The sequence below is a fragment of the Gopherus flavomarginatus genome, chromosome 1 (genome assembly GCF_025201925.1).
Source record: "Gopherus flavomarginatus isolate rGopFla2 chromosome 1, rGopFla2.mat.asm, whole genome shotgun sequence".
Lineage (NCBI taxonomy): Eukaryota > Metazoa > Chordata > Testudines > Testudinidae > Gopherus > Gopherus flavomarginatus.
In genome coordinates this window covers 345,473,933-345,540,124 of record NC_066617.1, presented here as the reverse complement: position 1 = coordinate 345,540,124, position 66,192 = coordinate 345,473,933, and the positions used below count along the sequence as shown (strand labels likewise).

The following is a 66,192-nucleotide window of genomic DNA, read 5'->3' as shown; positions in this document are numbered from 1 at the left end:
TTGATCATTACTTGTTAGGTTCACTCTCCCTAGGCAGGAGCAGCACCAGGGTTTTTGGCGCCCTAGGCTGGGGTCCTTCCGTGCTCCCGGTCGTTGGCGGCAATTCTGCGGCGGGGGGGGGGTCTTTCCGTGCTCCCGGTCGTCAGGGCACTTCAGCGGCGGGTCCCGGAGCGAGTGAAGGAACCGCTGCAGAATTGCTGCCTAAGACCCAGAGCGTGGAAGGACCCCCCGCCGCCGAATTGCCACCCCCACAAATCCTGGTGCCCTAGGCGACCACTTAGGTTGCCTAAATGGAAGTACCGTCCCTGCCCCTAGGATACTTGGCATTGGCCACTGTTGGTAGACAGGATACTGGGCTGGATGGACCTTTGATCTGACCCAGTATGGCCATTCATATGTTCTTATGTTCTACGGTAAATGAACCCAAAGTTATGGAGACCGATATGAATCAAGGAAGCCAGCAGAGTATCAGAAACCTGGAAAAATCTCTGACTGGATGGGCTCAGGTGTTTGGTCACAAGCTGAGGTGGCTCAAAAATTTTGGATTTTTTTTAAGCAGAATTTTTTTCTTGTTTCTTTAAACAAACACAGTGTAACCCTTCTGCCCCTCTGAGTTGGCAGCAACGAGGGCTGGGTTCAGTATCCAGGGGTTCTGTTTCAATAACACAATGCAAAACCGGCTCGAGCCCTCACCCAGTGACCTGGGACAATTACATACCACCCCCCCGAGCGCCTCTGGGACGCAATATTTCCCCACTCGCAAGCATGGAGTCCGAGTGTAGCAAAATCCTTTTAATAAAGGAGGGAAACAATGCAGCATTATGTTGAGGAAACACCACAAACAGGATTATAACACAAACCATGAGCAAAAGACCCACCTCAATGGGTACGTTTCAATGTCTTTTTCCCCTCAGGGTCTTAAGTCCAAATCACCCCAAAGTCCAACAACCCAAAAGTCTCTGTCCCTGGTCACTGCCACCACAGTGTTCAAAAGTTCATCTGCAAAGTTTTACACCACACCCAATCTGGGTGGAATTGGGGGGGGGGCCCACACAGGGTGGTAAGGGGCACCTTACGTGAGCGAGGCCAACTGCCCCGCCTCTCCGTGGAGGTCTGCTGCAGCCTTCACCACGAATGGCTCTGCTCCACCAGCCGCTCCGCTCTGCTCCTCCAGCTGTTCCGTTCCGCTCCGCTCCTCCAGCCATCCCTGCAAACCGCTCCGCTCACTGTTCCATGGGCTGCTCCAACTGTCCCACAAGCTGCTCCGCTCCACCAGCCATCCATGAACCAATCCAGCTGTCCCCACAAACTGCTCAGCTCCACTCCACTGCACTCGCTCACTGCTCCAACTGTCCTGCAAACTGCTCTGCCAGCTGCTTAGCAGTATATCTACAGGCTCCCCCACTAGTTAACACAACACTCAGTGATCTCAGCTCAGTAGTTTTAGCTCTTTTAGTAATTTCAGCTTGCAGTAGGGAAGCCCCAGTGCTGGTGCACTATTGGCCCAAAGTGAATTCAGCTCAGCAGCCTCTAGCTAGATTCCTAATAGAATCAAAATTAGGTCTGCTATTCAACAGTGGAGAGAGAAGGTGCAATTGGCGTGCTAGGCTCTCAAGGGGCCCATACTATCAGGTACACACACCTATCCCCAACCTCTCTCTCAATTCACTGGATTTTGGCACCCATGTCCCTTGTCCAGCAAGTGCTATTTACTTGATGGTGAGATTTTCTGTCATAAGGCAGTTTCATAGTTCCTCAGTCACATAATCAGGGTGACAACACTTTATTCCTCCTGCCTCAATAACAAAGAAATTGGGGATCGCACAGCTGCCAAAGTAACCATTTTAGGCTGCCATGGGCTATGCTAGGCAGGGTGGGCGTGCCTATGCAAACATGATCAGTCTCTGAAACTCTTTTCCACACTCACCATAATTCACCACCAGATGTCAGGCAGGGTAGAGCTCATCCTGACTCTGCTTACATCAGCAAGAAGAAAATATTTAGCCACACACTTATAGACTCATAGACTCTAGGACTGGAAGGGACCTCGAGAGGTCATCAAGTCCAGTCCCCTGCCCTCATGGCAGGACCAAATACTGTCTAGACCATCCCTAATAGACATTTATCTAACCTACTCTTAAATATCTCCAGAGATGGAGATTCCACAACTTCCCTAGGCAATCTATTCCAGTGTTTAACTACCCTGACAGTTAGGAACTTTTTCCTAATGTCCAACCTAAATCTCCCTTGCTGCAGTTTAAGCCTATTGCTTCTTGTTCTATCATTGGAGGCTAAGATGAACAAGTTTTCTCCCTCCTCCTGATGACACCCTTTTAGATACCTGAAAACTGCTATCAGGTCCCCTCTCAGTCTTCTCTTTTCCAAACTAAACAAACCCAATTCCTTCAGCCTTCCTTCACAGGTCATGTTCTCAAGACCTTTAATCATTCTTGTTGCTCTTCTCTGGACCCTCTCCAATTTCTCCACATCTTTCTTGAAATGCGGTGCCCAGAACTGGACACAATACTCCAGTTGAGGCCTAACTAGTGCAGAGTAAAGCGGAAGAATGACTTCTCGTGTCTTGTTTACAACACACCTGTTAATGCATCCCAGAATCACGTTTGCTTTTTGTATCACACTGTTGACTCATATTAAGCTTGTGATCTACTATGACCCCTAGATCTCTTTCTGCCATACTCCTTCCTAGACAGTCTCTTCCCATTCTGTATGTGTGAAACTGATTGTTCCTTCCTAAGTGGAGCACTTTGCATTTATCTTTATTGAACTTCATCCTATTTACCTCAGACCATTTCTCCAATTTGTCCAGATCATTTTGAATTTTGACCCTGTCCTCCAAAGCAGTTGCAATCCCTCCCAGTTTGGTATCGTCCGCAAACTTAATAAGCGTACTTTCTATGCCAACATCTAAATTGTTGATGAAGATATTGAACATAGCCGGTCCCAAAACAGACCCCTGCGGAACCCCACTTGTTATACCTTTCCAGCAGGATTGGGAGCCATTAATAACTACTCTCTGAGTACGGTTATCCAGCCAGTTGTGCACCCACCTTATAGTAGCCCCATCTAAATTGTACTTTCCTAGTTTATCTATAAGAATATCATGCAAGACCGTATCAAATGCCTTACTAAAGTCTAGGTATATCACATCCACCGCTTCTCCCTTATCCACAAGGCTCGTTATCCTATCAAAGAATGCTATCAGATTAGTTTGACACGATTTGTTCTTTACAAATCCATGCTGGCTATTCCCTATCACCTTACCACCTTCCAATTTCTTTAATTATCTGCTCCATTATCTTCCCTGGCACAGAAGTTAAACTAACTGGTCTGTAGTTTCCTGGATTGTTTTTATTTCCCTTTTTATAGATGGGCACTATATTTGCCCCCTTCCAGTCTTCTGGAATCTCTCCCGTCTCCCATGATTTCCCAAAGATAATAGCTAGAGGCTCAGATACCTCCTCTATTAACTCCTTGAGTATTCTAGGATGCATTTCATCAGGCCCTGGTGACTTGCAGCCATCTAACTTTTCTAAGTGATTTTTTTACTTGCTCTTTCCTTATTTTCTCTTCTAAACCTACCCTCTTCCCGTAAGCATTCACTATACTAGACATTCCTTCAGACTTCTCAGTGAAGACCGAAACAAAGAAGTCATTAAGCATCTCTGCCATTTCCAAGTCTCCCGTTACTGTTTCCCCCTCCTTACTGAGCAGTGGGCCTACCCTGTCCTTGGTCTTCCTCTTGCTTCTAATGTATTGATAAAAAGTCATCTTGTTTCCCTTTATTCCCATAGCTAGTTTGAGCTCATTTTGTGCCTTTGCCTTTCTAATCTTGCCTCTGCATTCCTGTGTTATTTGCCTATATTCATCCTTTGTAATCTGACCTAGTTTCCATTTTTTATATGATGCCTTTTATATGACGACTTCTGAAACCCCAAACCATGTTCAGGTTTTGGCAGACTAATTTCAGCTTTTCAATTTAAAAAACCACAACAAATTTTGAAGGAAAGCAGACATCGTCCGTGATTTTTTTCTGCTTTTTAAAAACCCCTAGTTTTCAATCCAAAAAAAGTTTTGACGGAAACTATTTGTCCACCCCTTTTAATGAGCTTTCGTGCCTTTTAGGACTAGCTGATGCTGAGAACCAGTGATACCTTGTAAAGGTGACTTGAAAAGAAGTTTTATCAAAACTAGGTTTGTGCTGAGATGTGGAAGGTTTTTAAATGTTTATTTTTCCCAGGGCTGCCTGGGGGGGGAGGGGAGGCAAGTGGGGCAATTTGCCTCGGGCCCCACAGGGGCCCCCATGAGAATATAGTATTCTATAGTATTGCAACTTTTTTTTTATGGAAGGGGTTCCTGAAATTGCTTTGTCCCAGGCCCCCTGAATCCTCTGAGCGGCCCTGTCCCACATTGCCATCCATGCCCCAAGCCCCTGCCCCAAGCTGCCTCTCACACTCAAACTCCCTCCCAGAGCCTGCGCTCTACACCCCCTCCTGTGTCCCAACCCCCTGCTGGCTCTATGCCAACCAGACTATAAACCGGAATTTCAATGAAGATCAGAAATGCTGGTTATAGAGCTTTCCAGTTGGTGAAGTGCCGAATAAAACAGCTTTTACTGTACATTGTACCACAAACACTCCTTCAATCATTACTTTTAAAGGTTCCTTTGTAGCTGGCTAAACCTAATAGCAATCAGGGAACCACAGATATTCTAAACACTAGTTTCTTTCCACTATGTAACCACTAGCATTGAGGTCTCTTGTTCTTTGTTAAATACTATTCATGTGTCCAGAACGCTTGTGTACTATATACAAATAGAGTTAAGGCTTTCACCCATCATGCACCATAAATTAATCAACATTATTGAGGTATTTTTATTTCTGTTTTCTGTATCTTTGCTGTTTAAAACAGAAACATAAAATATCTGAATGGTATAATTTAGCCTTTTATATAAAGTTTAAAACTGTAATGTATTAATAAAAAAAGTTTACCATTTGTATGAACCTTTTGACAGTTTGTTTAATACAGGAACTCTTTATTTGAGTTGGATAGCTGTGGTGGAACAGATATGGGGTATTCCAAAATGTCTTCAATAGCATTGCAAAGCTTCATGCTGTTAGTGAACCAAACATTACAGTTTCACTGTTACCTTCTCCTTCCCCACCTTCCCTCCCTGCTTATCTTTTCTCTCTCACCATATGCTAAGAGTGTAAGCTTTTTGTGGCAGAGTCTGACCTTTTATTGCATGTGCGTACTGCACCTAGCAGTATGGGGCTGACCTCTCCAATTTTCTTCAGGAGCTTTGTTAGAATAGCATAACATTCTTATTTCAGATGCAAATCCCAAACAAGCCCTCAAGGACAGCATGTCTCCCTGTACCTTCAAATTTTAGGCTGAATATCAGGAAAATGTCTTAATGCTAAGTTCTGTTAGACTGTAGCCTAATCTCTCTAGGAAGAAGCCTCTCTCACCAAATCATTTATAGCTGAAGTGGAGAATATTTATTTATCTATTCAATGTTTAGCTTGCGGTAATGCCCAAAATGTGATAGGCTCTTTCCAAACAAAAGCAGAGCTAGATACCATCCCTGCCTTGTAGTGGATGCTACAATCCTACACTGACAAGGAGGGTGGGTTAGTTGTCTTGTTAGGGTCTTGATCCCACAAACATTCTGTATGTGGAACTTCAGTTGAAGTGAATGGGGGTTCTGCAAGGCAGAGCATTTGACATATTGGTCATTTTCATCATTAATTTCTGAGACTGTTATGTGAAAGTGGGTTGCTCCTTAAAAATCAATGAACCGGTAACATATGCAGTCTGGTTCCATTGCCTCCTGGGCCCTCTGGCTCTGGAGAAAGCTGGAGTTATCCCATAAACACAAGAGAATGGAGTTCACTGGATTCAATCTAAAACCAAAAATTCCCACAGAAAGTTAATGGAAGCCAGAGACCAGATGGTTTAGGTGGGGGGATTTTCTTTTCTCTCCCTGTACAAATAAGCTATTAATATGCAGTCATAGCTAGTTGCCATTCCACATACTTTCTATTGGATGTTACAGGCTGGAGAGTAGCCAAGTAGCAGTACAAATACAGGCTGCAATTTGTAAGAAGCACTGGGAGTAACCCAGGGTTTAATCTGTAATAACAGAGCTGCTGGGGCCAAGTCATTTTTTTACGTTCATAACTAATGCAGCAAGCCCAGAGGTACTGGGGCTATGAACTGCCAAGCACAGAGGTGCCGAGTCTCAGCACCTTTTGGCCTAAATTCAGTGGGGACTGCCACAATTTATCTGTAGAGCATTAATCTGGCCCTCAGAGCTCTACTCTAATCTCTGCCACATGAGATCTTTGGCTTGCTTCTCCGCTCCCACTACTATAAACCAAGAGTAGCTTCACTGAAATCAGTGGAAAGGACTTTGGCTTAAAAGCAGCATGACTGGAGCATCAGGCTCATTGGCCTCTGATACTGCTTCTTTCTATAAGCACAATTTTCCCCAAAATGATATGACAGGCAGAGAGACCTTCATCCCCATAACCACAAGGAGGAAGATTGTTTGGGTGGAGGGATGGGGCTTGGAGCACTCACCTCATCAACCCAGAAGCTCCTATCTAAGTTAGGGCCATTGGGACAGTTCTAGGGTTTGGACCAATTACTGCCCTCAGCCACTGCTGGGTGGACCCAATCCTGTCACCTCCCCTACCCCTGCGCCCAGCCAGCGGGGCCCAATCCTGCCACCATCCCAACCCCTGCGCCCAGCCAGCGGGGCCCAATCCTGCCACCATCCCAACCCGTGCGCCCAGCCAGTGGGGCCCAACCCTGCCACCACCCCTACCCCTGTGCCCAGCCAGCAGAGTCCAATCCTGCCACCACCCCTGCCCCTGCGCCCTGCCAGCGGGGCCCAACCCTGCCACCGCCCCTACTCCTGTGCCCAGCCAGCAGAGTCCAATCCTGCCACCACCCCAGCCCCTGCGCCCTGCCAGCAGGGCCCAACCCTGCCACCACCCCTACCCCTGCGTCTTGCCAGCAGGGCCCAATCCTGCCCCTGCGCCCTGCCAGCGGGGCCCAACCCTGCCACCACCCCTACCCCTGTGCCCTGCCAGCAGGGCCCAACCCTGCCACCACCCCTACCCCTGTGCCCAGCCAGCAGAGTCCAATCCTGCCACCACCTCTGCCCCTGCGCCTGCCAGCGGGGCCCAATCCTGCCACCGCCCTTACCCCTGTGCCCAGCCAGCAGAGTCCAATCCTGCCACCACCCCAGCCCCTGCGCCCTGCCAGCAGAGTCCAATCCTGCCACCACCCCAGCCCCTGCCAGCGGGGCCCAATCCTGCCACCGCCCCTACCCCTGTGCCCAGCCAGCAGAGTCCAATCCTGCCACCACCCCTGCCCCTGCCAGCGGGGCCCAATCCTGCCACCACCCCTACCCCTGTGCCCTGCCAGCAGAGTCCAATCCTGCCACCACCCCTGCCCCTGCCAGCGGGGCCCAATCCTGCCACCGCCCCTACCCCTGTGCCCAGCCAGCAGAGTCCAATCCTGCCGCCACCCCTGCCCCTGCCAGCGGGGCCCAATCCTGCCACTGCCCCTACCCCTGCGCCCTGCCAGCAGGGCCCAACCCTGCCCCTGCGCCCAGCCAGCGGGGCCCAGACCTGCCCCTGCGCCCAGCCAGCGGGGCCGAGACCTGCCACCGCCCCCGTTTCTGAGGGCCACACCCTGAGCTACCCCCGCTTCCCGCTGCCCGTCGCAGGGCTGAGCCCGGCCCCACCTCCTCCCCGCGCCCGCGGGCTGCAGCGCAAGGTCCCGAGCCCCGAGCGCGCTGGCTGCGGAGGGGGAGGCGCCGCCGCCGCGGGGAGAAGCCGCGAGCCAGACAAAGAGCGAGAGCGGGGCGGGGAGCCGGGCGCTGCAGCTGCAGGTCGGGGTTTGCCTCGCTGCTGCCGCCGCCTCGGGCCGCCGGGGGCAGACGCGAGCAGGAAGCAAAGCGAAAGGAGCGGGGCAGGCTGCGTGCCGGGCGCTCCGGGCGCCCCCTGTCCGGCCCGGCCCGGCTCGGCTCGGCTCGGCCCGCGCTCGCCATGGCCATCGCCCACATCGCCACCGAGTACGTCTTCTCCGACTTCCTGCTGAAGGAGCCCTCCGAGCCCAAGTACAAGGGGCTGCGGCTGGAGCTGGCGCTGGACAAGCTGGTCACCTGCATCGCCGTGGGGCTGCCCCTGCTGCTCATCTCCCTGGCCTTCGCGCAGGAGATCTCCATAGGTAACCGCAGCCTGGCGCCTTGCCACGGTCCCGGCCGGGCAGCCCCGCCGCGGCTTCCCGACCCGCGCACGCCTCGCCCTGCAGAGCGGCCGGGCAGAGCCCGGCTGCATTGTCAGGGCTGCGGGAGCTTGCTCAGCCCTTCGGAAACCCGCATGTGTGTGTGTGGACAGCTCTGGGTTAGGCTGGGTCTGACGGTCCTGCCGACCTGGGGCTCAGCACCAAGGCACTTGCCTTTCTTCCTGTCTGCAGCAGATTTGGGTTTATCTTTATGTTAAGGGGCGAGTCACACAGGTCAGCAGAGAATCTGAGCTGGCGGCAGAAAATGGGGCTCCTAGTTGGACAAGAATTCTTTCCTCTTGCTAGAAACCCGTCACTGGATTTTGGGGAATAATGTTATTCAGTCAGTTCGTCTTTCCTGGCGCACAGCACGCGCTGGTGATGTCTAACTAATAATAATGAGGAGGCGAGTTTATTTCATACAAATTGTATCCAGCGCCATAGATCTCTCTGGTCAGAGTAAACACGCGCTGTGTAATATTAAAGTATCCTTCTCAAGGAAATAACAGGAGAGAGAAATCAAAAACATCTGTGTATCACAATAGGGAACTGAGCAGTTTCTTTGTTACTGACTGCACCAAGATGTGAGACTGTCCAGGGAGCATGGGAGAGGAATGTATCTGAATAATTAAAACTAATAGTTTGGCTTTGATGTAAACAGGTGTGGATGACTACGGGTGCACTGCACTTCAGGCTTAAGAAAATGCTGATAGAAATGTCATTTTTAAGGAATATGGTGAAATGTTTGGCTTGTCAGCCTTTGCATTGTTCCATTGAAATATTCCGTTTTCCCCTTCCGTGACTGATACGTTTTTGTCACTCAGAGGGACTGAAGGTTACATATGGTTACAAAAGGGAAGCAGCGAATGATTCTGAAAGATTTGGGGGTTGTGGTAGCTAATCAGCTGAACATGTGATGGTGTGACCAAAAGAGCTAATGCAATTCTGGGATGCCTAAATAGAGGAAGCTCAAGCAGGAGAAGAGAGGTTATTAAATCTCTGTATTTGGCACTGGTGCAAGCACTGCTGGAATACTGTGTCCCGTTCTGATGTGCACAATTTCAGAAGGATATTGATAAATTAGGGAGTGTTCAGAGAAGAGTCGCAAGACTGATTAAAGGATTATAAAACATGCCTTATAGTGATAGACTCAAGGACCTCAGTCTGTTTAGCTTAACAAAAAGAAGGTTAAGAAGTGACTTGGTTATAGACTGTAAGTATCTACATGGGGAACAAATAGTTAATAATGGGCACTTCAGTTTAGCAGAGAAAGGCAGAGCATGATCCAGTGGTTGGAATTTGCAGCTAGACAAATTCAGACTGGATATAAGGCATACCTTTTTAATGGTGAAAGTAATTAATAATTAACAATATACTGAGGGTCATGGTGTTTTTCTAAAAGCTTTATCTAAAAGCTATCCTCTAGAAATTATTTTGGGAAAGTTCTATGTCTGTGCGATACAGGCGGTGAGACCAGGTGATCACCGGATCCCATCTGGCCTTATAATCTCTGAACTAGGTACATCAATTCACATGCAAAATTCTCATTGAATTCAATAGGTGTTCCATGCATATGATGCCTGGAGATGACCCATAATTTACACACTGACAGAGGCAGACATGGGGCTTTATTATGCTGCTGAAGAAGAAAGTTTGTCTAATATTTGTACATGTCTCAGACACTTGAATGTGTGCCCATGTCTGTTTCAATAGATGACAATCTAGATAGGTTGTCATCTCCGCTCCTTTGATTTCTTTCAGTTTAATTCAACTATAACACTTTATTATGCTTACACTTGGGAAAAATATTGTAAATTTGATTTACAGCCTTATTAATGCTCCTTGTTGGACTTTGGTAAACTGTCATGGGTATTTTTATGACCTTCATTACTGTGGTATCTGTGGTATAAATCATAGAACTGGAAGGGACCTCGAGAAGTCATCTAGTCCAGTCGCCTGAACTCAAGGCAGGACTCAGTATTATCTATACCATCCCTGACAGGTGTTTGTCCAATCTGCTCTTAAAAATCCCCAATGATGGAGATTCCACAACTGCCGTAGGCAATTTATTCCAGTGCTTAACCACTCTGACAGTTAAGAAGTTTTTCCTAATGTCCAAGCTAAACCACCCTAGCTGCAATTTAAGCCCATTGCTTCTTGTCCTCTCCTCAGAGGTTAAGAAGAACAATTCTTCTCCCTCTTCCTTGTAACAACATTTTATGTACTTAAACTGTTTTCATGTCCCCTCTCGGTCTTCTCTTCTCCAGACTAAACAAACCCATTTTTTTTCAATCTTCCCTCATAGGTCATGTTTTCTAGACCTTTAATCATTTTTTTTTGCTCTTCACTGGACTTTCTCCACATTCTTTAATGTATTTATCCTCACAACTCCCCTCTGAGGCAGGGAAGTGCTAATATCCCTATTTTACAGATAGAGAACTGATGCACAGAGAGGCTAAGGCCCAGATCCTCAAAGGTATTTAGGCACTTAACTCCCATTAAAATCAATGGTAGTTAGGTGCTTATTTACCTGCCTTAAGTGGCTTACCCAAGATCTGTGATGGAGCAGGAAAGCTGGGTCTCCCAAGATCTATGCTAGCACCTTAACCATGGGACCATCGTCTCTTGTTTCATCCTAATCTGTGACCCTCCGTGCTTTCACTGTCTGTTATGAATGTAATATTCTTCTAAACAAGATTGTATTAGTGCAGTGCACTGAAGTAACTGCCACCTCTTTTTTAACACACTCTCTGCTATTGATTTCTACAGGCACCCTGTTACTCTTTTCCCATCGAATGAAATGTTGCTTAGACTGATGAAAGAGCAACTGATATGTAATCTATTCATTTTGTAATACTTGGCTATGAAGGGCTAGATTGTGCCTTTATAATTCAGTCCTGAGTAGGTACATAGAACTGTACTAATGGGAGCTCAGCAAGGGATTTCACCATGAGGATACACCGTCCATCCCTGAACTTCCAGATAAACATGCTATCCCTAGTCCTGTGCTTAGCCTGCTCTAGTCCTTCCTCCTTCTTCCCTTCCTTTGAGGAGATTTCTCTTCCTGGGGTGTGCACAGAGGGATCAGTCTCTCTTGTCTCTCAAATGCAGTGACTATGGCTGGCCATTGGCAGGGCTTCATTGGGGATAGGTTTTGTGCCTCCACCAGCAGCCCCCCACAAGAGCAAGTTGCAATCTGGTCTTAAGCAAAGCTGTTAATTGAACAAACTTGTGTTCAGTTACTGGTAACAGTTGAAGGCCTGATCCTGCAAATGCACATGTGAGTAACTTTACTCCTGTGAGTAGTTCCACTGAAAGTCAGTGGACCCACTCACAGTACTAAGCACTCTGCCCCTAGGCTTTAGTCACTATAATGTCCTAAGTGAGCCGTAAGCCTGAGCCTTCCAGAAAGTCACTCTAGGCTTTAGTGGTGAAAGGACTAGCTATTCTATCTGTTTTTAGAACTAGAAGTCACCAAATTAAATTAATAGGCAGCAGGTTTAAAACAAAAGGAAGTATTTCTTCACACAATGCACAGTTAACCTGTGGAACTCTTTTCCAGAGGATGTTGTAAAGGTGAAGACTATAATAGGGCTCTAAAAAGAATGAGATAAGTTCATGGAGGATAATTCATCAATGGCTATTAGCCAGGATAGGTAGGGATGGTGTCTCTAGACTCTGTTTTCCAGAAGCTGAGAATGGGCAACAGGGGATGGATCACTTGATGATCACCTGTTCTATTCATTTCCTTTGGAGCACCTGGCATTGGCCACTGTCAGAAGACAGGATACTGGGCTAGATGGACCTTTGGTCTGACCCAGTATGGTCATTCTTATGTTCTTTTCTCTGGTATAGCCCAGGTCTACATTTAAAATTTAGTTCAACTTAGAGGTGTGAAAAATTCATATCACATAACCCTTAATCAAGCCAACCTAGACCCTGGTGTAGCCATGGCTAGGTCAACAGAACAATTCTTCCAGTAACCTAGCTGCCACTACACTGAGAGGTGGTTTACTAGAGCGATGGAAAGCCCCCTTCCATTGATGTAGAAAGTGTCTACACTATATAGTGCTGCAGCAGCAGAGCTGCAGCTATGTAGCTGTAGCACCATGAGTGGCAGGTAGGCCAGGGAAGGCTAAGTCCTGGCGCAGCTGCTGCCGACCCGCTGCTAGACACCTGGGCTACGGTGGCCCCAGGCCCCCACCGTCTGCTGCTGCCTGCCTGCCACTGCTCTCCTCGTCCTTCCTCCTTGGAGGTGGGGGAGTGAGGAGAGAACGCAGTGAGCCACTGGTGGGCGGAGCAAGGGTCTGGCGGGTGGGAGTGAGGTGGCTCACTCGACCGTGTGCTGGAGCTGGCCAGGTGCAGGGGGGGCAGGGGCAGCAGCTTGGCCTGGTGCTCAGTGGGGGTGGGGCCTAGCCCATCCGGGGGGCAGCTCAGCTCAGCATCCCGACTTGGGGGCGGGAGGGGGACAGCGGCTTGGCCCGACGCTTGGTGGGGCTGGCACTTGGCCCGTTGGGGTGGGGGGGCAGCTCAGCCTGGCACTCGGCCGATCCAGGGGGCCAACATCTGGGGGGGAGGGGCCGGCAGCATGACTTGGACCAGACTGGCGCTGGGGTTGGTGGCTGGGGTGGGCAGGCCACAGGACTCCTCAGTCATGGGGGGGGGGGGCACTCAGGGCTCCTCCTGTTACGGAGTAGGGGGTTGGGGCTCTGACATGTGGGAGGGTGGGGCTTTGGGTGGAAGGGGGGTGACCAGCGGGCTAGCTTCCCCAAACTGGGGCTTCACCCTCTGCCAATGTGTAGCACCCATAGTGCAGAGATGGCCTGGTATCAGTTGACAAGTGTATTTAGTAAATTCAGGTCAAATTTCTTCAGAAAATACTGACTTCAGTGGGAAATTGTATTATCTGAGAATATTAATCTGGCTCCTGCGTTACAAAGGCCAAGATTTCTGATTGTCTCACAGATTTCCCAGAATTAGGGAACCTGCATCATAAGAAAATTTTATGTATTGGTTATTTGAAGTTTGAAATGGACAGATCTATATGTCAGAACAGGGCAGCTCACAAACATGCTTCATGGGTCCATATTTTTCAACCTCTTTTTTAAGAATATTTGTGATAATTTTCTGCTTCTTCATTCATAGACTCATAGAATATTAGGGTTGCAAGATACCTCAGGAGGTCATCTAGTCCAACCCCCTGCTCAAAGCAGGACCAACACCAACTAAATCATCCCAGCCAGCACTTTGTCAAGCCGAGCCTTAAAAACCTCTAAGGATGGAGATTCCACCACCTCCCCAGGTAACCCATTCCAGTGCTTCACCACCCTCCTAGTGAAATAGTGTTTCCTATAAGACAATCTAGACCTCCCACACAGCAACTTGAGACCATTGCTTCTTGTTCTGTCATCTGCCACCACTGAGAACAGCCTAGCTCCATCCTCTTTGGAACCCCCCTTCAGGTAGCTATCAAATCCCCCCTCATTCTTTCATTCTTCTGCAGACTAAATAACCCCAGTTCCATCAGCCTCCCCTCGTAAGTCATGTGCTCCAGCTCCCTAATAATTTTCGTTGCCCTCTGTTGGACTCTCTCCAATTTGTCCACATCCCTTCTGTAATGGGGGGACCAAAGCTGGATGCAGTTCTCTAGATGTGTGTCATAAACAGATAGCTAAGGGTTAATGTTCTTTTACCTGTAAAGGGGTAACACCAGTAACCTGAAACACCTGACCAGAGGACCAATCAGGAAACAAGACTTTTTCAAATCTGGGTGGAGGGAAGTTTGTGTATGAGTTCTTTGTTCTTTGTCTTGGGTCTGACCCTCTCGGCTCTGAGAGTGATCTTTCTGTCTCCTGCCTTTCTAATCTTCTGTTTCCCAGTTGTAAGTACAAAGAGATAAGACAGTAGGTTTATATTGTTTGTTTTTTGTATTTACATGTGTGTAGTTGCTGGAATGTGTTAATTGTATTCTTTGTGGATAAGGCTGTTTATTCATATTTCTTTTAAGCAATTGACCCTGTATTTGTCACCTTAATACAGAGAGACCATTTTTATGTACTTTTCTTTCTTTTTATATAAAGCTTTCTTTTTAAGACCTGTTGGAGTTTTTCTTTAGTGGGGACTCCAGGGAATTGAGTCTGCAGCTCACCAGGGAATTGGTGGGAGGAAGAAGTCAGGGGGAAAATCTCTTTGTGTTAGATTTACTAGCCTGACTTTGCATACCCTCTGGGTGAGGGAGGAAGAGGAGAGATTAGCTGTCTCTCGGTACTTGTGTTTTCCAGGACTGGAAATAGATTCACGGAGCTTGCTTCTGTGTATCTCTCCAGGAACCCAGGGAGGGAACACCTGGAAGGGAGAAGAGGGGGGAAATGGTTTTTTCCCTTTTGTTGTAAGACTCAAGGAATTTGGGTCTTTGGGGTCCCCAGGGAAGGTTTTTGGGGGGACCAGAGTGCCCCAAAATACTCTAATTTTTTGGGTGGTGGCAGCTTTACCAGGTCCAAGCCGGTAACTAAACTTGGAGGTTTTCATGCTTAAACCCATATTTTGGACGCTAAGGTCCAAATCTGGGAAATATGTTATGACAATGTGGCCTCACCAGTGCTGAATAGAGGGGAATAATCACTTCCCTCGATCTGCTGGCAGTGCTCCCACTAATACAGCCCAATATGCCATTGGCCTTCTTGGCAACAAAGGCACACTGCTGACTCATATCCAGCTTCTCATCCACTGTAACCCCTAGGTCCTTTTTGCAGAACTGTGGCTTAGCCAGTCAGTCCCCAGCCTGTCACGATGCGTGGGATTTTTCCATCCGAAGTGCAGGACTCTGCACTTGTCCTTGTTGAACCTCATCAGATTTCTTCTGGCCCAATCCTCCAATTTATCTAGGTCACTCTGGACCCGATCCCGACCCTCCAGCTTATCTACCTCTCCCCGCAGCTTAGTATCATCTGCCAACTTGCTGAGGGTGCAATTCACCCTATCATCCAGATCATTAATGAAGATGTTGAACAAAACCGGCCCCAGGACCGACCCCTGGGGCACTCTGCTTTATATCGGCTGCCAACTAGACATTGAGCTATTGATCATTACCCGTTGAGCCCAACAATCTAGCCAGCTTTCTATCCACCTTGTAGTCCATTAATCCAATCCATACTACTTTAACTTACTGGCAAGAATACTGTGGGAGACTGTATCAGAAGCTTTGCTAAAGTCAAGATAGATCACATCCACCACTTTCCCCATATCTACAGAGCCAGTTCTCTCATCATAGAAGGCAGTCGGGTTGGTCAGGCATGACTTTCCCTTGGTGAATCCATGTTGACTGTTTCTGATAACCTGTCTCTCCTCCAAGTGTTTCAAAATGGATTCCTTCAGGACCTGCTCCATGATTTTGCTGGGGACTGAAGTGAGGCTGACCAGTCTGTAGTTCCCTGGGTTCTCCGCCTTCTCTTTTTAAAATATGGGCACTATATTTGCCTTTTTCCAATCATCCAGGATCTCCCCCATTTGCCACAAATTTTCAAAGATAATGGCCAATGGCTCTTCAATCACATCAGCCAACTCCCTCAGCACCCTTGGATGCATTAGATCTGGACCCATGGACTTGTGCATGTCCAGCTTTTCTAAATAGTACTTAACCTGTTCTTTCACCACTGAGGGTTGCTCCCCTCCTCCTCATGCTGTGTTGCCCAGTGCAGCAGTCTGGGAGTTGACCTTGTCTGTGAAGACTGAGGCAAAAAAAGCATTGAGTACTTCAGCTTTTTCCACATCATCTGTCACTATGTTGCCTCCCCCATTCAGTAAGAGTCCCACACTTTCCCCGGGCCACCTTCTTGTTGCTAACATACCTATAGAAACCCTTCTTGTTATCCTTCACGTCCTTTGCTAACTGCAGCTCCAATCATCCCTTGGCCTTCCTGCATGCTCTAGAAATATTTTTATACTCCTCCCTAGTCAGCTGTCCAAATTTCCAGTTCTTGTAAGCTTCCTTTTTGAGTTTAAGCTCACTGAAGATTTCACCGTTAAGCCACGCAGGTCATCTGCCTTATTTGTTATGCTTTCCGCACATCGGGATGGTTTGTTCCTGTGCCTTCAATAAGGCTTCTTTAAAATACAGCCAGCTCTCCTGGACTCCTTCCCCCCTCATATTAGCCTCCTACAGGATCCTGCCCTATCAGTTCCCTAAGGGAGTCTAAGTCCAGGGTCCGTTTTTTGTTACTCTCCTTTCTTTTGTCAGGATCCTGAACTCAACCATCTCATGGTTATTGCTGCCTAAGTTACCACGCACTTCTACTTCCCCTACCAATTCTTCCCTGTTCATAAGCAGCAGGTCAAGAGAAGCATGGCCCCTAATTGGTTCCTCTAGCATTTGTACCAGGAAGTTGTTCCCAATGCTCTCCAAAAACTTCCTGGATTGTCTGTGCACTGCTATATTGCTCTCCCAGCAGATGTCAGGGTGATTGAAGTCCCCCATTAGAACCAGAGCCTGTGACCTGGAAACTTCAGTTAGCTGTCTGAACAAAGCCTTGTCTACCTCATCCTTCTGATCTGGTGGTCTATAGCACATGCCCACCACAACATCACCCTTGTTGCTCTTACCTCTAAACTTAACCCAAAGACTCTCAGCAGGCTTTTCTCCAGTTTCATACTTGCATACAATGCAGCTCCTCTATCTTTCCTCCCGTACCTGTCCTTCCTAAATAGTTTATATCCATCCATGACAGTGCTCCAGTCACGTGAACTTCCCTGCCAAGTTTCTGTTGTTCAATCACATTATAGTTTCTTGATTGTGCCAGGACTTCCAATTCTTCCTGCTTGTTTCCTAGGCTTCTTGCGTTCGTGTACATGCACCTAAGATAACTAGCCGATTGCCCTACTTTCTCAGTATGAATCAGGAAGCTTCCCGTCTTGTACCTTCCTCCTTGTGTTTGCTCCCGGTATCCCATTTCCCACTTACCTCTGGGCTTAGGTCACCATCCCCCGGCAAACCTAGTTTAAAGCCCTCCTCACTAGGATAGCAAACCTGCCTGCGAAGATGCTCTTTCCTCTCTTCGTTAGGTGGATCCCATCTCTTCCCAGAAATCCTTCTTCCCAGAACAAAATCCCATGGTCGAAGAATCTAAAGCCCTCTCTCCGACACCACCTCCATAACTATGCATTCACCTCCACAATTCGACAGTCCCTACCTGGACCTTTTCCTTCAACAGGGAGGATGGATGAGAACATGACTTGCACCTCAAACTCCTTTATCCTTCCTCCCATTCTTGCTATTTTAGCAGCAGATTCTTTTAATTTCCAAGAAATGACTGAGGGGCTTTCCAAGTCCTAAGGATAACATTAACTTACAGTTTACAAAGTATGTAGTTTTTGGTTACAAAATGTGTGGCAGAGTGTGCTTAAGTATTATTATCCACCTCTGCAGATTAGGAAACTGCATCAGAGAAAAGGTTTATTCCAAAAGTAGCCTGTATCAGTGGGTGCCTCAGTTCTGGGTCTCCAACTTTAGACTTCTTGAGCCTAAATTTCCTTTGAGGTTTTTAAAGTCAGACTTGACTGGGATGATTTGGTTGAGGATTGGTCCTGCTTTGAGCCAGGGGTTGGACTAGATGACCTCCTGAGATCCCTTCCAACCCTGATATTCTATGATTCTAAGTGTTGAGCAACCACAGCTCAATCTGTTATCCATGAGAGCCTGAATTAGACTTTGAATTCAATGGCGAACCTCTGCAGAAATTGAAGTATTGGGGGATGTACTCATGGCGCTCACTTGCATTGCCTAGCAGGTGGACTGCCATACTCTGTTCCTGTTGCAGCTCTTCCAGTCTGTGTGGCTTTATTCCTAAGTATAATGAGTTACAAGAATCAAGAAGTCATAAACACACACGTTAGAGTCACCATGACTAGGTCTGAGTCTGATAGGATGAGGCAAAGTTTTCTTACCAGTCACAGATTGAAGAGAGATGTACCTGTTCCTGAAATCCATTTATTCATGCTTTCCCTGGTTTTAAACACTCCTGCTCCTCTTCTATTTCAAGGTGGGACACCTTTCAGGAGATTGCGTAGGAGTTGGGTACAGGTGGGCTAGGGTGGGATGGAGGATTTGCCACTACATAGATCCTCCTGCTCCTCTTCTCCTGCAGAGAGAACTCTAGAATGGTAGAGTCTACTTAAGTCATTGGTCTGGAGTAGTGGCTACAGATCAATTCCCCTCCTGGTCTGCAGTCTCTGGGGAAGAATTCCTTTTCTTCATTCCTTCCATGCAGAAAACCCCAGTGCACAAAACAGTTGCACGGGATGATTGCTGGAGAGAGTGGTCCCACAATGGCTGGTCCTGCTGAAATTAGTGGCAAAACTCACATCTACTTCCGTGGAAAAATGATTTGGCCTCAAGCACACAAAAGTATAAAAAATACATCCCTCGGTGTGAAAATAATTTGAATAGATAATAATTGAAATTATAAAACTACACGGACAAAGCAAACATTAGCTTGATCACCAACATTCTATGTCCAGGTGATATTGATCCTTGGAATTCTAAGAATCCAAAGGAAACATGTGGCTTTTGATTCTCTGAATGGAAGAGTTCTGTTTTTAAATGAACCATTTTATAATACAATGGTTCTCTAGTATGGTGATACTGCATGGTATCATAACCTGTTGGTGTGTGAATATTGAACAGTTGTCACAGCTACCTTCCCAAGTCTTATTCCTTAAGTAACTGAAGTTACTTAATTGAATGAACTGAACTATTTTAATATTGAATTTCTCGGAAGGAACATAATTCTGTGAGCGCTCATCTAGGAAAACTAGTACTGGATTCAGATGTTCCCTTCTGCGACTATACTTGGATTGTTTAAAAATTCAATGCTGCCAAAATGGGAGACGATGGTAAGATCCTATTTCAGCTCTGCAGAAGAGTAATATAATATTTAAAATAGATGGAAAGGATTAGCTAGCTGTGAAAGCAATGCCAGTGATGAGTCAGAACATGAAAATAGCTGTATAGGAGGCTACAGGAATTGCTTTTCAAAGGAGTCTGAGTGTTATGCAGTCATAGGAATTGCCCTCCACGCTGAGTGCCCTCCATATCCTCAAAGCAGAAGACTCCTGGTGTGAAGGTGGCCAGTTGAGCTCTTGCTGAATGATGCCTTCAGTTAATCAACCCTGAACAGTGCTTTGGTCAGTGAGTTTTACATGGAATGCAAGGGAGAGAATGGTATGAGAACACCTCATCCCTGTGCTGATGCAGCTCTTTTGAGTAGTCAGCTTGCCAAGTGAAGACTGGGGGTATGGCTACACTTACAGTTGTACAGTGCTGGGAGTTACAGCTTTCTTCGTACAACTGTGTAGGGAAAGCGCTGCAGTGTGGCTACACTGACAGCTACCAGCGCTGCAGTGTGGCCACATTTGCAGCATTTGCAGCGCTGTTGGGAGTGGTGCATTGTGGGCAGCTATCCCACAGAGCACCTCGTCCCATTTTGGCGCTGTGGGTGTGGGAAGGGGACGGAAGGGTGCCGGTCATTCCGCTTCCTGTCCCAACGCCCCGTGGTGCATCGCTACACATCCCAGCAGTTTGGCGCCATTGTGAGTCTGCAGCGTGATTTCTGTTAGAAATGGAGCCCGAGCTGCCGAGGACTTTGCTGATGAATGTCGCCAGCACATCACGTTTGGCAGTTGAACTATTCCTTCAGCTCCAAAGTGACAGTGAGGAGTCCGACGATGATATCGATTCGCCTGACGCGCGTGACAATAAATTGCTTGTGGCAGTAACGGACGTGCTCAGCACCGTGGAACGCCGCCTTTGGGCTCGGGAAACAAGCACTGAGTGGTGGGATCACATCATCCTGCAAGTCTGGGATGACGAGCAGGGGCTGCAGAACTTTTGAATGAGAAAAGCCACTTTCATGGGACTGTGTGCTGAGCTCGCCCCGACCCTGCGGCGCAAGGACACGAGATTGAGAGCTGCCCTGTCAGTGGAGAAGCGGGTGGCTATTGCAGTCTGGAAGATGGCGACTCCAGACAGCTACCGATTGGTTGTGAACCAGTTTGGAGTGGCAAAGTTGACCGTTGGAATCGTGTTGATGCAAGTTTGCAGGGCCATTAATCGCATCCTGCTAAGAAGAACCATGACTCTGGGGAACGTGCAGGACATTGTGGATGGCTTTGCACAAATGGGTTTCCCTAACTGTGGAGGGGCGATAGATGGGATGCATATTCCTATTCTGGCACCACCCCACCTAGCATCCGAGTGCGTTAATCGCAAGGGGTATTTCTCTGTGGTTCTCCAAGCGCTTGTGGATCACCATGGGCGTTTCATTGACATTTACACCGGATGGCCTGGAAAGGTGCATGATGCACGCATCTTTTGGAACAATTGCCTGTTCAGGAAGCTGCAGGCCGGGACTTTATTCCCAGACCGCAAGATCACAGCAGGGGAGGTCGAAATGCCCATTGTGATCCTTGGAGACCCCGCTTACCCATTAATGCCATGGCTCATGAAACCGTATACAGGGAAGCTTGACAGGAGCAAGGACCAGTTCAACTACAGGCTGAGCTGGTTCAGAATGACTGTGGAGTGTGCTTTTGGCCGTTTAAAAGGGCGCTGGAGATGTCTTTATGGGAAGCTAGACTTGGAGGAAAGCAGCATCCCTGCGGTTATATCCGCGTGCTGTACCCTCCATAATATTTGTGAAGGGAAGGATGAAACATTCAGAGAGGAATGGACCTCCGAGGTTCAACACCTGGAGGCTGAATTTGCACAGCCAGAGAGCAGGGCTACTGGAGAGGCCCAGCACAGGGCTACAAGGATTAGGGATGCCTTAAGGGAGCAATTTGAGGCTGAAAGCCAACAGTAATGTTTGGTGCCTTGCACGGGAGTGAAGTGCAGTGGTTACAATGATTTGCAGTGCCTGTTTTTCCCTTGGGGTACAGTATGTTTCACTTTCTGCAATAATAAAAACTGTTTTAAAAGCCAAGAAATCATTTATTCAAAATACAGTACATAAAAGGGCAGGGGGTAGGGTGCTGAACTGTACAGTCAGAGGTTTGAATATGTCCTGCCTGGAGTGCTGTGTAATGCCTGCTGCACTTCAGGATTAATATGCTGCATGGTGATGGGGGTTGAGTGCATAGGGTAAGAGTCTTAGTTTTCAGGGCTGGTAGGTGAACGTACAGGTGTTGGGGGTAGCTGGTGGTGGTAAGAACCAGGATGCTGGAGAAGGGGGTTTTGAGCAAACAGTGGGGCACAAGGGAGAGAGCTTTGGGATGCGGGGGGGTTAGCATGGTAGTGATCTGCCTGCATGGCTACAAATGACTGCATACAGTCCGTTTGGGGCGCCAGGAGGCTTATCAGCTGCTTTGTGCTTTTCTTGGTAGCCAATTCCTTTTTCCTGCTTTGTGTTTCCCTCCACTGATGCATTTTCTCTCTCCAGTCCTGCAGCCTCTTATTCTCTCTGGCATACTGATTCATAACTGCTTTCACCAAATCTTCTTTGCTTTTCCTTGGTTTCCTCCTCAAGTACTGTAGTCTTTCAGCAGGCTGTGATAGGGCCGGAGGATTCAAGGACACTTAAAAAAAACAGAAATAGAAACATTTAATACAGAGGCTGCATTGTTTATAATCACAGTGAAGGAGTTTGTAGACTATTTGCAGCATCATTTACACATAGCAAACATAGCACAGAGAGGCCACAGCAGCGAAGACGTGGTGAGTAATGGGGAATGAATGATTAATGAAGCCATGTTGCTGCCGCGGCTCACCTGGGAAGGGGAGCTGCTTGAGTCAGGGCTCACTGGGGTTTCTGTGCATTGGGGAAAGCAGAGAGCAGCTAGGGGGAAAGTGCACTGAACACCACCCCCACATTTGCCACAGCAGTTACTCCTGGAAGCCATGTTTCTGCCGTGACTAACCTGGGAAGGGGAGCTGCTTGAGTCAGGGCTCAATGGGGTTTCTGTGCATTGGGGAAAGCAGAGAGCAGCTGGGGGGACCTGCACTGAACACTATCCCTACATTTTCCACAGGATTTTATCCTGCCAGATATCTCGCTGCTGCTGGTTACCTGGGAAGAGCGGGAGGCTCTTCTACAGCAATGTGGATTCTGCCGTGGTCCCTGTGCAGCTTGCCTGTGTGCAGCAATGGTCCCCCCACCCCTCGCGGCACAGTAGCGCGGACGTGTTAGCCTGACTGGGACAAGGACCACAGTGGCTCTCCCTATAAACTTGCGCAAGCGCATTGCCCACGCTCTGGCTGAAACTTTTGAAGAGATTACGGATGCCAATTACCGAGACGTGATAGACCAAATCAATGGGCTATTCCACATCCAGGCATGCATGCAGGCAGCCATAACCCCCACCCTCCTCTCCCAAAACAGTTCCATCCTAAAAATAAAATCTGCTTACCGGGAACCTGCTCCTCTGCTGCTGCTTCACCAACAAGTTCCAGCTCCTGTGACTGGCCAGCTTCCTCCTGGCTTGAGAAGAGCTCCTGGCTACATGCTTCCTGGGACTCTGGGGTGTCTCCCACCACCTCAGTAGCCTCACTCTTAGTTTCCTCTACACCCTCCTCCTCCTCTCCCTGCTCTGAAGTGTCCATCGTGGTCCTCAGATTGGCAGTGGAGTCACCCCCAAGTATGGCATCCAGCTCCTTGTGAAAACGGCAGGTCGTGGGGGCAGCACCTGAGCAGCGGTTTCCCTCACGGGCTTTGCAATAGGCACTGCGCAGCTCCTTTACTTTAACCCTGCACTGCAACGCGTCCCGTTCATGGCCCCTTAGCAGCAAGGACTTTGATATCTGCCCATAGGTATCATAATTTCTACGGCTGGAGCGCAGCTGTGACTGCACAGCTTCCTCACCCCAAACACTGATGAGGTCCTGCAGCTTGCAAGTGTTCCATGCTGGGGCTCGTTTGGGGCGTGGAGGCATGGTCGCTGATTGATTGATTGATTGATTGCACTCCACACCTGGCTGAGCAAACAGGAAGGGGATTTTTAAAATTCCCGGGGAATTTAAAGGGCGGGTCACCTGAGCCCAGGGCAGTGGAGTGCGAAACGATGAGCAGAGTGGCTGAAAAGGTATGCTGGGATACCTCCTAATGCCCTGGAGGCCAATAACAGCGCTTTTGCTGGCCGCACTTGACGACCAGCGCTGCATCACCAGCGCTGGAATCGTTACACCCCAAGCAGACCAGGTGTACAGCCCGCGCTGCAGCCAGGGAGTTGCAGCGCTGGCCGTGCTTTGCAAGTGTGGACACAGAGTAAGTCGCAGCGCTGTAACCCCATCACCAGCGCTGCAACTCTCCAGTGTAGCCAAGCCCTCAGATGCATCCCATTCAAACTTTGCTGGGTGGACAGTGGAAAATGGCCTCCCATCTACGCTTCACTCCAGGCTGGCCTGCACCAATGTGCGTGGGAAGGAGAAAGGGTGCTGCTGCTAGGGGATAAGCTTAACCTTTGCCCACCTTTTCCCATCTACTGGGTCTCAGTAGTGCTCAGTAGTTGGCCTCTGTGCTGATATAGAAAAGCCACTTCAGTAGTAACACCTGAAGATGGCAGGGGAAAGGAAAGGCAAGGCAGACACACACAAATGAGTTTAAAACCCAGCTGCTGATCCCCTGATGCCCTCATGGAAAGAAAGCATTTCCCATGAGATTATCCCTGTGAGCAGAATGTTTAAAATACAGTAATTAACCACGGCTTACTGTGGGAGTTGGTAAATGTAAAGAATATAAGCAAAATAAGCAATAAGCTAGAGAGAGGAGGAAAAATTTCTACCCAGTACTTGGGAGCTGAGGCTTTAAAGTTTCAGCCAATGGTTGTACATGGCTCATATAGTACTGGTCACAATTAATATTCGGATCTTTGTAATATAAAAGAAATATGTATAATAAGAAATACCTTGGGAACCTTTTCTAGATATCCAAAAAGATGCACATGAAGAGGTAGACAAAACAATGCAAATAACCCATATACGATCTTGCTGTAGATGTGGGTTAAACCCTGATTGTGTTTGCTTTGTAGCCATAGTAGGAGCAAATATACCTACCCACAGGCAAATCCACACACACACTCTGCTGTCAAAACCAACAGAGTACAACACAGTAAATTCCCTTCTCTTCTGTTTACGTTCTTGTAGCATGCCCATGATGAGTGCTAAATTGTTCCTTGCCCCTAGGGCTGTACGAGGATTTGAGGTGTGTGGGTGAATGTGAATGAAGCCTTGTCCCACATAGTACCCTGCACAGGCCAGAGGCCAGTCACTGTGCTCAGGGTGTAACGCTCTCCACGAGGCAGGCTGAGGGCAGAGCTTATCCTGCATGTGGTGAGGGAATAAATGGCACATTGTGCATCCTGCAAGAAGGTATAGCAGCCACTGCTATGACCCATGATTCTCTGGTGTCCCTGGAGGCACTGTGCCAGAATAAATACCTTTAGGTTCTCTTGGTAGGGCAGTGCACCTCTTCACCCTTGCTATTACGGAGCTATACCTTTAAGCATAATCTAGCCCAAAGTGTGTAAATATGCCCCTGTTTTTTTTTTATCCAAGTTACTCATGCTTCTAAACAAAGATCCGACTTAAGCCCTAAAGAAGGGGAAAAAGCAATTCTAGGACCAACCTATTAGACATGCACTAAGAAACAGTTCGGTCTCTGGACTGGGTTAGGCTGTTTTTCCTACAGTCACACACATCTGTTGTCCTAGCACACAAGGAGGCCATTAATGAAGCCACAACTTTGTCTTGTTAAAATCGATCTTGTGATTTCTGAGAAGGCCAGAGTCTGTAATTAAATTTGACATCAGTGGGCTAATGTGCATGTACTACTGCAGTTGCCTACTGTGAATGCTGAAAAAGCACTGTAAACACTGCTACTGAATCTGACTTTCACAATACATGTGTTAATGGATGTGGTTGGCATATCTTACAGGCAGTACAGTGGGGCCAGTATATTCTGAAAAAGAATGCCCTAGACTTTTAGACTGTGAGGAAACAAAGAAGAATTATTGACTGATCTGTGTCTTTAGGAATATGAACAGCAACATGATGATTTATCTGTCTAGAGAAACATTTTAGACTGGAGCTGTTGTAACAGTTGATATTCCAACCATTTCAAGATTTTCTTTTTACTTATCTGAACTATAAAGTCAAGGATTTGCAGTGAAATGCAGTCTTCATCTACCATGGAGAACTGGCCAGAGAAAAATGACTATTGGGGCAGGTTTTTCATAGGATTAACAGGAGGAATTTTTAACTTTTTCCCATTTTTAGCCATTAAATAACACTTCTTGATTATGTTAAAAGTTGATAAATGCTTAGTTTTAATGATTGTACTGAATTTTGATACTCGTAGAACAGTAGCACCTCATAAATATCATCATTCATGCAGATCCCAAAGAGACATAGACTCCTTGTAGATTGAGTACCACCCAGCTGATCTCAAGCTAGATCTTTAAAACTGTTTTTTAGCTCAATGTTCGGTCTGTGTCTATCATCAGCAATCTTATCACAGTACTAATGCTTTTGGCGGTCACATGTTGATTGGCTGAGTAGCATAGTCCTTGGAAAACATGCTTCATAATTCATTGGTCTTCCATTCGAGTAATATGTCCGTACCAAGAAAGCACCCACGGAGAGAATAGCACAGCTGCATAGTTCATAAATATGAAGCTGTGTTCTCTCTATATGTGGCAGTATTCAATAGATATCAAAACTCACTCTCAGTAGAGTGTCCTGTGTTGAGCAGTAAAACAGTTTTTTTTGTTTTTTTTTAAGATCTATTTAGTCTTTAAAGCCAAATTCTGTCTGTGGATGCACATCTGCAACTCCCACTCACCTTGGGTGAACTCTTGGCCCAATTATATTTAGTAGGGCTGGGATTTCACACTTTACATTGAGCCTTGCCTGTGCTTCTGAAGGCAGAATTTTAAACACTTAAATGCCATTAATTTGGAAAATACTTATCTATTCTCCGTTTCAGTAAATGCAGCCCACTGGTTGGAGAAATGCTTAGATACTCAGCTTTTTCTATTACAAAGTAATCCCCCTCCATAACAGTGTGTATCTAAAATGAGATACACGTGGAGAGTGAGGTGTAAGCGACAATCCATTTATCACCCAACCTCTCTCCCACATTTGCTTCGCTACACTGGCTCCCCTTTGCATGGCACAACTAATTTAAGACTCTCATCCTCACCTTTATGGCTCTGTACTGCTCTTGCCTCAGATAAAGTCCTCTCTCTACTCTGCCATCAACACCAGCTTGAATGCCCTGTTTGTTTCCTGTTCCCACACTGGTTTACATGTCTTTTTCCATGCTTCTCTTGTACATTGAATGACCTTTCTTCAAGCTACCTCTTCCCATAAGAAGTGGTCCATAGTAAGAGGAACTCCCTGCCCCAAAACTGCCCATTTGTCAGGGTTTCCCAGTACATCCTGTCTGACTTACATTGTAATATCTTTGGTGCAGGGAATGACTTTATATTGTGTTTTGTACAGTGCCTAGTACTATACCATGACATGCATCCGACGAAGTGGGTATTCACCCACGAAAGCTCATGCTCCAAAATGTCTGTTAGTCTATAAGGTGCCACAGGACTCTTTGCTGCTTTTACAGATCCAGACTAACATGGCTACCCCTCTGATATTTAGTACTATACCAGCATTTTTCAAAAGTAATTATTATAGTGGTTAATTCTTGCTGGATGTTTTCAGAATCAAATGTCTTGGTAGCTGCAGTTTGCACTGCATTTGCCTAACACACTGTTGGCACTATAAAGGTAATAGTAATAATTTGCATAGATTTAGATGAAAATGTCATCTTTTATCTCAGTAATAGCTGCCTGTCTGAGAGTGTTTAAATGGAAAGCAATTTGATTACAGTTCTCAGAGTTAAGAACACCAGAGTTACAAACTGACGGGTCAACCACACACCTCATTTGGAACCGGAAGTATATAATCGGGCAGCAGCGGAGACACATACAAAAAAGCAGCAAATACAGTACAGTACTGAAAAAAAAAAGGGGAAAGTTTAAAAAAAAAAAAAAAAAAGAGTTGACAAGGTAAAGAAACTTTCTGTGCTTATTTCATTTAAATTAAGCTGGTTAAAAGCAGCATTATTCTTCTGCATAGTAAAATTTCAAAGCTGTATTAAATCAATGTTCAGTTGTAACCTTTTGAAAGAACAATTGGAACATTTTGTTCAGGGTTACCAACATTTCAGAGTTACGAAAAGCCTCCGTTCCCAAGGTGTTCATAACTCTGAGGTTCTATTGTACTTACTCTGGGGGGCTCAGTCATGCCAGGTGCAGAACTATTTTAGCATGTGATAAATATCAGCTTTCAAAAGTGCTCATAACTTGAAATACTGGTCTGTTTAGACGGCCAAATGCCCAAATTCTTGAAAATCTAAGCCGCTGTGTCCAATTTTTTCCATGTATAAAATGGGAATAATAATATTTATCTACAGGAATTAACTAATGTTTGGAAATACACACTGTTTACTTTTGTCCTGAAGAATCAAAGATCATAGGAATCACTCTCTTATCACTGAAATGCAGCCTTCTCTTGCAGCAGAATATAACCGCTGTTCTGCGCCAGCAAAATTGAATAACTGTTGAATCACTCATATGACTTCTTACAGTAGCTTGGATTTTCCTTGGGACTCTGGGTGGGGAATAGGGATTTGTGCTTGCAGATTCCTTTCCAGTATTGGGGCTGTGATTTGTGAAACCTGACTAAATCCCGCTCCCCGTTGAAATCAGTGGCAAAACTCACATTAACATCAGGGAGAATAGGAGCGGACTCAGACTTATGGTTTGTATTGCAGCAGTGCTTAGAAACTAGGGATGTAAATACTGTTTAAAAAGTTAACCGTTTAAATGATTCAAAAATATTTCATTTAAACAGTTAACCGATTAAGCGGCTGGGGCCACTTCGGCCGGGGTCGGCATGGCTGGGGCTGCTCTGGCTGGGTGGCGCTGTTCTGGCTGGGCGGTGTGGTGGGCCTGCTATGGCCGGGCGGTGTGGCTGGGGTTGGCCGGCCTGCCAGCCGGTGCAAAACCACTAGGGCCAGCCGGCCGGCCCAGAGGTTAACATTTGAGGCGGGTAAACCAGTAAGACTAATGCTTACCGGTTAACCAATTAACATTTTACTTCCATGCTAGAAACTCCAATCAAGATCAGGGTTGTGTTGTGGTCAGCACTGTATACACACACAGTCCGATGGACCCATCCGTATATAAATAGAGGCACAGTGAGGTAAAGTGGCTTTCCCAAAGTCAGACAGTAGATTGATGGCAAAGCTGGTAATAAAAGCCGGGCGAAGAGATCCTCACCCCTGCTCCAGGCTCTTTAACTGAGTAAAAAGGCTTGAGCAGGACCGGCGCTAGGGGTTTGAGTGCCCTAGGCAGCCAGCAATTTCGGTGCCCCGCGTGCTGGTCCCGCGGCTCCGGGGGAGCTGCCACAATAGTGCCTGCGAAGGGTCCGGTGCTCCGCAGCTCCGGTGGAGCTGCCGCAGTCGTGCCTGCGGGAGGTCTACCGGAGCTGCGCAGGGAGCCGACTGTCCGCAGGCAGGACTGCGGCGGCTCCACCGGAGCCGTGGACCAGCAGACCCTCTGCAGGCACCACTGCGGCAGCTCCACCGGAGCTGCCTGCTGCCCCCTCCGGCAAAACAGCGCCCACCATTTATTCTGGCACCCTAGGCGATTGCCTAGGCTGCCTAAATGGTAGCGCTGGCCCTGGGCTTGAGCAACATATAGGCACTTTAAAAGCCTTAGTTCCAGCGGTGAGCGGATTGCCCTAGTGCAGTTACTGAAGCCAGCTGCTTTCTGAGGAAGATCCCTTTACAAGGTCTGGTGTAGGGAGTGGGCGGAGGATGGGAGGGGCATGTTGGGACTGAGGCCTCGGCATTATGTAAATTTCAGGCAGCTCTGCAGCCCTGAAACTTAGACTTTTATTATGTACCATAAGGTAGATTTGTACTATGTACTTAAGTTGCATGCCTTTAGGTAATTTTCTGTGTCCATGACTTTGCTGATAATTTCAGTATGCTTATGAAGATAATTTTGATCATGTTCGTGCTCTCACATTCTAGTCTGTATTTAACTGTAATGGATAGCATGCTGCAGCTGTCTTAAGCAGTCTTTCTTTAGGATAGCCTTGTAAATGAGCTGGCTTTTTCATTGCCTTTTGCTTTGTTGTTGAGGAAAATGCTGTTGTATAATAAAAATTAATTACATTTTTTCTCTCTATCTTCTCTGGGTTAAAAGTCGTGCAAATGTAATTTTGTTGATGTCACAGTACATAACGTTTCTTCTAAATTAGGCAAAGTATGCTGTGATTGCAGCTTAGTATAATAAATATGATTGTTTTGCAGTGACTTCATCCTACCCCTGCACCTTTTGTTTGTTGTATCTACCTGCAGTCCCTCATCATGTGCTAACATTTTTAATTTTGGTGGACACTTACTTTTAAAAAAAAATTACGTGTGTGTGCAGAACCTACTTCAACAGGGCCTTGATCATTTATTGAGGCTTTTAGGTGCTACTCCAATATAAATAATAAAAATAATGTATTAATGGTTTTAACTTTCCTCCCCAAGATACCTTTACATTAAAAGTGTTTTTGCCTGTATTGATTTAATAGGTGTTAATCTTTTGCAAAAAGTGAATTGAAAACATTGAAAATAAGCATGCAGTAGAACGTTGCTAATCTGCTCATTTCATGGCCAAAAATGCAATCTCAGCTGAAATGATGACTCATATCAGTAAGAATCCGTAAATTTTACTAAAAATGCTACAGTATGCTTATGTGTCAATTAAGTCCTAGTCCTGCAAGGTCCTGAGTGCCCTCAGCTTCCACTGATGTCTCTGTCTTCATACTTCTCTGTGACAGTAGCTGGTGCACTGTTGGAACTAAATAAATACAAAGGGCCTTCATTATACCCTTGAGATCAGTGGAATTACACTGGCATAAAAGTGGTGTAACAGTGTGGAGAATTTGCACTAACATGTTATGAAGTATTATCAATCACTAAAATTAAACCACAAATAAATGGGAAAATACATGTTCTGATCCATATGTTTTTTTCTTTGTTTTCTTAATTATGGCCTGATTCTGCAAAATGCTGAACTTCCTTAACTCTCCTTGACTGTAGTGGAAATCGAAATAGCCAGTACCTCATAGGAGGCACACAGCACTTTCCCTTACTCACTAACTCACAAAAACATAGCAATTTGCAATGGGTCTCCCATTTGTTAATTCAAATTAATGAGGTTCTACTGCATCTGAATTACATTCAATTACTCTCACTGATGACACTGGCATTACAAAGGCAAACATGGCTCAGGACTATTCTAGTTATTCACCTCTTAAATGTTTGAAAGGGTCATATTCTGTTGTTGTTTCCCACACAGAACCCCCCATTGACAGCACCTGGAGTCTTGCTAAATAATGAGAGCAGAACATAAAGCTCATTTGTTCTGTTGGATAGCCAGACGATGAAGGGCACGCAAATTGCTGTACTGGCCAGCACTGTATTTCCGGGCCCTCCACGGATAGCAGGGGAAATGCCTGTAAAGTACAAGCCACCCTGGAGTTTTGGTAGAGCATAACTGTTGAGGGTTGTGCCAACTCTGTTAAATCCATTTAAGCTTTCTGTAAATCTGATAAATAAGTGACTTCTTTTCATGAGGGAGCCTTGCGACTGGTCAGAGCATGTTGTCATGTCACTGCAGTCTTATAAATAATGAGAACAGTGACTCACAATTAAGCCTTTTGTATTGTGCTTGGAGCCCCTAACTATCTTTGGTTCACATGGTGGCATAGTTATAATTTTAATGAATTTAGTTCTTGTTATGAAAGGGGCTCTTCTTCTTTTACAAGAACTACACTGGCATGTGGATACAAAGTCCAGGAAGCAATCTTGCAAATATTTTGTTGATTTCTTTAAGGCAATGCAGGGGCAGCATCAGCACTATTTTGGGAGGGTTGGGTAATATCCCAGCAGAAATAATGGCAGTGATTCTGTTCTTAAAATAGTCTATGTAGCTTTCAAAGATTAACTTATTCTGCCTCATTTTTACAAGTCAGTCAACTCAATTTTAAAAAAAGTTTCTCCTTAAAGAGTGTATAAATGAGCAAGCCAAAATAAGAAAAATATACAAATATATAAATGTTGAACAAATAGTAGGGGCCACTTGGCAAAACCTGCCATGAATTCATAGTTCCTGTACAGGGCACCTGTTTTCCTATCCACCTTATTTCTTGTGGTGATGTTCCTTTCAACAGAGCTGTGGAATGCTTCTGTGTGCAGGAGACTATGAAAGGCTCAGTCCTGCAGAAGCCATCCTCCCGGACTTACGAGAAATCATTTTCCAATTTGTATAATGTTAGATATTTAGCCAGAGTTATCTTAGAATCTGGGGAGGCCCAATACTACTATTTTCTAATAGGGCACAGGAAATTATTTTTCCTTTTTGGGAAATTGTGCAAAAATAAGCAAACTAGTGTCCTCATCTTGTTCTGGCTTTATATTAAAGGTGCCAGCAATGTGGCTTGCCAAATAATCCCATCCTTACTAAGTGCAACCCGCTGTGGGAAAGTTTAGTGGGCCATTAGAGCTGGGCCAAGTCTGAATTTGGCCCTATGACTCTGGGTCTGGCTACATTCAAGGTGGGAGGTGTGATTGCCAACTTAGGTAGACATACATGCGCTAGCTCTGATTGGGCTAATGAATAAAATTAGAAGTCTAGCTCTTGTGGCACAGGTAGCAGGAGGGTCTGTGCAAGCCTGTCCAAAACCCTAGGCGCATACTCAGGTTTCTAGCCCGAACTTCTGCTGCCTGTGCCTCCATAGCTAAACTTCTAACTTTAGATGTTAACTCAATCAGAGCGAGCCTGTGTGTGTATGCTTGACACAGGAATCATGCCTGCTTAGTTCTTGCAGACTGCACCTGCTACTTCCCATTCAGCTGGATATGTTGTAACCTACAGTGGATCTTGGGTTTCACTGATGCTCAAACTAAGGGCTAGTCTACAAGAGCGTGCTACATCGGCACAGCTGCATCGGTGCAGCTGCACCGTTGTAGCATGTCTTCCCCAGACATGCTATGCTGACACGAGAGCACTCTCCCATCCGCATAATTACCCCACCTAAGCAAGAGGCAGACGCTGCATCAGCAGAAGAGTGTCTCCGGCTGACATAGCACCAGTGTGGACGGCGGATCAGTTGATGTAACTTGTGTCGCTCAGAGCGGTGGCTTTTTCACACCTGTGAGTGACGTGAGTTACATTGACCTAAGCAGTAGTATACATGAGCCCTGAATGAGGTGGCCTGCTTGAGCACAGCACAGAGGCTCATGGTTAGGCTGGTGGAGAGGGGTAGAGTACCATTCAGAAAAGTCCAGAGGACCAGTATTGTTATCCTAGAAGGTAAATTGGGAACGGTTAAATTAAATAGTTAATTTGAGAATCCTGATTTATTTTTTCTTACAGAATGGATTTAATATTGAAAAAACTGAAATGTTAAATTTTGACTCTGATACATTTTGCTTTGCTTTTTAGGTACCCAGATAAGCTGTTTTGCTCCCAGTTCATTCTCCTGGCGCCAAGCTGCGTATGTGGACTCCTACTGCTGGGCGGCTGTGCAGCAAAAGCAGTTATTACAGAGCGATTCAGGACACATTCCACTGTGGCTTCATAAAGTATGTACAGATATATTTTCTTCTTGAAAACTGGGTCCAATGCAGAAGCCTATATTTCCCCTTCCCTTCTCCCCATCCCCAACTTCTTCTCTTGTTGACTCAAAATCATTTATTATAGCACTTGTAAATTTATTTTTAGAGAGTATGTTTACTTTCACTGGTATCCAAATATGGCATTGTTGAGAAAAGTATTTGCTTTAAAAAAAACCCTCCTGGCTTTCTATACCCAGTAAATGTTTCCAATTATCTGATTTACAAATAATGACAACATTAAATTGTTATCCTCTGAAACGCATCTAAGTAAACATACTCTACGTATTTCTCCCCAGTGTAAGTTCTGAGTCATGTCTGCTGATTTTAATGGCTCCTTTTTGCTCCTATTAGCACTGCACAGTCTACAAAGCTATTAGAAAGTGAGTTGGATTCTGTTTCATCTCATGGACATTAAGTAAGGGACAGATTTTGCCACCTTTACTCAAGTAGCATAGTAAGTAGAATAGTATCTTACTCTACCAGTAATCCCACTGATTCTTCCTGGAGACCTGCTGAAGGCCGTGGGGCCGTTTAGCATGAGTAAGGGTGTCACAATCTGATCCTAAGATCCAGTTGCAGAGGTAATAGCAATAGTCTGTATTTATTTTGTTTTCCTTTGAGTTGGCGAACTTTTGTTCTTTGCTTTCCCTTTATTTAGTTTTATTCCTAACAATTGGGCAGTGATATTCTCTGACATGTAGCAGCAGATCCTTTAATGCTACCTATGGTGAACACCTGAAGTTATTCAGTTTTTAATTTTTGCCAAAGGGCTTCGTCGTTTTGGCAATAGGTGCTATCCCAAAGATGGATATGTGACCTTATTACCATGCTCTCTATAGTGGTTTATGTAGCATTACCCATGATTTTTTGAGATGTTTACTTTAAATTAGGGCAGTCAAGTGATTAAAAAAATCAATCGTGATTAATTGCACTGTTAAACTATAATCAAATACCATTTATTTAAATATTTTTGGATATTTTCTACATTTTCAAATATATTGATTTCAGTAACAAAGGATACAAAGTGTACAGTGCTCACTTCATATTTATTTTTATTAGATATATTTGTACTGTAAAAAACAAAAGAAATGGTATTTTTTTCAGATCACCTAATACAAGTACTGTAGTGCAATCTCTTTATCATGAAAGTTGAACTTACAAGTGTAGAATTATGCACAAAAAAACTGCTTTAAAAAATAAAATAATGTAAAATTTTAGAGTTTAAAAGTCCACTCAGTCCTGCTTGTTCAGCCAATCGCTCAGACAAACAAGTTTGTTTACATTTGCAGGATCTAATGCTGCCCGCTTCTTGTTTATAATGTAACCTGAAAGTGAGAACAGGTGTTCTCATTGCACTGCTGTAGATGATGTCGCAAGATATTTACGTATCAGATGAACTAAAGATTCATATGTCCATGCTGATGATGGGTTCTGCTCAATAACAATCCAAAGCAACTTTATTGGTGGTTTGGGTTCTGTAGTTTCCACATCAGAGCACTGCTTTTTTAAGAATTCTGAGAGCATGCTCCACACCTCATGCCACTGAAATTTTGGAAAGCACTTCAGATTCTTAAACCTTGGGTTAAGTGCTGTAGCTATCTGTAGAAGTTCTCACATTTGTACCTTTTTTATACCTATCTCAGAGCTGGAAGGGACCTTGAAAGGTCATTGAGTTCAACCCCCTGCCTTCACTAGCAGTACCAAGTACTGATTTTGCCCCAGGTCCCTAAGTGGCCCCCTTAAGGGTTGAACTCACAACCCTGGGTTTAGCAGGCCAATGCTCAAACCACTGAATTATCCCTCCCCCCTTTGCATTTTGTGAAATCTGCAGTAAAACTGTTCTTAAAATGAACAGCATGTGCTGAGTCATCATCCAAGACTGCTATAACATGAAATATATGGCAGAATGTGGGTAAAACATAGCAGAGGACATACAGTTCTCCCCCAAAGAGTTCAATAACAAATTTAATTAATGCATTTTTTTTTTTAATGGGCATCATCAACATGGAAGCATGTCCTCTGGAATGCTGGCCGAAGCATGAAGGGGCATACGCTAAACATTTGTATCTGGTACGTAAATACCTTGCAATGCTGGCTGCAGAAGTGCCATGCAAATGTCCGTTCTCATTTTCTGGTGACATTGTAAATAAGATAAGGGCAGCATTATCTCCTGTAAATGTAAACAAACTTGTTTGTCTTAGCGATGGGCTGAACAAGAAGTAGGACTAAGTGGACTTGTAGGCTCTGAAGTTTTACATTGTTTTGGTTTTGAGTGCACTTATGTAACAAAAAAATTCTATATTTGTAAATTGCACTTTCACAACAGAGATTGCACTACAGTACTTGTGTGAGGTGAATTGAAAAATACTGTTTCTTTTGTTTATAATTTTTACACTGCAAATATTTAGAATAAAAAATATATACTTTGATTTCAATTACAACACAGAATACATTGTATATGAAAATGTAGAAAAACATCCAAAATATTTAATAAAATTTAGTTGGTATTCTATCAACAGTGCGATTAAAACTGATTAATTGCGATTAATTTTTTAAATCACAATAGTTTTTTTGAGTTAATTGCGTGAGTTAACCGTGATTAGTCAACCGCCCTACTTTAAATATATCGCTCTGGGCAGTCTGTGCAAACTACCTAAACATCAGGTACTCTAAACATTAGAAAATGTGGCCAAATCAGGGTGCCTAACTTTAGGCTCCTGTATCCATATTTAGGCCCCTAAATTGGCCTGATTTTTCAAGGATGCCGAACGCTTGCAGCTCCCATTAACTGTGAGTGCTCAGCAGCTCTGCAGAACCAGCCACTTCTCATTAGGAGGGTTAAATGCAGATTTTGAAGCCCAATTCCAAGCACCCAGATTTTGATCCATCTTTGTTAATTGGGAAAAGAGTTACACTACCCCCAATGACTCTTAAATGAGCTTATTTATACTTAACAGAACTCCTGAAGTGTTGCTGGGAAGTCGGTATTAATGAATACCGTTCTATTTCTGACTTATTAGTCTTCATGCTTCGTGAGGTCCCAGGAAAGGAGCCACATCATAATTGTCAACAGCAGCCTCCAGTTCCCTTTGGGGTGTCTCTAGGTGTTTGATTCCTATTTGCTGTTGCCAGGGATAGCTGCCACTTGCTGCACCTGTTACTTTGCTTGATATATTGATTGTACTTTCGCATCAGAAAAGGGATTCAGCTGTCTCCAGAAACAGACTGTGTGCCATGAGGTAGTAAAAGCTCATTGTCCTGCACCCTTTGTGTAGATAAGATAAAAAAGCACACTGTGTTTGTGTTAGCACAATGACATTAACAAGAGACGGGAACCTTGTTTATTTCATATAAGGGAAGATTAACCAAACTCATCCGGAGAGCAGGGTAACTGAAGTCAGTAGAGAGACATTGGAGATAAATTTGGGTCCAAAGTTTTTAAAACAGTGTTCAAGTTTGTATTTGTGAGTTTGTAGTGACACATTTGTTTGCAGAGCACTGCAAGCGCTGTTTAGTATTGTGACTCGCTTTCCACTGTGATGAAATGGAGCTCTCCTGCATGCCATTACAAGTAGCTAAGGAGGCACTAGATGGGATGTGAAAGTGAAATGCATTTTCTCTGAAATGCATACTCCTTGCTGCTTCTTGTTTTCTGATTTATGTTGAAGTAACATCATCAAAGTTTTGAGAACTAAGGGTATGTCTACACTATGAAATTAGGTTGATTTTATAGAAATCAGTTTTATACAGTCAATTGCATATGTCCACACTAAACGCATTGTGTCCTCACTACCGTGGCTAGCATCAACTTATGGAGTGGTGCACTGTGGATAGCTATCCCACAGTTCCCACAGTCTCCACTGCCCATTGGAATTCTGGGTTAAGCTCCCAATGCCTGATGGGGCAAAAACATTGTCGCGGGTGGTTTTGAGTACATGTCATCAGTCACCCCTCCCTCTGTGAAAGCTGCGGCAGACAATCGTTTTGCACCTTTTTTCCTGGCTTACTCATGCAGATGCCATACCACAGCATGCATGGAGCCCGCTTAGCTCACTGTCACCGCTGCTGTTGTGGGCAAGTCTACTGTGGGGGCTGCTGTGATCCAAATAGCCAATGCAATCATTGATGTTCTGTTATCAAGGGAAGTGACTCTGGGAAATGTGTGGGCCTTTTTAGATTTTAGGTGCATCATATTCCTGTCCTTTGTCGCTGGTGAAGAAGTCTTGCAGCTGTACATTCCAGTCTGGTCAGCGCTGTAACACCCCATAGCACTTCTGTGGTTGACGCATGTAACAGCTCTGAGGCTCTTGCTCTTTTGCCTTGGCTGAGGTATCTTGCCCTACCAGGACCTCGAAGCATTCGACACAGAAGCACCTGCAGCAGCTGGCATTGCTACACAGCAGCAGCTCCTTGCCTTCGCAGCAGATGGTGCAGTAGGACTGCTAACCATCCTCATCAGACATGGAGCTTGCTCAGGGGTTCTGCGAACGTCTTCCCTGCCCAGCTCCTAGCAACCTCCAGGGCATGGCGTATGGCTCCACTGCTTCCATTGCAACTCTGTTCTCCTGCTTCCCAACAATGAGCTCGAGGGATCCATTCTGGTCCTCCTGGGTACTGCTGGCAGCAGATAGTGCAGTAGGACTGCTAACCGTCCTCATCCACCGCTTCCGTGCAACTCTGCTATCCTGCTCGGGGGAATCTGTTCATGAAGCCTGGACCATAGTAAGGAGCAGTTCAGCTACAGGCTAAGCAAGTGCAGAATGGTGGTAGAATGTGCCTTTAGACATTTAAAGGCTCGCTGGCGCTGTTGGTCAGACCTCAGCACAACCAACATTCCCATTGTTATTGCTTCTTGCTGTGTGCTCCATAATATCTGTGAGAGTATGGGGGAGACATTTATGGCGGGGTGGGAGGTTGAGGCAAATCGTCTGGCATCTGATTTTGAGTAGCCAGACACCCAGGGCGATTAGAAGAGCACAGCAGGGCGCGCTACACATCAGAGAGGCTTTGAAAACCAGTTTCGTGAGTGGCCAGGCTACAGTGTGACAGATGTGTGTGTTTCTCCTTGATACAAACCCACCCCCTTTATTGATTTTAATTTCCTGTAAAGCAACCACCCTCCCACCTTCGAAATCAAGTAACTATTGTTTTGAAACCATGGATTCTTTCTTTATTAATTAAAAAAATGAGATAATGGACAAGGTAGCCGTGGGATGGGGGAGAAAGGAAGGACAAGGCCACATTGCTTCTTGTAGCCACACTAAAAATCAAACTGTTTGAATGACAGCCTTCTGTTGCTTGGGCCTTCCTCTGGAGTCGAGTGGCTGGGTGCCCAGAGCCTCCCCACCACTCCATTCTTGGACATCTGAGTGAGGAGGCTATGGAACATGGGGAGGAGCGTAAGCGGTTATACAGTGGATGCAGCAGGGCTCTGTGCTCTTGTTGGCTTTCCTGCAGCTCCAACAGATGCTTCATCATGTCCGTTTGATCCCCCATTAGCCTCAGCATCGCTTCCTGCTTCCGCTCTTTGCGCTCACTTAATTATTTCCTGGCCTCTGCCACTGAATGCCTCCATGCATTTACCTGTGCCCTATCAGTGCAGGAGGACTGCATGAGCTCAGAAAACATGTCATCACAAGTGCGCTTTTTTTCACCTTCTAATCTGCGATAACTTCAGGGACGGAGATGATAGGGGGAGCGTAGAAACATTCTACGCTGTACAATTCTTGGGGGACTGCATGGTCACCTGTGTTGAGTTCACCACGCTGACCAAACAGGAAATGAAATTCAAAAGTTCCCGGGGCTTTTCCTGTGTACCTGGCTAGTGCATGGGAATTCAAAGTGCTATCCAGAACGGTCACAATGGAGCACTCTGGGATAGCTCCCAGAGGCCAATACCGTCAATTTGCGTCTGCACTACCCCAAATTCGACCCAGCAAAGTTGATTTTAGCACTACTCTCCTCGTCGGGGAGAAGTACAGAAGTTGACTTTAAGAGCCCTTTAGGTCGACGGAACAGGGTTGGTTGTGTGGACGCAGTCTTTTTTAAATCGCCCTAGTGCAGCTAAATTCGACCTAACCCCATAGTGTAGACCAGGCCTAAGATTGCATTTAGTATTATGTTAAATTAGTTTGAAACATAATAGTATGTAAGTAATAATGAACACAGAGGAAGTACAGGAACTTTTTTTGGACCTGTTTTGAGATGAGTTAAGAAAACAGCAAGTAAATAAGAAACAGATGGGTTGGAAAATGTCATATGTATTGAAAATAGTTTGGGATTCAGTTTAAGATCTAGAGTCAGGATAATCTCTCAGCTAGATTGCATTTCCTCAGGGTTCCATGAGTAATATGCCTACTCTTTCTCCTGCTGAAGCCAACTCCCATTAACTTCAACAGGACTGGGATTGCATCCATAGTGAATTTAATTTCCGGGCTTCTGGAAACTTTTGTTGGTTCATTTCTATTTGCAGAGGGGTTTTCCAAGGCATAGTCCTTCTCTTTCTCCCATGAGGCAGAGTAATTCAGAACCTGTCGTCAGTTAGCCTAAGACATCTGTGGCTTTTGAGCCTTCTCTTCCCCTTCAGAAATGTCTTAGTCCCACAGTGCTCTAATTTTCACTTATTTTATCTTTTTTCTGTCCCCCATACTTTTCTCATTACATGGAAGAGAATTTACTTTTCCTAAAGCTTGATCCTGTCTTGAGGTTGCAGTTTTCACAGCTCTGTTAAATTAGAGTTAATTCACTAAATGCTGTTCCAGCCTGAGTGTTTGGGTCACACTGGTGCTGCTGTTTATCAAAAAGTCAATGAGAGCTGACCATGCCATAGCCAACCTTTTCTGTATGTTGCTGGAGTCTTCCCATGCCATGGATCCCCGGGTGTTAGTGTGCCTTCCTTAGTTCAGTCTCCACCTTAATAATGCTCTTATTGAGCGCTCAACCTTTATAAAACACATTTATTGGGTGCCCCGCAACTGTCATTACCTGCACTTTTAAAAAACGATTCAGTCCAAACATGAATTTCACTCACATTAAATTGCCCTTTTAATTTATTATTTTTAGTTTATTTATTAGCTCCAGAAGGAATTGATAATGGTATCATCTGCATGACAGAGAGATTCCAGGCTTGGAATTCAGGCTGCTCTCTGTGCAAGTTGGGGAAAGAGCCCTGGAGTATGGCTTTAAGTATTTTATAGAGATTCATTATATGTTGTGTCAGAACCTACAGAGAAAGACGGAGCAAGCAGCTGCACATATTGAATATTGGTATTTGAGTATGCAAACAAACTTAAAAACAAACTTCACTTCATCTCATGCACACGTTTTGCATACACAGTTAGAGTGCATCATATTTTGATGATGAAACATTTTCCATCCAGTAGTAACTCAGGAGGATGTTCAAAAGTAGCTGCTAAAGTCTGACGTTTTTAAATCAGCGCGTCTGAGTAACTAGCCATCTGAGTTTTAAAAGAACTGACCGAGGTGCTTGCTAGACCATTAATGTTTATTTTCAATAATGCTTGGAACATTGTGGAAGTTCCAGGAGACTGGACGAAAGCTACTGTTCTGACACTATTTTAAAAGGGTAAACCGGGTGACCCAGGCCTGTCAGCCTGACATTGATCGTAGGCAAAATAATGAAGCGACTGAGACAAGAATTAAAGGCAGGCAATGTAATTAATGCTCATCAACATGTGCTTATGGAAAATAGATCCTGTCAAACTAACTTGATATATTTTTTGATGAGATTTCAAGGTTGGTTGATAAAGGTAACAGCGTGGATGTAACAGACTGACTTCTGTAAGGCATTTGACTTGGTACCATAAGACATTTTGATAAAACAACTAAAATGATACAAAATTAACGTGGTGCACATTAAATGGATAAAAAACTGGCAAACTGACAGGTCTCAGTCTCTTTGGGCCAAATTTTCAGAAGATTTTAAGGCCAGAAGGAGCCAACTAACCCTACCCCATTCCTCCTACGCTCCCTGCCCAAACTGGCTGCTCAAAGAGACCAGACCCTGTGGATCTGTGACACACACACAGTGGAATAAATATTTTCCATGTCCGAGTTCTTAGGCTAGCATTTTTGAAAAAGTTTGACTTCCAGTTAGGTGGGTAAATAAATGTTTGCGTTTTCAAAAGAGCTCAACCTATTAGCTCTCATGAACTCTCATGAAAATCTGGCCCCAGTGTGGGTACAGAACACTTGAAAAATATGGCCCTGAGCTCTGCTGAAAATCTGGTTTAAAAGTTTTTTCTTTTTAATTAATATGAATTAATACCTGGTGTCAGATTTGGTGGTTTATATGTAATAGTGGTCAGTAGGGTAAGAGAGTAACACATTTCTTTTGTGGCTTTAATAGATTATCAAGATATATTTTGTGACTTAATTTTATATCTTCTCAGATAAGTACAGAACGCAAGAAAATGCTTTTGTAAATAATGTGTCAGTAATATCAGCGAGGGGAACAGAGGCTTTAAAATACCGATGTCACTGTATCATGTTACTAGAGCTATCGTTAACATATAAAATGATGTCTCCTACATTACACTGTGTGGTGGCAGATAGGAGCTGGAGAAGATTACCCAAGCAAATTTTGCATCTTTGATTACTCTGCTGTGAGTCTTACTCACAAAATACAGGCAGATAGTGCTGCAGGACTAATCTCTTTTATACTGTATTATTACTGAAGTCATGTGTTAATATTTCAGTTGATCATTCTGGTTTAATAATGTTAATCAAAGGACATTCATGGCCTGGCTGTGGAAGCTATACTTAATTTCCAGTTCTGCCACTCTAGCTTGCACTGAGTAGGACCTTACTCCATGAGTGGGGCCATTGATTTCGGTGTTTCTTTAATAACATGGCTGACGTCCTTTCTCATAGTAAAAACTCTTGGGAAGGAGAACAAGGACTCAGAAAATTCACCTTTGGAATTACTGGCAGCTGCCTTGTTCAGAAGTGTGAGCAATTTGTAGTTTCCCAGAGGGATCAAAGGGAGTGTTCTCCAAACATTGCAGAGCTCAAGGATCCACCAGGAAAACCAGCTCCAGCCACATGGAGCCAGGTGCATCTGTTTTACTTTATCTACCTTGTTTCCTTGGACTCTGCTTGTCTCCTGGAAAAGGGGCTACTCTAGGAGCTAGCCACCTGCACCCTTATCCGAGGGAATAGTTAGCACAGAGTGACAGTTAATGTTGCTTCTAGCATCCTTAACTTCCACTAGCTTGTCAGGCAGAAATATTGCTTGGCTTGGATGGGAACATGCTATGTGTATGGAATGTTTGCTCCCAGTTCCACCCGTCATATCCCAAGATGCCCATCCCAGACATCCAGAGTAACAATCACACAACATTTGCACTGAGCAGTTTCCAAAGACCCAAAGAAAGGGAACATACTCCTTAGGGCTTCTCTGTGCTTGAAATGCTACAGCGGCACAGCTTCCGTTGTGCCACCGTAGCGCTTCAGTGTAGACACTTCATACGCTGACAGGAGATGTTTTCCTATTTGCATGGGTAATCCACCTCCCTGAGAGGTGGTAGCTTGCTGGACAGAAGACTTTTTTTCCATTGCCTAGTGCTGTCTATACTGGGAGTTAGGTTGGTTTAACTACACCACTCAGGAGTGTGGATTTTTCACACCCTAGAGTGACATAGTTAAGCCAACTTAATTTTCTAGAGTAGACCAGGCTCTTGGCTCCCCTACTCTCCTCCTGTTTCAGTCATTTGAGCTCTTCTTCTTGTACTTTTCTTTTTCCTTTCCTTTCCTGTCATGGTGACTCATGATTATTCAGAGTTGGGGATAATCTAGGCTGGGTGTGTCTAATAATTCATCATTGTCTTCTCCTAGGCTTGACAGTGGATGGGTATTTGAAGTTGATTTTGTGTAAACAACTGGCTTGTGAAGTATCCCTCCCTGCCATGAGTTTACTTGAAGTTGTAGTACAGGTTATGAACAGTTTTCTGCATACATAAATTTATAATCACAGCCTGAAATAGACACTGTATGACGCATACATATCTCATAATGACCGTCCAGTTCAGAACATTAGAAGTTTTCATAAAAGACATTTCTCATTATACATTTATGGCGCAATAATACAATATGCAGTCAGTTGGTTCAACTGCTCATTTTGGGGGTTTGAACCTTCTGTTCTTCTCTTGGGGTGTCTGGACCCTGATCGTTCCAACTGCATATTGACACATGTAGAGAAACTTTAACTGGTGATGTTTAGAATCTGAACGTTTCCTACAAATGGCTTATGTTATCTCAGTCCTAATCACCTAAGGAAGGGTGTGACGTTCCCCTCTGGTGTTATCTGGACCAGTGATCTGCTAGGTCACTCCAACCCTGCCCTGCTGTGAGAACCCCCACTCCTGGGCTGTTCACGCACAGTCTCTGACATGTAAGCTACTCCCAGCTACTTGCGGCCAAATGACACTAGCCAATATCTCCAGTCCTGGACACAACCCTAGGAACCTCCGTCTTGCAGTGTCCAGTTATGCCCACTGGATGCTGCAAGCTTATATGAGTTTGTCAATTAACAAAGAAATTGATATGTACTAGCCTTGTTATCCCAAGAGGAGCCTCTGTCACGCTTCAAACCAAATGCACTGCTCCAGATAGAATAAACAAACAGATTTATTAACTATAAAGCTAGATTTTAAGTGATTCTAAGTCAAAGCTTAACAAGTCAGAGTGATTACCAAGAAAATAAAATATAAGCACACAGTCTAAACTCTGAACCTTATTAGACTGGGCAGCAACTAGACTAAGCAGTTTTTCTCAATCCACTGGATATTACAGTCCTTAATATATAGGTTTGTTCCTTAAACCCGGGCCAATCTCCTGTGTTGGAGTCCTGTCTTCGTCTCAGGGTCTTGGTCACTTGCAGCTTAGGTGGTGGCAGGAGAAGGGCCCAGTATATGTCCGCTCTGTCTGTTTTATACCCTCAGTCCATGTGCTTGGAGAGCACAAGTCCAGGCATGTCTGGGGGGCATTGCTGAGTCTCTCCAAGTAAGACTGAGCAATTCCCCTGGTGTGGCCTCATGCAGGTGAGTCATTGCATTGTAGCTCCCTTGCTGGACAATGTTTTAGTGACCACCATACAATACAGTTCTCATAACTTCATGTGCATTAATGATACACATGTATGGATAGAGACATGACTTTCAGCAGATCATAACCTTTCCCCTGATACCTTACAAGGCATGCTTTATATGTAAGATCACGATTATATGAAAATGAGGAACATGGGAGTTACAATATAGATATAGAATGTCACAAAGGGCCTTTTGCATATACAGTAAACTTCAGATTATCCAAATTGCATGGGGAGATAGACTTTATTTGGATAATCAGGAGTGTGGATCATTGAGACGGCAAGTGCCCTTCAGCCATTTGGCAGCAGGTTGGCCTTCCTGATGGCTGGGGGCTTGTCCTCCTCTCAGTCCTGACCGGGGCTGGGGGCTCTCTGCTCTGCTCCATCAGGTTCGCAACCTCCCCTTTGTGCCTGCAGGGTGTCACCTGCACTGCCACAGGAGCTGTTCAGCAGCAAGGTGGCCTCCCCTATAGCCAGGGACTTGTCTTCCTCCTTCTTGCAGTCCTGGCTGGGAGTCTCTATTGCCTGAATCTCCGCATTATCCGAATCCCCTCCTTTGCGACATATGTGCCTTCTGCAGCACATATCTCATGCTGGGGGACAAGGAAGGGATTTGGATAATGTGGAGGTTTGGATAATAGGGTTTTGGATAAACAGGAGTATACTATATTCATATTTACTAGTTCACATCCAGCATTATAAACTTCACAAAATGCTGTTAAGAGGCCCTTCTAGTAATCTTAGAACTAAAGCACTCTGGGGCAAAACTGAATTTCATTTCAGGGATAGTAAAACTCTTCAGTTTATTTGACCATATAGGTCTTTAGCACCAACAAAAAACATGGCTAATGTAATGCAGACTATCCCCGAGACATCTCTCCACTACTTAATGTAATGCTGCCACCTTGTGAATTGTTAGGCACTGAAATTAAATTTTTTTGAAAGGCAAATTGCATACTTTGATCCATACACCAAGCACCAGTTGTTTATCCATGTATAACTATCATGAATCTTTGTGTGTGTGCGGGGACTTATTTTGCCCACTGCTATTTTAAAAGATTGGTATGGCAGTGTAAATAAGATTATTTAAATATTGGTTAGATGAGCTGGATAGTTTAATAAATCCTTTCCATTCTGACTCCTATGATTCTACTGTCAGATCATCTTTTGCTTTTCTTCTCTGGTTGTGCGTTCATCTCAGAATTTCATGTGGAAATTAACTTCTGATCACAAGTTAGCACATGTAAAGAAAAAATTATGAGGATAATGAGATGAGGAGCGAGGGTTATGAACTGGATCTTGAAAACATCATGGAATGCTTGGTAAACGAAGACTGCTGCTTCCAAATAAAACAGGAGCAAATGCTGCTTCTTTCCAGAGTTGGAACACAAAACAAACATATGCAAGGTTCCCCTTGTGCTCTCATTAATATTATTATTAATTAGCACAGCACTTAGGTGCCCTAGTCATGGACCAGGACCCCATTGTGCCACACACTCTACAAACACAGAACAAAAAGACAGTCTCTGGATCGAGGGGTTTACAATCTAAGTATAAGACAATAGACAACAGATGGAGGAGTACAAAGAAACAATGCAATGATATTGGTCAGCAAGATAGGCAGTAGGCTCAACAAACCAGTCGTCTGGATTTTTGTAGGTGTCATGGCAAAGGAGGATTTGAAGGAGGATATTGAGGTAGGTTTGAGGGGGTTCCTGGGGAGTACCTCCCAAGCATGAGGGGTAACGAGAGAGAGCACAAAGATTCTTGTTTAAAAATGTAATAAGTGGAGAAGGGAGGCTGGCATCATTGTCTCACCAGAGTTGGGAGTCAACATCTCGACAGTGAATGAAAGATGATACATGGGGTGCAGATTGATGACGAAGGACCTTGACAGTGAAGGTAAAAAGCTTGTTTGATTTGATAGAGCAAAGAGAGGCAGTGGAGGAATGCAAAGAGAGGGGTATGACATGGTCAAAGCAGTGGGTTAGGAAAATGATATTTGCAAGATTGTATTTGTCAAGGTCAGAGAAAAAAATGTTGCAGTAATTAACTTGAGCTGATGAGAGACTGGGTGTGAGTTTTAGCTATGTAGATGGATAGGAAAGGCCGTATCTTACAGATGTTATACAGAAGTAATCTGCAATATTTAGACATAGTCTGGATGTGAGGACCTAGAGAGAGGATCAAGTTGAATATGACAACCAGGTTATTTGCCTGCATGACAGGCAGGATGGTGATGGTGTGCACAATGGTTGAGAAAAGAGATGGAGGGAAAGGAATTGAAGGTGGTAGATTGAATGCTCTGTTTTAGTCGTGTTGAATTTCAGCTGGCGACCAGACATCCAGAAGAAGGTATCAGAGAGACAGGCAGAGGTTTTAGTTTGGACAGAAGGAGACAGGAGTAGAGAGGTAGATCTGTGAGTCATCAGTACAGTGATTGATCATTGAATTTGTGTTTGAAGATGAGTTTACCAGAGATAAGGTACAGAGGGAGAAATGAAGGGGACCTAGGAAAGATCCCAGTGGAGACCCCACAAAAAGCTGGAGAAGGGATGAGGAGGATCCCCTGAAGAACACAATGAAAGTTCCTATCTTTAAGAAAGGGAAAAAAAGTGATCCGAGTAACTATAGGCCTGTTAGTTTAACATCTGTAGTATGTAAGGTCTTGGAAAAAAATTTGAAGGAGAAAGTAGTTAAGGACATTGAGGTCAATGGTAATTGGGACAAGTTACAACATGGTTTTACGAAAGGTAGATCGTGCCAAACCAACCTGATCTCCTTCTTTGAGAAGGTGACAGATTATTTAGACAAAGGAAATGCAGTAGATCTAATTTACCTCGATTTCAGTAAGGCATTTGACACGGTTCCACATGGGGAATTATTAGTTGAATTGGAAAAGATGGGGATCAATATGAAAATTGAAAGGTGGATAAGGAACTGGTTAAAGGGGAGACTCCAACGGGTCATACTGAAGGGTGAACTGTCAGGCTGGAAGGAGGTTACTAGTGGAGTTCCTCAAGGACTGACCTTGGCACAAAAACCAGGAATGTGCTAATAAAGTTTGCGGATGACACAAAGCTGGGGGGTATTGCTAACACAGAGAAGGACCAGGATATCATACAGGAAGATCTGGATGACCTTGTAAACTGGAGTAATAGTAATAGGATGAAATTTAATAGTGAAAAGTGCAAGGTCATGCACTTAGGGATTAATAATAAGAATTTTAGATATACATTGGGGACACATCAGTTGGAAGCAACAGAGGAGGAGAAGAACCTTGGAGTATTGGTTGATCACAGGATGACTATGAGCCGCCAATGTGATATGGCCATTAAAAAGGCTAATTCAGTTTTAGGATGCATCAGGCGAGGTATTTCCAGCAAAGATAAGGAGGTGTTAGTACCGTTATATAAGGCACTGGTGAGACCTCGTCTGGAATACTGTGTGCAGTTCCGGTCTCCCATGTTTAAGAAGGATGAATTCAAACTGGAACAGGTTCAGAGATGGGCTACTAGGATGATCCGAGGGATGGAAAACCTGCCTTATGAAAGGAGACTCAAAGAGCTTGGCTTGTTTAGCCTAGCCAAAAGAAGGCTGAGGGGGGATATGCTTGCTCTTTATAAATATATCAGAGGGATTAATATTAGGGAGGGAGAGGAATTATTTAAGCTTAGTACCAATGTAGACACAAGAACAAATGGGTATAAACTGGACACTAGGAAGTTTAGACTTGAAATTAGACGAAGGTTTCTAACCATTAGAGGAGTGAAGTTCTGGAACAGCCTTCCAAGGGGAGTAGTGGGGGCAAATGACATATATGGCTTTAAGACTAAGCTTGATAAGTTTATGGAAGGGATGGTATGATGGGATAGCTTAATTTTGGCAATTGATCTTTGATCATTAGCAGATAAGTATGTCCAGTGGTCTGTGATGGGATGTTGGATGGGATGGGATCTGAGTTACTGCAGAGAATTCTTTCCTGAGTGCTGGCTGGTGAGTCTTGCCCACATGCTCAAGGTTTAGCTGATTGCCATATATGGGGTCGGGAAGGAATTTTCCTCTGGGGCAGATTGGCAGAGGCCCTGGAGGTTTTTCGCCTTCCTCTGCAGCGTGGGGCATGGGTCACTTGCTGGTGGATTCTCTGCAGCTTGAGGTCTTCAAACCACAATTTGAAAACTTCAGTAACTCGGACATAGGTTAGGGGGTTGTTATAGAAGTGGATGGGTAGGGTTCTGTGGCCTGCTTTGTGCAGGAGGTCAGACTAGATGATCATATTGGTCCCTTCTGACCCTAAAGTCTATGAAAGAGAGATCAGAGAGGTAAAAGGAGATCCAGAAGAGTACAGTGCTGTGGAAGCCCAGGGAGGAAAATATTTCAAAAGCATGGTTGACTGTGTTGAATGCAGCCGACAGGTCAAGGAGAATGAGCTTGGAGTACTGGTTCTGAGCGCTGTCTAGGAAGAGGTCATTAGAGACTCTGGTGAGAGCAGTTTCATTTGAGTGCAAGTGATGGAAGCCAGATTGGAGAAGGTCTAGAATGGAATTAGAGGAGAGGCACTCCAGATAGTGATTCTGAAGTGTGTTCAATGAACTTAGAGATGAAAAGGAGGGGAGAGGAAATGGGATCAGACATCTTTTTTTTAAAAAAAGAATGGAGAGACTGGAACATGCTTGTTTTGTGAGGGGAAAGAGCCACAGGAGAATGAGGTTAAGGAGAAGGGGAAGGGATGAGAGTGGGTATGAGGGAGAGCAGGAAATGGAGAGGCACATGGAGGGGTTAGAGGAGAGCAGACAAGAAACCTCTGCTTTGTGACCCTCACCCTCACTCTCACCCCGTGGTCTGATCTATGATGGGGAGTGTGAGAGAAAGAAAGGCCTCTGTAAGGGAGGGCAGCTACAGAGGCAATGCTGAACAAAGGGGTCCTGGTTTCTGAGAGAGACAGGAGCTGAAAGAAGCAAGATAGGAAGAAGTTCTGGATTGATCTAATTTTTTTTTTAAATATGAGAGAAGTGGGTGGTCCAGAGACAGCAAGAGAAGGGGAAGGAAGGGGAGGGTGTGAGGTTAGAAATGGAGGCACAAGAGCGGCAGAGGTGGGGGTTGGGATGGGTGCAGGAGGTGGGGAATGAAGGGAGGGCCAAGGCTGGGTAAATATCACGAAAGGTGAGGAGGAGGGTATGGTTTTGGGACCTAGATTTGAGCGAGTGAGAAGAGGGAGAAGATTGAGGTGGAGTAGGGAAGAGGACAAGATAGAGATGATGAAGAACTGTAGAGGGGTGAGAGAAACCAAGAAGGGGTGATGGAGCCAGTGGGGGGAAAGGGAGGACAACTGATGCTGTGAGGCAGAAGATGGATGTGGTGAGAGCTGTGTGTGAATGGCAGATGGACAAGATTTCAAAGTAAATAAATAAATAAATTCCACAACCAGCCCACAACCCAGGAGGCATGAAGGCATGTGCCCAGCCAGCAGCTGAGTCCCTGCTGGCTAAGAAGGGCCATTGACACTGTTATAGGCCAGGACCCCAGGTAGCCATCCCCATTTTGGGTGTGAGGGGACAGGGCCAGGCTGCTTTGCAGAAGCAGCCTGGCCTCCAGCCCAGCTCTGGGTCCTTGCTGGCTAGAAAGTGCCTCTCCCACCCAAATCACAATCTTCCTCATTTCATAGTCATGATAAGTTTTTGAAAACTAATTTGTTTCTGGGCTAGTCCCCCTTGCACCTTGCCCCTTCTGTTCCAATTATAAAATGTGTGCATTATGGCACTGTTTTTCTTGAGGACTTGGAAAACTGAACCAGTTTCTTTGCCCACATATAATTGTGATGGGACCAAGCAATAGAAGTCGTGGCACACAATAGAAGTTGAAGTAGTTAAGCTTCCCAGGCCACACTTAGCACAGCAATTTCAGGATTTTATCACCAGTTAAGGCTTCACAAATCTGTTATTTACTATGACTAATGCTTTCAAATTTTTGATGTGGCAGTTACCGTTTTAGAACACAGCAAGTTTCCTGATTGGCATGTTAATTGTAGTCAGAGTGTGTATCATCTCCGCTGTTGAGAGACATTGTTTCGTAAGGTATATGTATAAAGATATGCTAAGAGAGCGAGTAAGCATAGAGGCAATTCACAGGATTTTGTCACAGTTGTCTGAGATGTTGGAAGCAGCTTTCCTCCATAGGCGTATATGCATCAGATCATTTGTTTTGTATATACAGACAAAGCAAATTCAGGTAACATCTTTATCCTTGCTGAAAATGCAAGAGTGGGCTACTAGCCACAGTGACCAACTGACTGGGCCAGATCCTCAGCTGGTGAAATCTGTGTAGATCCGTTCACTTCAGTAGAACCACGTCGTCCATTTGCACCAGCTGATGATCTCTTCATGGACTTTCAAATGTATGTGTTGAGGGAAAAAATATTTGTAATTTAAAACCAAATGAATTTTGGTTATCATGACTATAATTACAATTCCTTGGGTTCTGATACTGGAGTTCATTAGAATATGCTTTGTACTAAAAGTTAAAGACATGGTAATTTAGAAGTTCTTGGATGAATAAGATGGGTAATTGTGTTTGGTAGAATTAGACAATATATGTTAATGGCTCCCAATCCTGCTGGAAAGGTATAACAAGTGGGGTTCCGCAGGGGTCTGTTTTGGGACCAGTTCTGTTCAATATCTTCATCAACGATTTAGATGTTGGCATAGAAAGTACGCTTATTAAGTTTGCGGACGATACCAAACTGGGAGGGATTGCAACTGCTTTGGAGGACAGGGTCAAAATTCAAAATGATCTGGACAAATTGGAGAAATGGTCTGAGGTAAACAGGATGAAGTTCAATAAAGATAAATGCAAAGTGCTCCACTTAGGAAGGAACAATCAGTTTCACACATACAGAATGGGAAGAGACTGTCTAGGAAGGAGTATGGCAGAAAGAGATCTAGGGGTCATAGTGGACCACAAGCTTAATATGAGTCAACAGTGTGATACTGTTGCAAAAAAAGCAAACATGATTCTGGGATGCATTAACAGGTGTGTTGTAAACAAGACACGAGAAGTCATTCTTCCGCTTTACTCTGCGCTGGTTAGGCCTCAACTGGAGTATTGTGTCCAGTTCTGGGCACCGCATTTCAAGAAAGATGTGGAGAAATTGGAGAGGGTCCAGAGAAGAGCAACAAGAATGATTAAAGGTCTTGAGAACATGACCTATGAAGGAAGGCTGAAGGAATTGGGTTTGTTTAGTTTGGAAAAGAGAAGACTGAGAGGGGACATGATAGCAGTTTTCAGGTATCTAAAAGGGTGTCATCAGGAGGAGGGAGAAAACTTGTTCACCTTAGCCTCCAATGATAGAACAAGAAACAATGGGCTTAAACTGCAGCAAGGGAGATTTAGATTGGACATTAGGAAAAAGTTCCTAACTGTCAGGGTAGTTAAACACTGGAATAGATTGCCTAGGGAAGTTGTGGAATCTCCATCTCTGGAGATATTTAAGAGTAGGTTAGATAAATGTCTATTAGGGATGGTCTAGACAGTATTTAGTCCTGCCATGAGGGCAGGGGACTGGACTTGATGACCTCTCGAGGTCCCTTCCAGTCCTAGAGTCTATGAGTCTATGCATCTGAAAGGATTTTCAGATACTATTGCTGTTTTATACCTTATACATTTAATATAAATGTGCCTTGAGAATATATTGAGAGGGGCAAAGTGGGTGAGATTGGTGGAAGGGACGAGAAGACCCAAAGAAGAGCTCTGTGAAGCTCAAAAACTTGTCCCCTCCACCAACAGAAGTTGGTCCAATAAAAGACATTACCTCCCCCAACTTGCCCCTCTCTCATCCTGGGACCAGTGGAGCTACAGCAATATTACAAACAACCTTGAGAATGTATTGCCATTATTATATGATTGATAAGAGCATGCATTGAGTAAGCTATACTGGCATGAGTAGTGTTATAAGCTTACAATACATGTGTTTTATAACCATCGTTATATAGGAAGAAAGTAGTAACACTTAACCAGGTTTAAAGTTTTATAAGACAATTACTACCCAGAGACCAATATGTAGAGCCCTGCAACTGACCAATTCCAAGGTGGGGTGGGCTGCTGATTGGCCTACATTCCCCAGCTCCCAGGATTCAACCTGGAACTGGGGCCATGTGGATCCTCTTCTGCTCCATTCCAGCAGCCCACCCTACCCATTCTGAACTAGGAATGGGAACCCGGCCTGATAGATGCTGCAGGTCTAGCTGATCTCCAATTTGGGGGTCAGGAAGGATTTTTTTTCTCCTGGGGGTCAATTGAGGATCAGGAAGTTTTTCATCTTCCTCGCAGCACCCTTGAGCCACAGTGGGTTAAGTAGGAAGGTGCTTAGTACTTACCTGAGGTTCTTGGGTTGAAGTGTTAATTCCTCACAACTTGCAGCCTGTTTCCAGTGCAGTCAAAAATTAAAATGAACAGTTTGCTGAGGTAGAAGTCCTGGGATTTTGGTGACGGCCCTTGGGCTCATGGGATAGGGTGAGACTTTGTTGCTTCCAGGGCTGAGGTCCCCAACCCTCTACACCATCTGTCCCCCTCGCCATGAGGAAGGGTGCTAGTACTCAGAGAACTGAGTCCTGGGGGTTGGGGGAGTAGACTGAGGAAGTCTACACCAGGTTACAGGGTATATGGTAGGAGCCCTGTAACCCCTGCACTGGATCAAATTAAATGTCTGGTGTAGAAGAGTATGGGTGATGGGCAGGTAGCTCCCCTCCCTTGTGTTAAAGTTTAATAAAAGGCTCAGCAAGCTGCTTGATTCCATGCATGTGTCTGTCCTCATTTTGCCAATGTGTCCACGTCAAATGACATTGTTCTTGTCAGTTTCACACTTGCCCACACAGTTCTGAATAGCTGTGGTGAAAATGTGGTCCAGAATTTTGGTTTCGTTCACTCTACTTCTGTTTGGCGAAATCTGAGCAGCAGCAGAGGAAGTGGATCTGTCTTTCTGCACACTCAAGAAGATGGCTTTGCATTAGCTCTTAATGGGAGCTTTTCTTTGTACCTATGGGACTATTTCCTGGTTTCGTTTTTTTTTTTTCCTCCAGAAAAGAACAAAAGCTTAAATTCTGCATACATTTTTGGCTTCCCCCTTCTCCCAACCCACCAAGAAAGTTTCTTACTCACCCTGGTTAGTGTGAAAATGGGTTTTTATAAAACAGTGTGCCTTGCCCAAGAAAATATTCTTATTTGGCTTGTTTTGTTACAGATTGATTCTAATTTTTAATGCTATTTTTCTCTTCCAGTTTTTCCCATATATCCTGCTACTAGTTGCTATCCTGTTGTATCTACCATGCTTGTTCTGGCGCTTCACTGCAGCACCCCATCTTTGCTCAGATCTGAAATTTATTATGGAAGAGCTTGACAAGGCCTACAACAGGGCAATCAAAGCAGCTAATAGCTTTCACAGTGGAGACACTAGAGACCCCAGTAGCCTGCGTCCAGCTGTTAATGAAAACTTGACACAGAGGTAAGGTGCTGTAGCTTGGTATTTTTGGTCTTTATTTCTTTTAGCCTTTAATAAGTATAATATGTTTGGAACACTTGTAAATCACAGACACATACTGTAAATTTATACCAGACATTTTAAAGATGAGCTGAAATGTTTTTTTAGAACTATGATAAAAAATGTAAGATCTCAAATCGATAATAAAATGTGTGTGTGGAGTTAGAACTTACAAATAGCTACTTTTTTCAAACAAAATCAGATTGTCTTCCTCTCCCTTTGTAGAGCCTGAGGTGGCTCTGTGTTTCCTTTGCGCCAATGGATGTCAATATTGCCTAAAACAGCATTAGGAAGTGCAGGTGGCTGCATTCCTTACCTATCAGTACAGTTATTTTTCACATCCTTTGATGTGTAAGGCCATTACTGAGCTCACCTGTCACTCCGTTGTTCTCAAAGTTGTCTCTGCAAAGACTCTCTTTTTTTTTCTTTTCTTTTAAAAATATTTGTCTTTTCCCTCTCTTGGATTAGTTGCTGCACTGTTCTAACCAACCTCAGTTTCACAGACTCCCTAGACCAGTGGTCCCCAACCTTTTCCTCTGGTGGGCGCCAGAGGAAGGACCACTGCGGCGGTGGAGCACCCGCCAAAATGCTGCCGAATTTTGGCAGCAACGCCTCTCGATGACGCCGCTTGCCATCGACAAGTTGCATCATCGAGAGGCATCGCCGCCGAAATTCAGGAGCGATGCCTCTCAATGACGCAACTTGTCAAAGGCAAGGGCTTCATCAAGAGGCGTTGCCGCTGAAATTCGAGGGTGATGCCTCTCGATGACATCACTTGTTGGAGACAAGGTCGTCATCGAGAGGCATCCTCGCCGAAATGCTGTTGAAATTCGGCGGCATTTCGGCCGGTGCTCTCCCAGGGGCCAGGATGTGGGTGCATTAACATGCCCCTGCGGGCGCCGCGTTGGGGACCCCTGCCCTAGATAGTGCAGCAATTTCACCTCTTTCTTCAGAAGAAATAAAAATTACAAATGAGAATTGAAAATTGTTTCTTTAATAGTGAGTTGGCATGGATATCTGAAGTTAGGTCCTGGCAGGTAAAATGCCATTCTCATCTTAATGTAAGACATGTTGCAGCTGTCTCTGCTTTTTCTCTTAGGCTGGATTTGAGTATCAGTGCTTGAGTTGCATTTAAAAATTTCTTTTTAGTATTTTACTTATTCTGTCTGAGGCTTGGGCATTTTTCCTGTTGACCCTCATACTTGTCTTGTAAACAGTTATATTCAGTACTAGTGAATGTACCGGAATTCTGGTCTTGAGATTGCCCACACATCAGTTTTACACAAGTGTTAACTTCATTGATTTCAGTAGAGTAACTCCTGATTTACAACAGTGTCAGTGAGATCAGAATCAGGCCTTTTGTTTGTGTGTGTCAAAATGTTTGGCTTATTTAATATGACAAAATGATTCCTGCAATGATTGGTCTATGTTTTTTTTTCTTTTTCTTTTTCCAGTTTGTGGGAAATATCTGAAAGCCACTTTAAATACCCCATTGTGGAACAATACCTGAAGACAAAGAGAACCTCCAAAAACTTAATAATCAAATATGTTGTTTGCCGTTTACTAACATTAGCAATTATCCTGTTTGCATGCCTCTATCTGGGCTATTATATCAGTCTCTCCTCTATGACTGATGAGTTTTTGTGCACCATCAAAACTGGAATCTTGAAGAATGACACAACAGTTCCAGAACTAGTTCAATGTAAGCTTATTGCTGTTGGCGTCTTCCAGCTACTCAGTTACATTAACTTAATTGTGTATCTTTTGGTGATGCCTCTTGTAATGTATGCCATGCTCGTCCCATTCAGGCGAAGCTCAGACATTCTTAGAGTATATGAAATTCTGCCAACGTTTGATGTTCTGAAACTCAAGTCAAATTATGATGATTTAAGCCTCTACCTCCTCTTCCTTGAGGAAAACGTAAGTGAGCTTAAATCATACAAGTGCCTCAAAGTGCTGGAGAATATTGCAGGCCCTGGGAAGTGCGACATAATCCATCTGTTGCCAAACCTTGCTACGATTAAGATGACAGATACAACAGATGGGAAGCCAGCAACTGTTAAAGAGAAGCCTGAAGAGAAAATTACAGAAGAACCAGAAAGGACTACAACAGAACTACAAGGTAAAGTTGAGCTGCTTGTTGTGTTTAAATGATGTGTCCATTAACATGGGCCTGAATAAGAAGAAAAATTGTTTCTTATATTAGGAAATTCTGTATCTAAGCAAATAGAAGCCTTAGAATTATTATGTGCAAAGACTTAAATGTTCTGTATAAGAAAATTGACTAGCTTATACCTAACAATACAGTCTGCTTATATGATTCTTATAACTTCAGTTAAACCACAAGGAGGTTATGTTGTTGAAAGCTATTGTAGTATTTTTGTTTGTTTGTCATAATGGATCAGATTTTCAAAAATAGATGCCTAAACTGTGCCTGCAAAATATATAAGCAGAGATGCAAGTTTTCCATCTACAGCTTAGGCACTTGCTTTTGAGAAATGTCACTTCCAATTAATATGGTGTTTGTGCAATAATATTGCTTGGGTAATTTGAACTGATGGTAAGGAAAAACTAAGGAAGTCATGTGCCTGTCTTAGCTCTCCTGCCTGGTTTGTGGGTATGGGTCTAACCTGTGGCGGAGGGCTAGAGCCAGAACAGGCTCTTAGATCTGTGTTAGCCCTTCCTAACTTCATCTCTCATCAGCTTTAAGCCTAGCAGAAGTGGTGGTAGCAGCAGTTGGTTATTGAGTTCTTAGTCCTTTTGATCTATCACAAAGTAGTAAAGTATACAGTCACTGTACAATGTGTTTGCATTTAGAGATAGAACTAAGATAAGATGGGGAAGTTAGTGGTGTCATGATTTTGTTTTAAAGAACAGCGTGAAAGGCTGGTAGTCTTCAGGCTAGAGGGACAGAGGTGCATAGAAGTTAATCCCCCCCCCTTTCTCTCTCTCACACACACGAGATCCGATGGGGGTGGTACTGGGGAAGGGACTCCTTTTAGTGGAAGGGTAGCAGCAGAGCCCCTGTTATTGCTGGCTGTCTGCTGTTTGTGGCAAGAGAAACTGTTTATGTATAAGCCACCAAGCCGGCTACACGTCTCTCATGCTCCCTGTCCAAACCTTCCCTGTTCTGGGGTGGAGGGAGCCCCTTAAGGGTATTATACTGCACCAAAGGATCCCTAAGGCTTGATCTACAGCCAGGGATATGAAAAAAACACATTTCTGACTGACACAGGTATGCCGATAAATCCCCCAGTGTAGATACAGCGAGAGGGATTCTGTCAGCATAGCTAACGTCATTAGGGGAGGTGGTATTCCTCTACCATCAGATCTCCTCCTTCTGTCGCTATACACTGCATCTACGCTAGGGGGCTCCGCAGGCCTAGCTAGGCTGCCGAAGGCCCTGTAGTACGCATGGCCTCACACAGGAAATAAGGCACACGTTTTTAACCGAGAAGATAGTTGGGAACAGTTTACCAAGGGTCGTATGACTGGCAGTTTTTAAATCACAGTTGGCTGTGTTTCTAAAGGATATACTCTAGTTCAAACAGGAATTAATTCAGGGAGGTTCTATGGATGATCATAGCGGTCACTTCTGGGTTTGCAATCTACAAGTTGGAACAATTTGTATAATGGAGGTGCTGAGAGTCAATGAACCAAGCTGTAAACCTTGTAAATAATGGAAACCACTTCAAGCCGGGGGTGTGGCAGCATCCCCCCATCCCTAGTTCCAGCACCTATGTATACAACTCCTTCATGACCATCACCACATGCAGAGGGACCACTTCAGTTCCACTGCAGTGGGGCCTTAATTGGTCACAGAGGAGAGGGGAAAATTTGTCCCTAAGTGATTTCACCAAGATCATAGGGTGAGTCAGAATCCAGAATAGAGCACTTAAACCATAATAGTTCATCCCCTGCCCAGACATGGTTAATTCTATTGAGCAATCATGGTAATACGACAATAAATATTAAGATACAATGGTAATGAGGGTAGCATATTTTATATTTCAGTGCATTCACTTGGATCCTGCTCTTTCGACAGAAACGTAACCTGGCTTCAGATAATGCTCTTTCCATTTATGGTGTTCATTGTGATTCCAAATCTCTTTGAAGGAAATTACCAGTCATGTTGTACATGGAAAGAGAGATATAGCCTCTTTTTGCAGAGGCGGGAATGGCTGGGAACTCTGACCACATTTAGCTCAGATAGGAGGAAACTGCAGATTCAGATTAAGTCAAAGAACGGTTTCCAAGGCAGGGGATATTTAAATTATTTTTCAGCACAGTAATGATACTGTTTCTTCTGCCTAATATAATGGAGGAAGCATCAGCTTAAGAGAAATGTTCATGATGTAGTATTCTAAGTCACTCCCCTCCACCATCCCCGGTACCGACAGCCAGCTGCCACCTGACATCATCGTCACCGACGAGGCCCAGAAAAAGATCATCCTTGTTGACATCACAGTCTCCTTTGAGAACAGGACCCTGGCATTTCGCGAAGCCCAAGCTTGTAAACTGGAAAAGTATGTCCCCCTGACTGATACCCTGAGAGCGAAGGGTGATGAGGTGCAGATGGACGCCCTGATTGTCGGAGCCCTGGGCGCCTGGTACCCCTGCAACGAGCATGTGCTGTGATTGGTTGACACTACACACGGCTCATGTGGCACCTCATAGTCTCAGACACCATCCAATGTTCCAGGGACATCTACACTGAACACATCACTGACCACAACAGTACCAGAAGGGGTGAGCCGGAGTGACATCATGCATCGACTACGAGAAAGGGACCATTGGATCATATGAACTGGAACCATAAACTCCCTGAACATTTAAATCTCACCAAATGAGGGTCAATCCATCCTCATCATGATATCCACTCATTATACTCCACACCTGAACATAGCCATTATACGAACTTCATACCTCAATGTCTGTACTTTGACCCATCAACCTTTTACCCTCAATCGGGGATATTGCAGATTATGTATTCCATATGCCACCTGATCTTAAACCGAACTTCGCATCCCTCAATAGTCTGTACGTTATTCCCTGATAACCAGAAACTTCTATGCTTAAACTCTGTACCATTCACTTTTTTAAAACATCATCTTAATAAAAATTTTAATTCTAAGTCACTCCCCCCACTTGCAAAATAAAATAAAAAATCCAAGATGCCCCAATGACAGGAATGTTTTTATTAGAGTTGGTCAGAACATTGGAGACTAAATGTTTGTTGCTGAAATGTGCTGTTTTGTCAAAGCTAAAATGTATCGATTTTGACGGGAAAGTTTTTCTGAGGTTCATGGTGGACTCTCCAGTCGCTGAGAGGGAATAACTTATTGAAAACCTGACCTTTTGAATCTGAAAACTGATCTTTCAACTTGATTCTGTTTCGTGAAAATGTTCAAAAGGTTTTTGTTATGTTCCAGTGTGGAATGAAAATAAATATTGAAACTCAGAAGTTGTCATGAAATGGATGTCTGGTTCACCCGTCAGCTCTCGTTTTTATAGGTTCTGTATGAAATTTGACTGGGATGATTGTGGCCTTTGATCTGCAGTAGGATTACTAAGGGTTGCATTTAACTGCCCCTACATTTTCGCCCGCCTCTAGTGATATTAGCATGATTCAATAAAAGATTTTATAAACCTAGGTACAGATTCTAGCTCCTTTGCACAAGAACAAGAAAGGCCCCAAGACGATTTCTTTACCACTTTGGCACACCTCAGAGGACAGGAACAGCCAGAATCACAGCAATACTGACCACCCCAGAAGTAGAGATATGCCTGGGGGATGGCTCCAGAACCCTATGCACCATCTCGTGGTTCTACGCTAGCTCTGGGTTCTGCATTTCCAAAAGGAAACTGTAAGGTGCTCCTCATGCTCAGTGTTTGACAGGTAGTGCTACTAGGAGGGCACCCTTTGGATATGTCCCTGTATAAAGCCATACACTAGCCCAGCTATAGTACAAAGCACAGGTGAAATAGGTTGCGGGTTTGTGTGGGTTTTTTTTTTTTTTTAATCTCCGTGGCTGGTATGTTGTTTTAAGGAAAGCAGGACTATTTGCTTATGACAAAAAGGTGTGATGAAGTTTCATTGTAATGAGCATTTGTTTTTGTTTAGTTTTAACAGATCTGCTCCCAAGTGGAAATACAAGCGCAAGCAACGAAGATAAGGTTCGTCAAAGACTTATAGATTCTTCATGCTGATTGCTGCTGCATGCTCCTCTTTTGACAGGAGCACAAGACAACTGCCCTCTCTCTCCACCTCCAATACAAGCCGCATCGAACACAGGACACTGCCTTTCTCAATGAATGGACTGGGTTTGGGGTCCTAGGAGTTCACCAGAGAGGATAAACCAGTTTGCAGACTGTTTATATACAGTACAGTTAACCTCGTATCGCAAAAGGCACTGTCTAGAGTTTGAATATTTATAAAACCACTTGAATATGAATTATGGAAAGGTGAAATCCATCAGGTAATTAGCATGCAGAATGGATTACCAGAAGCAGCTGTTGAAGCGGAGACCATTTAAACAAGAGGAGTGTGCTTACAGTGATGAAATACTGAACTGCATAGACACTAGAAACAGAGATGGGCCGATTCCATCCTGAGAGGGCATGGTATTGAGGTGTGTGTAACAGAGTGCTGGAAATGCCAAACTTTGTTACTTCCCACCTAGAGTCTACAGTTCTTGTTAAGGTAAAATATCCCATTCATTGCAGTGGGTATCAAAGGAGATGACTGTGTTAGATCTGGGTTTAGAACTGAAGTGTTCTTGGCTCCCTAGCCTGTAAAGTTATTGGGAGTTTTGTTTGAGTATGGACTGCAGGATTTCAATCCTTAAGCTATTTCTTAACTGCTTTGGTTTTAATTCCCCAGCCCTCTGAATAATGGATTCTAAAGACTAGGGGCTGAACAACAGTGATAACCCCTACTAAAGCGGTTTGCCTTGTCTATGCTGATGTAAAGAACCTGCATTTTATATCCATTGTGTTTAAAATAGCCACTTTTTAATATTTATTGGGTATCAAATCCAGTATAGAATGCACATTTTCCACAACATGCCTGAGAAGAAAAGCATGCATGACATTTTCAGTTGTATTACAGTAGCAACTACAGGCCTCAAGTCAGGGCCCCACTGGGCTAGACAGGATACAGAAGAAGACAGTCTCTTCCTCAGAGTTTGCAATCTTAGTTATAGATCAGATACAACGGGTAATTGAAACAAACCGAACCGAAGAGGACCATGATGCGGTGATAGAAATATGGACATGTTTTGTGGCAAAATCGCTGATCCACTGAGGCATTTTGTAATTCAGAAAGGTACTGCCATAATTGGTTCATGTGGGTTTTTTTAATTGCTGTGTGGGGTTTTCATTCAATTTTGTAACCATGTTCCAAATGTGGGTTCATGTCAGCATCATGGCATTTCTTTCAAATGATAAATTAAGCCTAATTACCATGGAACTCTTGAATATATAGTAGAACCTCAGAATTACGAACACCTTGGGAATGAAGATTGTTCGTAACTCTGAACAAAACATTACCGTTCTTCCAAAAGTTTACAACTGAACATTGACTTAATACAGCTTTGAAACTTTACTATGCAGAAGAAAAATGCTGCTTTTAACCATCCTAATTTAAATGAAACAAGCACAGAAACAGTTTCCTTACTTTGTCAAATCTTTTTTTTTTAAACTCTCCCTTTGTTTTACTAGTTTATGTTTAACACAGTACTGTACAGTATTTGGGGCTTTTTTCTTTCTTTTTTTTTTGTCTCTGCTGGTGCCTGATTGCATACTTCCGGTTCCAAATGAGGTGTGTGGTTGACCAATCAATTCATAACTCTGGTGTTTGTAACTCTGACGTTCTACTGTACTGGGAAGGGATTTATTTTTAATTACCAGAATGGTAATGTACATCTTGAACAGCTTTTAAATAGTCATTGGTTTTACCATATGGTCTGGCATGAGAATTACCTTTTAACTGATTAGTGTCATCTATAACTTTTGTCCAAAAATGCAGTTTAAAAACCACTTGAACACTAATGACAGTGCCTAGAAATAGCTAAATAAGTCTAACATTTGCTTTCCCATTTAGCTTATTCACTGGGTCCTTTTAACATCAGTTAAAAGTTGCAAAAAAGTTATCAAAGTTGCAAAAAAGTGTTGTTGATAGTGTGACTGGGATAACCGGTAAGTAATTAGTGTTAAAGCTTTCACTCAGAATTATTAATGAACAACCTAGGTGCTAGCATAGTACAATAAGAACTACTTGGGTATTTTGGCCAAGATAAGCCTCAATGTAATAAAATACAGTACCTAAAACCATAGTGCTTCCTCTTTGCTGACGAGACAATGGCTGCAATGCAAGTTCTTTGTTCCACCAAAAGTGAGAAAAACCATGTCTTCAGTTTAAATATCTTAGGGTGTGAAATTTCTGGATAAAACTATTTTAGAAATCTCTTTTTAAAAATGATCCTTCCTGTGACACAGGGTTGCAGGTTTGCTTTGCAGCTATCAGTCAATATGATGCACCATTTCTATTTAACTCTGAAATCGGTACTCCTCCTTGTTTGTTCTTAAATTGGAGTTAATTGAGCTGAGATTTTTCTAAATGGCCATCTGACCTTCTTCAATTAAACAACCCCTCTGTAAAAAATCTTAAAAGCTACTGATCATCCATATGCACATTCCTCCAATGTTGTCCATCTGCCAGAGATCATAGACTTTTGGCCCACAGTACCCTTAGGACAGTGGTTCTCAAACTTTTGCACTGGTGACCCCTTTCACATAGCAAGCCTCTGAGTGTGATCCCCTTTATAAATTAAAAACACATTTTTATATATTTAACACCATTATAAATGCTGGAGAAAAAGTGGGGTTTGGGGTGGTGGCTGACAGCTCGAGAAACCCCCCCCCCCCAATAACCTCATGATCCCCTGAGGGGTCCCGACCTCCAGTTTGAGAACCTCCGCCTTAGGATGTACATGCCCTCTTCAGTCCTCGTGTTCCACTTAAAGGTTGAGGAATACTATCCACTATTCAGGTCTTCTCACCAACTCACAGCTTAGAGATGGAGCCTGACTCACAGAGGTGGCCAGCCTCTCTTTTTTTATTTGTAGCTCATAGTGTTTATAGTGCTAGTGTTTTAGTCATTAACTTGACTGTTGTGACCCTTTTTAGTTGTTAAGATCCTATTCGTCGCCAGTATGGTGTCATCCAGTTCTCCCGAATTCAAATGCTGCCTCTCATGCAAGGGAGCTATCCCAGCCTCTGACGGATACTCATTGTGCCCCTGTCTGGGAGAATCACACAGTCCCAGTAAATATGCCCTTAAGCTGTCGGGCTAGGAAGAACAGGGAGGCCTGCCTTCAGGTCTTCCTAATGACTAAATCCATGATGTATGCTTCCAAACCAGGCTCATTCGGCACTCCCCAACCCTCTGCATGGGGACCTTCAGAGCCCCAGATCATAAGTGCAGGCTTATTGTCTGACTAGAACCACAACATTGTCCTCAGACAGACAGCAGGGAGCCAGAAGTCCCAGAGGTAGATTGCCTACCATGGTTTCTTCTAAAGAAAGCTTCCCATGATATGAAAAATTATCTGAGACTCCACAGTCTGGAATGGTTCCTATCAAAGCTCAATCCTGAGCTGAGTTTGACCATATGGTATTGTAATGTCCAGCACCAAAATCCAGGACTTTAGGGGAAAGTTTGGCATGAAACCCCAATATTATTTACCTCAGTGGCCATGGCACAGACTCTTGGCACCAGAACCAGGCTGATCAGGGCACTGTATCATGACTCTAGTGGAGACTGCAATACTGCTGTGGGAAAACCTGGTTCCAGGTCACCTGTCTATGCCACCTCACATGGCACCATTCAGATTCTTAGCACCGATGGCTATGCAGAACTCCAATCGTCCTCTGCTGTCAGCACTTCATTTGGCACCGACCCTATCCAGTCCTGCAGCACCATGGGTCCACTGCATTCCCTGTGGATCCAGCCTGCACATTCTCCTCAGCTTGATCTTCAGAATTGGTGGTCAAGGAATATCTGTACCAGCAACATCTTGACTCACCCAGCTTCTCACCACAGCCCTTTACATCTTGTGAGAAGTATCAGAACTCCCTATAAGAATGATACTTGGATCCACCGAACCCAAGCTAATGGTTCTGTAATCCCTTGCTACCAGACTCTTACCACTGCCCCAGTGCCCTTGTTGGGGACCATGGTCAGCTCAGAGCAATTGTGGGCTGACGGAGCAGAAGACTGTCTCCTCCATGGCACTGCACATACGAACGCCCCAATAACCCTTCCTGGTTCTGACAGCCTCAAACAGAGGACAAAGAGGTTGCTGTGGAGCTGATGGCCCCACAGATGGGCAACTATAAGGGATTTCAAAAACTACTGAAAAGGATGGCTGAGGCCCTCCAAATCCCTATTGAAGAGGTGTACAACAACAGACACACACATCGGTGTACATACTTCAGGTCTCCTCAGTGGAAAAGATAGTTTTATTGATAGGGAGAGTTATCATAGACCCTGCTAAGACTGTGTCAGACACCTGCTTTGGTGCTTCCTACTTCCTACAAAGCAGACACACCCTAGCCCAAACACCCTTATGGTCAGTGCTGCAAACGAAAAGGCAAAACAATTAAGGTCCACCCCGAAAGAAAGAAAGTCAAAGAGGCTAGATTTGGCTGGAAGACTTACTCCTTAGAAAGCCTACAGTTCCATGTGGCCAATCATCATCCCATATTAGCTGGATATGACTTCTGAATGCATGAGGCAGCTTGCCTTTGCAGATAATCTGCCCAAAAAGGCTCATGAGGATTTCACTTCCCTAGTTAATGAAGGCCAACTCATAGCCAGGACAAGCCTCCAAGAATGCTGGAGGCTGTAGATATGGCTGCCAGATCAATGACAATGGCTGTCTTTTACGTGATAAGCGTCACGGCTTCAAGAATCAGGATTCCTCAAAGAAGACCGAACAATGGTGGAGAATCTGCACTTTGAAGGATTTGAATTGTTCAGCTCTAAAATAGATAAGATACTCGATATCTTGAAGCACTCAAGAGCCATTCATTCCCTTGAAGTCTACACACCAGCTCCTAAGAGAAAACACATAAAACAACTTTAAACTTCAAGAGACCAATTGCACTGCCTTTCTACCATCAAAGGTTGGCAGAACCACCGAGGAAACATCAGTATTTCCATAAAAGGAGACAACCCTTGGCTTTATTACAAACCACCTAGTCTTCCCACTCCCAGAAACACTCGTTTTGATGGGATAGTCAAAAGATGTGTTCTACCACCATCAACTGCAGAGATCAAAGCCCCCCCCCTTCAGAAATTAACTATTTCACTTGAGGCATGCTTGGTCCCTTACCACTACCGACCAATGGACCATGGACACAATAATACATTGCTACACCATCCAGTGTTCTTTGATGCCTATACTCAGCCCCCCTTTCCTTTCTCTTTCCAGGGACTCTTCTCATGAGGATTTATTACATCCAAGGGTCTTCATGCCTCTGGGGGTGATGGATGAGGTCCTTCTATGCTAAAGGGGGGGGAAGGGTTTTTACATAAATTATTTTCTCAACTTGAAGAAAAAAGGAAGCTGGTGACCCATCCTGGACTTGAAAGACTTCACCACCTTCATTCGCAAGTCAAAATGTCATATGATCACTCTGGCAACGATAATCCTAGCTCTGGAATCAGGAGACTGGTTTGCATGTCTTGATCTTCAAGATGCATACTTCCACATCTCCATCATTCCATCCCCCAGGAATTCACCGTGAGCCAGGACCACTACCCATACCAGGTGCTGCCCTTCAGACTTTTCACAGTACCAAAAGTCTTCAACTAGGTGCTCTCAGTAGTGAGTCTTCTGAATTATGCTGCCAACATCAGCGTATACCCTCACCTGGATGATTGGCTAGTATGGGTGAAATCTCCTCAGACTTCTGAAGCCATTTGCATCACTCTTGACCTTTTCAAGAAGTTACGCCTGAGAATCAACATGCAGAAAATCAGCCTTAACCCCAGTTCAGAGGATTGAATTCATTGGCATGACTATAAACTCCACCAAGGCCGCCTTCCCTCTGGACAAATTAAAGAAAGTGTCCACCTTAATTCAACTAGAAAAAAACCCAAACACCAGCATAAGAACATGCCTTTCTCTTCTAGGTCATACAGCCACTTGCACGCTTGTGATGCTGCATGCTAGTCTTCTCCATTGCTCCTTGAAGTGGGTCTATATACCCTTCAAGAACTACTTGGACATGCTTGTCATTTCATTCATGGTCCTATCCTTGTTGAAATGGAGGAAGGACTCATAGACTCACAGGTCAGAAGGGACCAATATGATCATCTAGTCTGACCTCCTGCACAAGGCAGGCCACAGAACCCCACCCATCCAATTTTATAACAACCCCTAACCCAGGACTGAGTTATTGAAATCCTCAAAATTGGTTTGAAGACCTCAAGCTGAACA

At 44.5% G+C, this 66,192-nt stretch overlaps 1 protein-coding gene across 1 annotated transcript; it reads left to right on the top strand.

The window, feature by feature from the left end:
* Positions 1–8,076: 8,076 nt before the first annotated feature.
* Positions 8,077–61,805, top strand: PANX1 (pannexin 1). Its single transcript, XM_050941870.1, has 5 exons — positions 8,077–8,262; positions 32,872–33,011; positions 53,424–53,647; positions 55,138–55,805; positions 59,808–61,805. The coding sequence occupies exons 1-5, from the start codon at positions 8,082–8,084 to the stop codon at positions 59,891–59,893; spliced, it is 1,299 nt and encodes a 432-aa protein (XP_050797827.1). The 5' UTR covers positions 8,077–8,081; the 3' UTR covers positions 59,894–61,805.
* The last annotated feature ends 4,387 nt before the right edge of the window (positions 61,806–66,192 follow it).

What these genes read in the sequence shown, in the direction of transcription:
- PANX1 (XM_050941870.1), top strand. Translation starts at nt 8,082, where the DNA reads ATGGCCATCGCCCACATCGCCACCGAGTACGTCTTCTCCGACTTCCTG. An exon ending in CGCGCAGGAGATCTCCATAG is followed by an intron (nt 8,263 to 32,871) that starts GTAACCGCAGCC and finishes TTTGCTTTTTAG; the next exon opens with GTACCCAGATAAGCTGTTTT. An exon ending in GACTACAACAGAACTACAAG is followed by an intron (nt 55,806 to 59,807) that starts GTAAAGTTGAGC and finishes GTTTTTGTTTAG; the next exon opens with TTTTAACAGATCTGCTCCCA.